Source organism: Gigantopelta aegis, chromosome 9 (assembly GCF_016097555.1).
Source record: "Gigantopelta aegis isolate Gae_Host chromosome 9, Gae_host_genome, whole genome shotgun sequence".
NCBI lineage: Eukaryota > Metazoa > Mollusca > Gastropoda > Neomphalida > Peltospiridae > Gigantopelta > Gigantopelta aegis.
In genome coordinates this window covers 5,802,899-5,863,846 of record NC_054707.1, presented here as the reverse complement: position 1 = coordinate 5,863,846, position 60,948 = coordinate 5,802,899, and the positions used below count along the sequence as shown (strand labels likewise).

At 38.5% G+C, this 60,948-nt stretch overlaps 2 protein-coding genes across 2 annotated transcripts; one reads left to right on the top strand and one right to left on the bottom strand.

Moving 5' to 3' along the window:
* Positions 1 to 452: 452 nt before the first annotated feature.
* Positions 453 to 28,728, top strand: LOC121381419. Its single transcript, XM_041510728.1, has 4 exons — positions 453 to 539; positions 25,216 to 25,343; positions 25,884 to 26,012; positions 28,257 to 28,728. Exons 1-4 carry the CDS (start codon positions 527 to 529, stop codon positions 28,431 to 28,433), a joined length of 447 nt encoding a protein of 148 aa, XP_041366662.1. The 5' UTR covers positions 453 to 526; the 3' UTR covers positions 28,434 to 28,728.
* Positions 28,729 to 34,523: 5,795 nt separating this feature from the next.
* LOC121380763 lies at positions 34,524 to 35,813 on the bottom strand. Its single transcript, XM_041509727.1, has one exon. It carries the CDS (start codon positions 35,811 to 35,813, stop codon positions 34,524 to 34,526), a length of 1,290 nt encoding a protein of 429 aa, XP_041365661.1.
* Between the last annotated feature and the right edge of the window lie 25,135 nt (positions 35,814 to 60,948).

The following is a 60,948-nucleotide window of genomic DNA, read 5'->3' as shown; positions in this document are numbered from 1 at the left end:
GCGCATCAGGCGGGCACTTTACCGCTGGGCAAGGTCCCGCCCATGGTGGCTAGTGAGAAAAGTCTGTATCCACTTTCCCAAAAGACGACTGAAATATTGTTATATCAGTTGAGAGGCTTTGGGGTGAAAGAAGAAAAATAAAACAAAAGAAAAACCTGGTTCCACTGTGGAGTATCGAACTAGGACCCATGACACATCAAAGGAACGCTCTACCACTGAATTACATCCCCTGCGTTCAGCGACAGGGAACGTCGCTAACGTTCGCGAAATATTTCACTAGCTCTCGATGCTGTCATTCGGTTTAACGTATAGTGCATAAACCAGTCTAGCGTACATGTTCCTGTTGTCTGTCAGAACGTAGCTACATGTAGCATTCTTTGTTAGGTATCACGTGGCATGTAATACGGCCTTATCAGTTACGGTTATCACGTGACAGTTGATACGCCAGGTGCGAATGAATCAGGGTGTACCTGCAGATATATATAGCGTATTTCACAACATATATTCACTTCGTCATTAACACATTATGGAAAAACAAGGTACGTATTTTAATATTTTAAATTACCTAGACACCTACCTATCTAACTACATACATATTATAGACATACATAGAGACATACGCGAATACATACAGACACGGTTATATATATATCGTCGCGTGAGAGCTAAAAGGTCGTAAGTGGCAGATACGACCTAAGACGTCTTTTTTACATATTTGGAATCGCCATCCCCGATTACATATTGTCACAAAACATCGTAGCTGTGCCCCTAATAGTATCAAAAGGATTTAAATGGTCGTAAGTGAATAACACATACCAATTTGGACGAAAATAGACGTAACTGACACATACGACTTTCCTTCGATTTGCTTGCTGTCCATTATGTGAACACTGTTGTGTTTGCATGCCATTTGTTGACAATTAACAAAACAACACGAATTCTCATAATGGCCGGTAGCATGTACTTTTTATTAACGTTTTACTACGCATGCTCAGTATGCATGACGTAGGTGGTTTTTTTCCACCTCAAGTTTGTTAATGTACTTACTTGGTACTGCACTTTTAAGTTTAAAGTCATCTTTGATGTTAACCAGCTAATATGAAAATATTTACAATTTACTGTCTTTAAACTATTAAAAACAACTGAAAGTGAATGCTGCTTTGTGCATTACCAATAAAAATGTTAGTTAACAACAAACTAAATTCAAAGAGGGAACCTACATGCTCCCAGTAACTCATGCAGGGATTATTGTGCCCTTATAACAGCATGGTTACCACCTAACAATGAACAAACATAATCTTGAAATCTCTGTGGCGAATGTGTTTTCCGTCTTGGATACACCCGACCTGTTTGAACAGTTGAACTGTGTTCTGTGTTCTGTGTTCATTCAAAACAGGAGTTTTCAAAATAGAGTCAGAATTCTGCCCACTGATGTTTTCTCCTACTGCAACTTGTTCGTTGTAGAACTTGTCACCAAAGTAGAAAATGATGGTACTGGAACGAATGGTTTAGGCGTTGCATATGAATCTCGAACCTGATCTACATGACGTCGCCAGAATACTCCTGGTGCAACTTCCACCCTATATGAAACTGGTCCTGTTCGACTTTCGATTGTTCCAGGTATCCACTTATTTGTGCCGCGATAATCTCTGGTGATAACATTCTGTCCTTCAATGAAAGTTCGGCTTCGTGTAGGTCTAGATTCCTGCATAATCCTCTGTTTCGACTTTACAAGTTGCTGCAAATCTGGTCTTATCAAGTCGAGTCGAGTTTGGAGATTATGACCAACAAGAGTTTTGCTGGTCTTTCACCTGTAGTTGTTTGAGGTGCACTGCGATATGCAATTAGAAAGTTCGCTAACGTCTTTTACACTGAACCACCATATTGTTTACTAGAGCGTATAGCCATCTTGAATGACTGAACAAATCGTTCGGCAAGTCCATTAGTACTGGGGTGATACGGAGCTGATGTAATATGCTGTGGACCATTATCACTTACTAATTGGTTTGGCAATCCATTTCGAACAAAAATGGTATGAAGAACTTCCACTGTCTTTGCTGAAGTGGTTTGATTCATTTTAATCACTTCTGGCCATTTCGAATGCGCATCTACAAAGATGAAGAACATTGATCCCAAGAAAGGCCCTGCGAAATCAACATGAATTATCTCCCACGGCTTTGTAGGCCATTTCCAGGGGTGTATAGGTGCTTTAGAGGGTGCATTCTTGACCTCTTGACAACCAATACATCTTTTTGCCAATGTTTCAATATTTGTCTCAATACCTGGCCACCATACATAGCTTCGTGCCAGTGCTTTCATTTTAACACCACCAATGTGTCCGTCATGAAGCTCATCCGGGATTTTCTTTCGTAGCGATTGGAATATGATGACTCTCATGCCCCACAGTAGACATCCCTGATGTACTGTTAATTCGGTTCTGTGGTGGAAATATGGATCAAAATCTGGATCAGATGATTTCTCAGGCCATCCAGTCATAACCATGTTGTAAACTTTTGATAACACTGGATCTTTCTGGTCTCACGCCGTATGAGTGAATGAGTAACTGGTAATGTCTCAAATTGTGAATGTGTAGCACCTCAACAGGATCAAAACTCTGATTGATATTCTCTTCTTCACTATTGTCAACAGGTAGACGTGAAAGACAATCAGCATGCCCATGCTTTTTAGTATTTTTATATTCAATCTGGTAGTTATGACCTGCTAGAAATAATGCATATCTCTGCAGCCGTGCAGCTGTAGTCATTGGAATTCCTTTCCTTGGGTGAAATATGGATACCAGAGGCTGGTGATCAGTTCAAAGAGTGAACTCCCTTCCCAAACGGTAGATATGAAATCTTTTCACATCCCAGATAAGTGCAAGAGCTTCTGTGTCAATCTGGGAATAGTTTTTTCTGCTTTTGTTAAAGTTCGAGAAGCATAGACATTTGACCTCTCCGTGTCGTCATCTATTACATGTGATAGAACTGCTCCCAATCCAACTGGTGATGCATCACATGCAAGACGAATAGGCAAGCTTGGATTGTAGTGTGTTAACACTTTCGGTGAAGTTATCAAATCTTTGACTTTACGAAATGCCTCTTCACTGTGCACTCCATATCCATTTTCTATTTCATTGAAGAAGTTCATATAGTTGGCGAAGCACTGTCGACAAATCTTCAAGAAATCGGTTTTAGTAGAAATGTTCGTAACTGAGACACATTCTCTGGTTTGGGTGCGTTTATCACTGCCTCAATTTTGTCCTGAGTTTTATGTAACCCTTCCTTGTCAAGCTTGATCCGCAAATTGTATTCCTCTAAGCATTTCAAAGCATTTTCCAAGTTTTGAAGATGCTCTTCATCTGAACCACCCGTAATGATCATATCGTCAATGATACATTTGAAGTACCGTGTCCATAGCGCACTGCCATATTGCTGGTGCTGATGCTATTCCGTACACTAAAACGTTAAAGCGGTACAGCCCCTTCTCTGTGTTGATGGTCAATAAGTCACGTGACTCTTCACTAACTTCCATCTGCAAATAAGCCTGACGTAAATCCAACTTTGAAAAGCGTTCACCTCCAGCTAGTGATGCGAATATATCCTCAATGCGTGGCAAAGGATACGGATCCACTTCTAAAACTGGGTTAACATTCACTTTAAAGTCACCACACAATCTGACTGATCCGTCCTGTTTTATGACAGGCACGGCAGGTTTAGCCCACTGGCTGTAGTTGACTTTTTTTTTAGTATACCGTCATTTACCAACTTGTCAATTTCTGCCTCCACCTTTGGTTTAATGACATATGGAACAGATCTTGCTTTCATGAACTTTGAAAAACCGTCTTGTATCTATTTACAATGCGGTCTACATCTGACTTCACACCGTGTTTGTCATTTGACAATTGACAATTTTGCGACTTGCAACATTTTAATTGACAACCAGTCCAAAGTGATGTGTTTCAGCCAGTCTCGGCCAAATAAGGTTATATCTGCCTTTGGAACGACATAGAGGTTTAATTGCTTACACTGTTTATCATATTTCACTTGTACACTGACAACTCCGACTGGTTTCAGTTTTTCTCCAGAATATGTTTTTAAACACACATCTGTGGTTTTCATGTCTTACGAAACACTTTCTCAACAATAACCGACACTGCTGACCCTGTGTCAAGCTCTATGTCAAATTTGACAAAATAACACGAATTCCCATAATGACCGGTATCATGTACTTTTTATTAACGTTTTACTACGCATGCTCAGTATGCATGACCTAGTGTTTTTTACAGAACACCGTAAACAACCACCACTGGACCCTACAGTCCAAATACACAACAAACACGACTGGTCATATGTGGTAGATACACCCTTTTTAAATACAGTTCGTTATATAATTATATCCGACATAGGTCGTATGTGCCAAATACGACCCATATGCATTCTTTGTTATCGGTTTGTGATAGAAATTACAAATGCGAAGTACAATAGAGCATACATTATGTCAATATTTTTATGTGCTTGAATCCTAAAGATAATATGACTTTTGTCGTGAAAGCCCGGTCTAATATGGAAAAAAAGTTAATACCGCATGCAACGAACCATTTGGCAACAGACAGAAATCGTGTCTGTATATATACATAGGAATTGCAATAACATTAATGTTTGTATGGTTTTCTATTTTATGTGCACCATAATTATAATAATAAACATGTTTTGGTGAATTGTCTTGAAAAACAAATATCTATTTTGAAGGTTTTTTTTATCGAAGCAAAGTTTCCAACATGTAATTTGTATCTGTAGATACAATTTTATTTCATAATAAAGTTGTATGTGGCATATACGACCAAAGTGCATGCATAATTACATTGATTTTGGATGTATTTAATTCTATGTTACGGTGATCAAGTTCCGTCTTTCAGCTGCCTTTGAAGATCTATAGGATTGCCCTACATGTAGGCATTATGGATTAACAACATTGCACATACAAACGCAATTTTAAGTTATCCAGAACAAAGTCCAGTAACGGAAAACAGTGTAATCAGACGTAAGGTTAAAAGGCGAACAAAGTGAATGTGGCCTCAACATAAACGATACATTCATTAACAGTACATGTACATGATACATTCATTAACAGTACATGTACATGATACATTCATTAACCGTACATGTAAATGATACATTCATTAACCGTACATGTACATGATACATTCATTAACCGTACATGTACATGATACATTCATTAACCGTACATGTACATGATACATTCATTAACCGTACATGTACATGTTACATTCATTAACCGTACATGTACATGATACATTCATTAACAGTACATGTACATGATACATTCATTAACAGTACATGTACATGATACATTCATTAACCGTACATGTACATGATACATTCATTAACCGTACATGTACATGATACATTCATTAACAGTACATGTACATGATACATTCATTAACCGTACATGTACATGATACATTCATTAACAGTACATGTACATGATACATTCATTAACCGTACATGTACATGATACATTCATTAACCGTACATGTACATGTTTCATTAACCGTACATGTAAATGATACATTCATTAACAGTACATGTACATGATACATTCATTAACCGTACATGTACATGATACATTCATTAACCGTACATGTAAATGTTTCATTAACCGTACATGCACATGATACATTCATTAACCGTACATGTACATGATACATTCATTAACCGTACATGTACATGATACATTCATTAACAGTACATGTACATGATACATTCATTAACCGTACATGTACATGATACATTCATTAACCGTACATGCACATGATACATTCATTAACCGTACATGTACATGATACATTCATTAACCGTACATGTACATGATACATTCATTAACAGTACATGTACATGATACATTCATTAACCGTACATGTAAATGATACATTCATTAACCGTACATGTACATGATACATTCATTAACCGTACATGTACATGATACATTCATTAACCGTACATGTACATGTTTCATTAACCGTACATGTAAATGATACATTCATTAACAGTACATGTACATGATACATTCATTAACCGTACATGTACATGATACATTCATTAACCGTTCATGTAAATGTTTCATTAACCGTACATGCACATGATACATTCATTAACCGTACATGTACATGATACATTCATTAACCGTACATGTACATGATACATTCATTAACCGTACATGTACATGATACATTCATTAACCGTACATGTAAATGTTTCATTAACCGTACATGCACATGATACATTCATTAACCGTACATGTACATGTTTCATTAACCGTACATGTAAATGATACATTCATTAACAGTACATGTACATGATACATTCATTAACCGTACATGTACATGATACATTCATTAACCGTACATGTACATGATACATTCATTAACCGTACATGTACATGATACATTCATTAACCGTACATGCACATGATACATTCATTAACAGTACATGTACATGATACATTCATTAACCGTACATGTACATGATACATTCATTAACAGTACATGTACATGATACATTCATTAACAGTACATGTACATGATACATTCATTAACCGTACATGCACATGATACATTCATTAACCGTACATGTACATGATACATTCATTAACCGTACATGTACATGATACATTCATTAACCGTACATGTACATGATACATTCATTAACCGTACATGTAAATGTTTCATTAACCGTACATGCACATGATATATTCATTAACCGTACATGTACATGATACATTCATTAACCGTACATGTACATGATACATTCATTAACCGTACATGTAAATGTTTCATTAACCGTACATGCACATGATACATTCATTAACCGTACATGTAAATGATACATTCATTAACCATACAGATAGAGATGTATATACATAGAAATATCGATAAAAATAGAGAGAAACAGAGATACAAAATCTACATATATAGATACAGATACAAATACAGATATATTCGTTTTACATGTATATATATATATATATATATATATATATATATATATATATATATATATATATATATATATATATATATAATTTTGAAAAAGGATTAAACTCCATTTTATGGTCATATAAAACCCTGGATTATTTTGGATTTGGAGCAGATATTAAACGCTGAATTTATTAAATATTTTTTACCAAAATATAAAATCAAGTGGTATAGTTAATGGAAATGTATTACATATATAGAAGCTGTAGGCAAGGTGATCCACGAGCGGTATTCTCTGTATAGAAATTCTTGCAGGACTTGTTTGTAAAATAAGAAAATAATTTCACAATATGCTGATGATACTGGTTTTATACTTGATGGTAGTAAGACGTCTTTTCAAGAAACAATAAATACCGTGAATGTATTTTCTGAATTATCAGGACTCAATATTAATTATGATAAATCAGAGGTAATTTGTATTGGCTGTCTTGGGAATAGTTATTTACAAAATCGTAATCTAAAATGGAATCCTCCTTCATTTAAAGCACTTGGAATTAATTTTAGTACCGACTTAAATAAAATGACCAAACTCGATTTTAATTCTAAACTATTTGAAATTAAACAAATTATAAATATATGGACGAGAAGGCTGTTAACGCCACTTGGAAGAATGGCTATAATAAAATCCCTGTTAATATCTAAGCTTAGTTATTTACTTCTAACATTACCAAATCCATCGGAAACATTTCAGAAAGAATTTCACAAAATATTGTTTAAATTTGTATGGAATCAAAATCCAGACAAACCCCCCCCCCCCTCCCCCCCAAAAAAAACAACAAAAAAAAAAAAAAACTTTGTGTAAACCCCCAAACTTTTAAGACAGTGATCTTTACAAATTTTTGTTGTTACAAGTTATTTTAAACGGATGGGCTAAAATAACGTTTTTGTTGTTGTTACTTCAACATCGTCAAATTGTAATACGTACAATATTGTTTTCAATATGTTTAGAACATGTTTCAATTAAACAAATTTCATTTATATTTTAAACCATATTTTTCGGCTTATATCCAATTAATTGTGGCTAAATGTAGCATGGTCACCATCTTTGTTTGTTTTTCAGTTGTCTGCAAAAGAATATGAAAAAGTGTGTTGAATGTGTCCTCCCCCTCTAAAATAAAAAAAATTTCCTATGGAATTATTTTTATAGGCATATAGCTGAAAGTATAAACTTTGTGTTTCAAAGAGCCTCAATTATTGCAACTTTGACATAGCACCTTTAAGAAGCTAGTCGTATTGAACGCGACTCTGTTTACACTTCGTGCATGCATATTATGCTAGGCTTCAACTACCAACTGCCAGTAGAAAATTGGCCAACTTTCTGCTGGCAGTTGGTAGTCTGAGCCTTGCATTACACAACATTACAGAGTTATTTATTCAAATAATTAGTTGTGTGATCGATCAATTTGTAGCTGTTTATAACAAATAAATGTAAACATAGCGAAATGTTTCCGACTAATAAAATATTTATACGATTAAACTTACATATTAAATATAGTTTCTTGTTTAGAATATCAGTGTCTGTATATTCAATGTGTTTCTGGTCGTCTTAATGTTTGTAAGAAGCCCAAACTGGATTTTGTCTTCAAATAACTTTGTACATACAAAAAATATATTTTAAGAAATAAAATGAAATTTAACCTAGTACAAATATTGGAATGACCAAAAACATGTTTAATATACAGCCACTAATATTTTATGCACAAAAATATATTTAATATGTAATTACAAACGTTAAAAAGTCTCTGTTAGTCGATAACATCTTAAAAATTGCAGCAAACTCAGGGATGACCCTAAGTTTTTTACAAATGTTACGTTTAATTCCTATTCAATCCTTGTTTTGTTTTACATTTGCATGAAAACAAACCCAAACTCCAACAAGTTTTATATACAATTCATCATCTAAAATGCACGAAGGTGACTTATTTCCATTTTACCCCCCAAAAAACCCAAACAAAACAATAATAAAAAAATCTCTGTGTTTAAATGCAGTTTCGGGTCTTAACAATTGAACAGGACTATAGCACATTAGGAGAAAACATTTCCAGGTAGTTGGATCTGTTCTAAAATTTATCACATGGATTTAGGAGGTGTTTTGTTGTTGTTTAGTTGGGTTCATTTGTGTTTTATTATTTTTTAATTTTTTAATTTTATTTGGAGTTTCGTTGTTTGTTTGTTTTCGTTTATTTGAGTTGTTTGTTTATTTGTTTGGTTATTTGCTGTATTGTTCTTTTATGTGTTATGTTGTGTTATGGTGTGATATGATGCTGTGATGTGTGGTGTGGTGTGGTGTTGTGTTGTGTTGTGATGTGTTATGTTTTTGTTTTCTTTTGTTTTTACGTGTTGTATATTAAATTTCGTGGTATAGTAAATTATAATCATTTCTGTTTGCTAGTTGGGGTACAGCCACGTATGGTGAAATTATACAAGTGTATAAATATGTGTCTGTGACTGTGTATGTATGTCTGTCTATATGTCAGTGTGTCTGTCTGTTTATGTGCATGTATTTAAGAATGAATGAACGCACTGGCCCAGGAATGTTTTAAAACTATGTATTTATGTATGTATGTATGTATGTATGTATGTATGTATGTATGTATATATTGATGTATGAAAATCTATATATTGATGTATGAAAATCTATATATTGTCTGTATGTATGTGTATGTATATATGTATGTATGTATGTATGTATGTATGTATGTATGCATGCATGTATGTATGTGTGTGTGTGTGTGTGTGTGTGTGTGTATGTATGTATGTATGTATTTATGTGTGTATGTATGTATGTATATATGTGTTTTTGTGCGTGCGTGCATTCATGTATGTATATAACATGTATGTATGTCTCTCTATGTGTGTGTGTGTGTGTATGTGTGTGTGTGTGTGTATGTGTGTAATGATAAAATGTGATCTTCCTGAGAAATGTTAATTCAAATTTATCAGGCATGAAACACCGTGATTAATGGAACTTGGTAAACCATATGCAACTTGTTCTACTCCCCATATTTCAATATAGGTATTTCCAGACATCACAAAGTCTGTCTCTTAACACATGTTTATGAAACAGGTATTATCTCCATCAATGTTGTTTGAAAGGTAAGTGGATTTTCATGTTTACTATAGCACCGCTTATCTACTGTAACCCAATGCTGGCAAAGAGGGATAGCTACACACACTCGGGTTTGGAATCTATAGTTATTAATACTAACTACTGACTACTGTAGATTTCCATCTGTACAACTCAACAGTGAAGAAAAGAGAAAAGATTCGGTTCAGAAGACCCTAGGGTGATCAGTCCTAGTCCTGCTGAAAACATCTTCGGAAGCTTCCTAACTCTCGCTGCAGCTACAACTCATCTCTTGTTTTCATTGCAGACTTTCCATCCTTCATTCACAAGGAGGTCAAAGAACTATCATGTGTACCATCCTGATCTTCAAAGATTTACTTCATCTGATCCACCAGCAGTTATCAATTTTGTCTTTCTATCATCCTCGGTGTCATTGTAGGTTTACATCAAAGCAGATATCTCAATCACAATTATAGTTTTATAAATTAAGGTACCTGTAATAAAGCTATCTTTATTCACTGTGTTGCTTCTTTAAAATCTCAGACTCTGCTATAGGTTCCTCTCGAGACTGGGAAACTTGAACTTCAACAAACTATTACCCAACAACAACAACAACAAAATATGAACAATAGTCATGAAAATGTCCTGATTTATAAACTGTTCTTCCTGACCAACTGTTGCTTTATAATCCACATTGGAAGACTGCATCCTCCATAAGGTAACAGGCGGTCTATGTGGAAAGCTTTGGCAGGTTGTTCCAGTGACTTCTTGACACGGTATATAAGATCATCTATCCTCATGACAACAAGGTAAGGTCCCTTCCAGCCTGACGTGAACTTTTGACAAATACCTAGCTTTCTTACAGGAGTATGTAGCCAAACAGAGTGCCCTTCTTTCAATGATCTTGTTCAGGTTATTTTCTAGATTCAAAAGGTAAGTATTGACATCCATTAGATTTCTCATATCTTCAGGTTGTTCAATCATGGCATGCATAGGGAGAAAGACTTCTCTTCCAAAAAACATTTTATTTGGACTATTGCCTGTGGTAGAATATGGTGATGCTCTGTAAGCCAGCATGACTTGTGGTAAATAGTCATCCCAGGATCGCTGGTCTTTCTCACAATACATTGTCAGCATAGCACCCAGTGTCTTGTTAAAAAAATATTTTCATTGCCATTGGATTGGGGTCTCATCCCAGTGGTGTGAGTCTTGTTAATTCCCAACAGCTTACACACATCTTGAAAAAGTTGAGTTTCAAAGTTTTTTCCTTGATCTGTATGTAATTGTAAAGGAGAACCAAACCTGCAAACAAAATTATCCACAAAGGCTTTGGCAACGGCCTTGGCTTCTTGATCAGGGATGGCTACTGCTTCAGTCCACCTGGTGAAACAGTCAACTATTATAAGTATGTACCGATTGCCTCTTCTTGACTTTGGTAATGGTCCAAGTATGTCCATGTCTACACGCTCCATTGGCACCCCAACATGGTACTGTCCCAAAGGTGCCTTCAATGATTTACTGGACTGTTTTCTTGCAGTACAATGATCACAGAGTTGACAGTGTATCTCAACATCTTTCTTCATTCCTGGCCAGTAAAATGTTGTTTGAATCTTTTTCAGAGATTTTCTCTGTCCAAATGTCCACCAGATGGTATATCATGATGGTATTTTAACACATCTGCCTTAAGTTTCTCTGGTATGACCATCTGAAGTGTGCTTGTACTCTCATCAATCCATTTCCTGTATAGCACTCCAGAATGGACTTCCAGTCGGTCCCATTGTCTCCAAAGGATCTTTATGGTTGTTGTGCATGGTGATATTTCCTCCCTTTCTGGACGTTTTCCTTTCTCTACTGCAATTAAGATGGGCTCAACAGATCTATCCTCCAACTGTTTTAGTCTTACAGTTGGAAGATCCAGGCCTTCTAGGACGATGTGTGGTGTGGACTGATTGGACTGAGATTTCTGTTGCGTGGCTAGCACTCTAACTGGACCTGTTGAAGGTTGAGAAACATTTGATAATGCTGGGTTGCTATCTTCATCTTCACTATCCAAATGACTGTTCTGGATATTCTCTTGTCACTTGCATGCCTTACAGGGATTCCTAGACAAAGCATCAGCATTTGTATGTTTTCTCCCAGCTCGATGGATTACGTTCAGATTGTAAGTGCCCAATTCCTGGAGCCAACGAGCAACTTGTCCTCTAGGTTCTTGAGGTTTCTCATCCAGCTTACAGCTGCATTATCTATAAGTAGGAGAACGTCCTGTTCATACAGGTAACTGTGAAAATGTTTAAGGGCTGCAACAACTGCTAATAGTTCCTTGCGTGTGACACGATAATTTTGTTCTGGTTTACTAAGTGCCTTGCTCATATAAGCAACGACATGCTCAACATCCCCATCTTTTTGTGACAGGACTGCACCAACAGCCGTATCACTATCTAGGATAAACTGGTGATTTGGCAAAGGGCATGAAAGAATAGGTGCTATGGTCAGAACGTATTTCAGTTTCTCAAAAGCTTCATTACTCTCAGTTGTCCAGACGAACTTTGTTGCCTTATCAGTCAACCTGTGGAGAGGTCTTGCTGTCTCAGCAAAATGGAGGATGAATCTCCTGTAGTAAGAACATAGTCCAAGGAAACTTCTAACATCTTTGGAGTTTCTTGGTACAGGCCAATTTCTTACTGCTGAAATATTTTTTGGGTCTGTTTCAATACCATTTTCAGACACGATATGACCCAGGAATTTCACTTTCTTCTGAAAGAACGTACACGTGTTTGGCTTGAGCTTAAGATTAGCATCCAGTAGTCTTTGGAAAACGTGTTCTAATCTTTGCACAGTTTCTGCCACATCAGCGGCTCCCACTATAATGCCATCAACAAGCAGGAGGCACTCTTCCCACTGCAAACCACGAAGGACATTTTCCATAAGTCGCTCAAACGTAGCAGGACATTTGCTAATCCAAATGGCATCACTCGAAATTGATAGAGACCACGACTTGTGGCAAAACCAATTTTATCTCTGCCCTGTTCAGCGACACCTATTTGCCAAAATCCTGAGTTTAGATCCATAATGCTGAACCACTTGCACTTTGCTAGAGCATCTAGGCAATCGTCGGTTCTTGGTAATGGATAGGAATCTTTGATGGTCACTTAATTTAGTCGTCTGTAATCAACACAAAATCGGTATGAACCATTTTTCTTTTTCACCAGAAACACATGAGATGACCATGCACTGTCAGATGGCTCTATGTTGTTGTTGTCCAACATTTTCTGTACTTCTTCTTTTTCAATGTGACGTTTTCCTGGGGGTTGTCTCCTTGGTGACTGGCAAATTGGATAAGCTGTACCAGTATTGATTTTGTGTTGAACTCTGTTTGTTTGACCTAGGTCTGCTGAGTTTGTTGAAAAAACTGCTTGGTACTTGATCAGGAGTTCTGCAAAGACTTCACACTCAGATGAAGACAGGTGTTCTAAACTACTCTTAAAGAGCTGTTCTAGATGATCAGGAATGTGTTCTGTTGCTGGTTTCGAAACGTTTAAGTGGCAAGAAGCACATCTCATTTCTTCATCGTCAGAAGTCATGTTGATCGACTCCACAGTGGCTATGTTCATATTGGGGTGAAGAGTGACCTCATTTGAACTATAGCTGATCACATTGACTTTGACACTTTCCTTGTGAGGGTATATGATGCTTTCTGGAATAAATACATCTTTACCTTGAAGAAATACAGATTTGGCTAGTTTCTCCACTTGTGGTATTCTTACTGGAAGCCAGAGTCCATGACTCGGTGGAATAACTGTGGTTGCTATAACCTCCACTCTGGAAATCATCTCTGCTTTGCCACCTATCCAACACTGGATACTGGAACCACTGGTGTTGAGTCTCAAACGTTTATAGTCAAGTGAGTTAACCTGCTGTAAAAGAAAATCGTGACCCAAGATGGCATCTAACGAGATGTCACAAACAACAGCTGGATGTTCAAAACACTGATCATTAAACAGTATGGTCAGAGTTGTATACCCCTGTGTCTCCAGCTCGGCACCATCCACACCTTGGATGCTTGTCGACCATGGCTTAAATTCTATGGTATCATGTTGTTCAATCTTCTTAAAAATGGCATAGGATATCAATGTCGTTGTCGATCCACTATCAACAAGGAAACTCGTTGAAACCTTATTTACAATTCCCTATATATATAATCCATTATTCCATATATTGGCTGGATCTCCTGCAAGGCCAACTCTCATACCTGGTTTGGGCCTTGACAGACCTGTCTTCCTCTGGCCCTCTAGGCAGACAGGTTGGAGTTTCCCTAACTATTCAAGTCAGTGTGTTCGCTACTTGTATATTGTGATTCTCTTGCCATCTGGTCTATGTACCTCTTGTAAATAGGACACCTGTTCATGTAATAATACTCAGATTGGCAAACAAAACAAGTCTTTTTCAAGGACCATGGTCTATCTTTTTTTAACATGTCGTCGTGTAATGATTCGTTAGGATGTTGATTCCTGAGCCAGTTTTCTTGACTTACAGGTGTGGAAACAGCTGCTCTAATGGACGATTTCTTCCTTTCCTTTGAATTAAGGACAAGGGTTTCATATCTCTCAATAATCTCTACTGCATCACTAACTGTACGGCAACCATGATCACAGCTTTATACAGTTGGTTTAAGGCAATGGCTTCTTGTGCTCTGTCATCCAAATCAGGATAAGCTCGTCTTGTCATCCGACGTATATCATCTGCAAAATCGGCCACTGATTCTTTTGAATCTCGCTATCTCACTTCTAACCGTGATAACCTTGTGTTCTGTTGCCTTGAACTACCAAATCTTTGATCTTTGGTAAAGGAATTCCTCTCTTGGGCTGTCATTCCAATGAAGAATGTGCGGGCTGCACCCCTGAGGCTAGCTGATAGTATCATCAGTTTCTGCTGAGGTAACCATGCTCCCATTCAGCACAGTTGTTGAAATGAGATAAATACTCATCCCAATCTGTAGTTCCATCATAAGATTCTGGACGAACGGTAAATGAACTGAATTCATTGCTTTGTGTTGCCAAACTTGCTCCTCTATGGATACCAGGGTGTGATCTAAAATATTTTACTGTGCCATATTGTGGTGACTGGGCTACTTCTAAGGGAACAGTATCATCCATTTGTCCCTGTTCTTCACAATTTAGATCCCCGTGACCCCTGTCTGTAGTATCTTGGGTGATATGGAAAAATACTTCTGGATCTGGTGACGGCACTTCTTCTATGTTGGTCAATCAAGTGGTTATTACAGTACTGTAGACGCTGGATTGATCACTGTTTTGTTTTAAGTATCCCACTTCTGACACCATTTGTAGTGGCCCACGGCAGGTTTCTTCTCTATCTGTGTTGACCCAATGCTCGCTTGTACTTATAAAAATTACACTAATATAGGCAACTCAACAAATAAAAAGATAGTGTTGTTGAAATAAAAACAATTATAATTTATTAATATACGGTCTTGGTAGTCAATCTTGTGTACAGGAGGCTGTGTGTTCCAACTCGAATAAAACTAATAACACTCATAAACTACGTAGACTATCAATAGAGTAAATGCCAGCTTAAAAATCGGATCACAGCAGATAACTTGATAAGAGGCTAATCCAGTTAATTTCCCGTTGATAACTCGAAGTAATTACCTTTCTCAATGCCTTATAGTAAAATGTCAAGTTTACGATAATGCACCTTTAATTGTAGACAGGGGAGTAAGCTGTAAATTACATTGGAAAATATTGGCTATGTTCTTTAAATGGACTATAACGTTACTGTTGTGCTCTACGTACTCTGATGGAATTGGTTCTTTATTTCTGGCTTTATTTTGTTTCCAAGTCACTGTTTGGTTCTGGTCTGGCAACTGACTTTGTCCCGGCCCTGCCACATAGTAACGTCATTAATGATGTCGCTTGCTTTTATATACGTACCACGTGACATCATTTGTCTAATCAAAATACAGGATTTGCCAACGTGGTGCAACCCGTTTGACGTTATGTTGACTAACTTGACTTACTAAAATGCTATTTTCGTAGTTAAATCATCATTATATTTCGGGTTGGCCATTACAACATTTTCCCATAATGTTGTTGTATAGTTTGGTACCACCAGTTTGTCTAATAAATGTGTACTTGATCTAGAATTATCAAATGCATCCCGCCAACCCAAAATGCGACCGCTTGCAACCTGACGTCTCGAAAGGTAAGTACCAACCCTATCTAACAAAACGGTGTAAACCGATAATGTTTGTAAAATAACTGGTTCAGTTGTGTTGTAACTGCATTAAAACTCACACAATAAAGTATTTGGCTCCCTACCTCCCTATATTACGTAATAATCTGCACCAGTAAGTCAACGTGAAAGACTAAGGGATGGTCTAACGTAACGATGCAACTGTAAGCACAAATCTACAGTTGACGACAATACAGTCTAACGTTCAAAACAAGTTTGATAAATGTTAACACGTAACTGATATTAAATATGAACATTAAATTATGTAATTATGTCATTCAGCTATATTCCCGCCGAAGAACAAGGTTCATAAATTATATCTATAACCATTTCGTCTGGCGTAGCCTTGACCTGTCCTAACACATCTTCAAGTAAACATGGCGGCGTCCTTAAAAACCAGGAAGTAAATACAAATAAACTATGGCGATTCCATTGAAATAATAAGTTATTGTGTCCTAGAAACTTAGCGAAATAAATCTGTAGGTACTACTAATCATCACTATATAGCTATTTTATCAAATAGTAAAACGTTTGCCACAGTCACAATGAATATACACAGCAATGTTCTGTTGTTTCGACAGTTGTACTTCGTAAACTGCACTTTGGAACCAAAGTTACCTGCCTCGTATTTGCACTAGAATAGAATTAATTAAAACGTAATGGAAACCTAAGGTGTGACCATTACAATATATATATGTGTGTGTGTGTGTTTGTTTATGCTAATAAACTGAGGGTGATCCGATATGGGTATTACCTTTGTAACCAACTCACGCCGTATCTATGGAAAATATCCGGTTTGAGAAAACGGGATTAAAACAACGCCAACATGTTAAGAGATTAGGCCATTAGGAAAGGAAAACATTGAAGATAATATTATATACAATCATGATGGAAATTTAACAGATCCATTGACATAAATTAAACGTCAGATCTAGCAGTATATATAAAATATTGTAAAACTTGTCCGAATCTGTTTAGGAAGGTTGTCAGGTAGTTCTCGCTAGAAACCAAAGGTAAGTTCAGTCGCGCATACCGGCCTCGGTGGTGTCGTGGTTAAGCCATCGGATATAACGCTGGGACCGGCTCCCACCCGTTTTCACCACTCGGTGGATACGTGTAAGACCACTACGCCCTCTTCATTCTCACTAACCACTAACAACTAATCCACTGCTCTGGACAGACAGCCTAAATAGCTGAGGTGTGTGCCCAGGACAGCGTGCTTGAACCTTAATTGGACATAAGCACGAAAATAAGTCAAATTAAAAATGAAAGCCAGATATTTGTAGCTACCGTCCACTAGACTGAAGTTTATGATACACTGTAAACCGAATTACCACTTCGGGTACCAGTCAAAACAGTTTACAAACGTTTATAAAAAAAAGGGCTTGCTGAATAGAGGTATTTCACATTCCTATTGCGCATGCGCGCGAAGAGTAACGTCCCTTGATAAAATAGACTGAAACTAGTCTATTTACAAATTGGGGGGCGTGACAGACAGGTTGTTATGGGCGACTTGAGTAGCTTCGTAGGAGACTTTTAAACTTTGACAACTAACATGTACATATTTCGAATTAGATGGTATAATGGCCGTAGAAAACGGTCCGCTGAAATTTACAGCGGAATGGTTCAAATTAAAAAGCAGTGCAACAACTTGGACAAAGTCTCTGCGACTTGTATCCGAGGGTTTTGATAACGCCAGATTAAAAGACTATCTCGTAAAATGTATAAACAAAACATTTGACAGATTCCATAGGTTATGGCATCGACAGGTTATGGCATCGATCGATATATATATTTGAGAGAGAGAGAGAGAGAGAGAGAGAGAGAGAGAGAGAGAGAGAGAGAGAGAGAGAGAGAGAGAGAGAGAGAGAGAGAGTATATATATATAAACATACACACACACACACACACATATATATATATATATATATATATATATATATATATATATATATATATACAGTCAAACCTGTCTTAAGCGGTACAGGTTGCCACATATATAGTCTTTAAAACATTTGTTGTTGTTTCTTGTTTTACCGTCTGTACTGCTAATTAACGGATGTGTGCTTCATAGTTGACTATAAATCAACTTTTGACATGTTGTCTCCTTCAAAAATAATGCAAATAGAATATATTAAATTAACCGTTTTCCACAAGTTTGTTTTCTTTTTCCATTTAATTATTTAATTCCGACTTCATGCGATGTATTGTTATAGTAAGTGAATCTACAAATGTCAAGCGTAGCCTGCCCAGAGGCAATTAGATGCATGTCAGATTCATACTTCCTTAATTGATACACAGTGGAGATGTCGGGACTGAATGGGTACTATTATTCCTGAAGGTGTGAAGATCGGTTATTTGCTGCACCTATCGCTGTTGTTAAAATATCCCTTTTATATAAGAGTAAAACTTTACTGTGGCCGCTTAATTCAGGTATTTTAGCGATTTGGGATCAGATTTAGGTGGCCGCTGGCCGCGTTAGACAGGTGACCGCTTATTACAGGTGCATTTACATTATATATCGTTTGGGAGGAAAAAAGTGGCCGCTTAAGGCAAGTGACCGCTGAATACAGGTGGCCGCTAGGACAGGTTTGACTGTATATATATATATATATATATATATATATATATATATATATATATATATATCAGAAGGTGTTTTGTTGCATTTTTCTTAGTGTCTATCTAATTGGGAAAAGTTAAAAAAAAGAAGAGATTTTTATGCTGTTACATGTATATCCATAAAGTGGGAATTTAAAAAAGGGGGATTTGGGGGGGGGGGGGGTTGAAGGTAGGTGCCGTTCTGTTTACCCATACACACGTTTTTATACAGTGTCAACATGAACGCATTGAGTATTATACAAAATATATTTATTTTCTTTACTGTTAATGTGTTTTCCACCATATCTAAGTATATAAAATACTAGACGGACCTGTGTAGGAACGTCCTGTACAGAGCCGTCATCACTCTATATATATTTATATATCATTATTATTATTATTATTTAAGGAGTGTCTGTTATTTCTTTTACGTTCATCGGGGTATGAACAAAATAAATCATCCGTAAATTTTGTGAATCGGCGAAGCCGTTCTCACATAAGTTTGCGGATGATTTTTTTGTTCATACCTAGATTGACGTAAAGTAATAACAGACAATACTTATAATTAAATTTGAAACATACTGAGTAATAATAACATTAAAAGTTCATATATATATATATATTCTGTTGAGTATTGTCCGAAATATACATATATTTTCTGTATATACAAAATAGATATTTATTTTATTTTATTTACTGTTTACTACCATATCTAAGTAGAGAATACTAAACCGCCCTGTATAGGAACGTTCTGTACAGAGCTGTTCTGACTACATATATTTTTTTATATATTTACACACGCACACGTTATATATTTTATTGAGTATAATCCGAAATATACATATATTTTCTTTATATACAAAATATATATTTATTTTCTTTACTGTTAATGTGTTTTCCACCATATCTAAGTATACTAGACCGCCCTGTGTAGGAACGTCCTGTACAGAACCGGTAAGGTTTTGGTCCCTTATGCGTTCACTGGCTTCCCTCCTACAAAATGTGCCGAACAAACCCTCGTACTTAGAGTAACATTAAAATCGTTTTCTACGTGAAACGATTACCCACAATCGTTTCCGATATCCATTGGCTGGATATCGATGGAAGGATAACGAATTTCCCGGACATATGCGGTTGGAACAGTTAATAATTGAACAATGGTCGTGGCCTCCCATTGCTTTTGCCCCCCAATTTGCAGATAGGTCTATTTTGGCGAGATCTCGCGAAATCTCGCGGTTTGCGTCCTCGAGTAACTCCGCAACGGGCACATGCGCAGTGGAATGTGAAATACCTCTATTACAGGTCTGATAAGCAAACACGGCCATTCGTTTTGGAGGTGAATATTGACACAAAGCCAACACGTCCCCCGTTAAATCCCTTTATATTCTTTGAAATATGTTGGAAGCAAATTGCAGATCATCAAATAGTGAGCGATAAGGTTGATGGCTGGTTTTTTATATTTTAAAATTATTATTACTTTTTTTAAATGGGTGGGTAGATGGATGGTGGTGGGTTCCATTCTATATAGAATAGTTTATGAATGTATCATAGTCGTCATTAACATATACCAGGAGAAGTTTAAGTACAAGGATGGAATGTGGGATTGAATGTCAGTTACACGAGTGTAAACATCTTGAAACTCTAGATGTGGATTTTGGTTGCAATCACTCTTTCATGAGTATACTACGCTGTTACATACCATGTATCTTAAAATGAGTTGTTTATATAGAGTATACTACACGAGTGGCTGTTAGATACCATTTATCTTAGAATGAGTTGTTTATATAGAGTATACTGTACGAGTGGCTGTTAGATACCATTTATCTTAAAATGAGTTGTTTATATAGAGTATACTACACGAGTGGCTGTTAGATACCATTTATCTTAGAATGAGTTGTTTATATAGAGTATACTGCACGAGTGGCTGTTACATACCATGTATCTTAAAATGAGTTGTTTATATAGAGTATACTACACGAGTGACCGTTAGATACCATTTATCTTAGAATGAGATGTTTATATAGAGTATACTACACGAATGGCCGTTACATACCATTTATCTTAGAATTAGTTGTTTATATAGAGTATACTACACGAGTGGCCGTTACATACCATTTATCTTAGAATGAGTTGTTTATATAGAGTATACTGCACGAGTGGCTGTTAGATACCATTTATCTTAGAATGAGTTGTTTATATAGAGTATACTACACGAGTGCCGTTACATACCATTTATCTTAGAATGAGTTGTTTATATATAGTATACTACATGAGTGGCTGTTACATTTCATTCATTTCAACTTATTTTCGTGCTTATATCCAATTAAGGTTTAAGCACGCTGTCCTGGGCACACACCTCAGCTATCTGGGCTGTCTGTCCAGGACAGTGGGTTAGTTGTTAATTGGTTAGAGGTTAGTGAGAGAGAAGAGGGTGTAGTGGCCTTACACCTACCCATTGTGTCCTTAAGAACTCACTCTGGGTTGGAGCCGGTACCGGGCTACGAACCATGTACCTACCAGCCTATAGTCCGATGGCTTAACCACTGCGCCACCGAGGCCGGTTTGGCTGTTACATACCATTTATCTTAGAATGAGTTGTTAATATAGAGTATACTACACGAGTGGCCGTTACATACCATTTATCTTAGAATGAGTTGTTTATATAGAGTATACTACACGAGTGGCCGTTACATACCATTTATCTTAGAATGAGTTGTTTATATAGAGTATACTGCACGAGTGGCCGTTAGATACCATTTATCTTAAAATGAGATGTTTATATAGAGTATACTACACGAGTGGCTGTTAGATACCATTTATCTTAGAATGAGTTGTTTATATAGAGTATACTACACGAGTGGCCGTTACATACCATTTATCTTAGAATGAGTTGTTTAATCTTAGAATGAGTTGTTTATATATAGTATACTACATGAGTGGCTGTTACATTTCATTCATTTCAACTTATTTTCGTGCTTATATCCAATTCAGGTTCAAGCACGCTGTCCTGGGCACACACCTCAGCTATCTGGGCTGTCTGTCCAGGACAGTGGGTTAGTTGTTAGTTGGTTAGAGGTTAGTGAGAGAGAAGAGGGTGTAGTGGCCTTACACCTACCCATTGAGCCCTTAAGAACTCACTCTGGGTGGGAGCCGGTACAGGGCTGCAAACCCTGTACCTACCAGCCTGTAGTCCGATGGCTTAACCACTGCGCCACCGAGGCCGGTTTGGCTGTTACATACCATTTATCTTAGAATGAGTTGTTAATATAGAGTATACTACACGAGTGGCCGTTACATACCATTTATCTTAGAATGAGTTGTTTATATAGAGTATACTACACGAGTGGCCGTTACATACCATTTATCTTAGAATGAGTTGTTTAATCTTAGAATGAGTTGTTTATATAGAGTATACTACACGAGTGGCTGTTACATACCATTTATCTTAGAATGAGTTGCTTATATAGAGTATACCACACGAGTGGCTGTTACATACCATTTATCTTAGAATGAGTTGTTTATATAGAGTATACTGCACGAGTGGCTGTTACATACCATTTATCTTAGAATGAGTTGTTTGTATAGAGTATACTGCACGAGTGGCTGTTACATACCATTTATCTTAGAATGAGTTGTTTGTATAGAGTATACTACACGAGTGGCTGTTAAATACCATTTATCTTAGAATGAGATGTTTATATAGAGTATACTGTACGGGTGGCTGTTACATACCATGTATCTTAAAATAAGTTGTTTATATAGAGTATACTATACGAGTGGCTGTTATATACCATTTATCTTAGAATGAGTTGTTTATATAGAGTATACTACACGAGTGGCTGTTACATACCATGTATCTTAAAATGAGTTTTTGTAAAGAGTATACTACACGAGTGGCTGTTATATACCATTTATCTTAGAATGAGTTTTTTATATAGAGTATACTACACGTTTTTCTGTTAGATACCATTTTCTTAGAAATAGTTGTTTTAAAAAGTATGTAATGGGAACAAATGTAATTTTCTGATTCGTGTGTATCTTTAACAAACAGGTTTAAAACAAATTTAATCGTCTTTTCGAAGTATAGCTTATTTATGGCACTTGCGTTTATAATTAACTTACGCGTCATAGTGTAATCAATTTCATGTTTACTTATACGTCAGAAAGCATTCAATTTCGATCATACTTTTTTTTATTTGATTGGACGGTATGGCTGTAACGACCAGGTGCTCAGCGTGGAGCAACCAATCACAAGTCTCCAAAATGATCTCCAACACATAAATTGAACGGGAGATCTATCACATGGATGTGTAGGAAGGAAATAAACTAAAAACAAAAAACAAACCAAAAACAAACAACAACAACAAACACCACAAAACACACACACACACAAAACAGCCCCCTAAAACCCCAACAAAGTTAAAAAACAAAACAATAACAACAAAACCCCTATTGATGATATAAAAGCATTTCCTGCCCAACTGGTGGTACCCATCATTATAGCTCGAGTGTCTTCTAGCGTTATGCTATATTCAATTCAATTCAATTCAATTATTTTATTGTATGTAAGGCCATAAGGCCATATATACAAGAACTCGTATATTGATATATTTAAAACAGAATAACAATAGACAACACTCGAGCTACCTGCATTAGTAGTCTACAGTTATCAAGTGGATTGTTTCATTTTTAATGAAGAGAAATACGTGCACAGTCTTAACCAAAAAGATGAAAAAGTATGTAGCAGATGATATGACCTTAGTCAGTGATGCGTCATATCTGCAAATTGCCTCTAAACGTCTGCTATAAAACGTTTAGATAGTTTTAACGCGTCTTCTGTTCCAAGAATGATATTGGCTTTGTTTTTAAATTGGCATACAATGAGCTAGCTCTGTAATATGTCAGATGTTGTAATATGTCAGATGTTGTAATATGTAGACACCGCAAAAGAGGAATATATATTGCTCGACAAAAAGAGAACATTGACTGTTGGAATGTTAAAGCCGTGCCCTTTGTCATACAACTTAGGTTGGAGGCTAGTGTCGTTTCAATCAATTAAAGTATTTTAAAAGGCTGGCAGTGAGCGATCCCCTCCAGCCCCCTCCGCAAAACTAACACGATCCTATGAGTGATGTGTAAACGAATTATGAAAGTTTCCACTCTAGAGCATAGAGAAGAGACGTGTAGTTTGAATCAAATAGGATATTTACCACTTGAAAAATAGGGGTGGCCTGCAATCCATGCATGATATCAACCACGTCGATAATAGGTGTTGTTATTTGTATAGACCTTGAAAACACCACTCACCCGGCCCACAGGAATGATATCTGGATTGAGAGAGAGAGAGAGAGAGAGAGAGAGAGAGAGAGAGAGAGAGAGAGAGAGAGAGAGAGAGAGAGAGAGAGAGAGAGAGAGAGAGAGAGAGAGAGAGAGAGAGAGAGAGAGAGAGAGAGAGAGAGAGAGAGAGAGAGAGACAGACAGACAGAGAGAGAGAGAGAGAGAGAGAGAGAGAGAGAGAGAGAGAGAGAGGTAATCTCCAGTGTACGGGGGGGGGGGGGGGGGGGGCGTGGTCTCAGATTTTTTAAATCTTTATTTTAATAGAGTGAACTGCTCGTTGTTGAATAGAGTAGTCGTATAACCAAGTAGGTAATGTACTAGACAACAACAGGTGTGGTAGATAATTAGCGTGTTAGTTACTATACACAAAGCTATAGGTCGAGGTCACGTGTTAAGAATTTTATTTTAAACCCTTAACGCTGTATACTTTGATAACGTGCTACAAGGGATTAACGGATTATCTGTCCCAAGTTAATTAATTTTATACACCCAAGCCTTTGATGAGGATTTACAGAATTAAAATCGCTATCACAAAATTGCAAAATGGCGGCTTCCCGCCATAATTATTTGTTAACTTTTACTAATTTTGCTGTGAAATGTATCAGTATTACTATTAATAACTATGGTCATATTAGTTGCAATATGGGAATGGGAACTCTATTTACGTGCCCATATCCACGAGGGTTCAGGCACGCCCACCACGGACATGGTCTCTGACCTCGCCAGAAGCCAATTCTAGGGCGGGACGGTAGTTGCAGTACGTTTTAGCTATATGAACATTGCATAACGGCGAGAAGTGTGACGGTCTAAACGCTCTTTATTGAAAAAATCTTTTTAAAATGTCTGAAGATATTGGAGACCAAAAGCTGGATAACGCACCTTTAACAATTCTTGTGACTAATTACAGGGCCAATTCCTTCCGATGCTCCGCCCTCTTACGATAAGCAAGGAGAGACGGCAATGAGAAGAAACCCACCTATGACCTACCCTGCCTACGCTGCTCAGAGCTACTCTGCTCAGAATGAGTACGTGGTGGTAAGTTAGATAGCTGTCGTGTACGCAGAGGGCCCGGGACTTTAATCTAGTGAGGTTGTAATATAACCAGTGCCGTAGTATTGTTGTCGTCAGCGAGTCAAGTGTCTGGCCAGTCTGCTCGCAATGTTCCTATCCTATGTTCTCCTATCTCTTTCTGTATCTGTCTGTCTCTCTCCCAAAAAGCAAAAAGTTGTTTTAAGATAATTATTGTTTCAACATTTAATCAGTGATAATGATGATGAAGAAAATGGTGATAGCTTTGATGATGATGATAGTTGTGATGATAATAATGATAGTTGTGATGATGATGGTTATTACAGTTGTGATGATGGTGATAGTTGTGATGATGGTGATAGTTGTGATGATGATGATAATAATTGTGATGACGATGATGATGATAATGATAGTTGTGATGATAATTATGATAACGACGACTACGACGACGATGATGATGATGATGATAATGATGATAGTTGTGATGATGATGACGATGAAAATAGTAACATGACTATTAGTATTTTATAACATGTTCTCTTGCAGGTCACACAACCCTATCCTAACGCGATAACGATAAATGTTCCCGTCCCCGACTACACGAGACTCGCCATATTTGCCACAATCTTTTGCTGCTTGCCGCTGGGAATTTTCGCCATTCTACGGGCACAAGATGTTAGTATTTTAAAAAATTATTTCATATTTAGAATAATCACTATTCACCCATTTAAAACGATATATACTATGGGAGCACGTTGGCTCAGGTCAGATCTATTAACCGAGACCAAGGTGAGATTGGAAGTAAGATCAGTTTTCAATTTCTTTTCTGAGGTCAGGTCAGGTCAGGTCAGACCAGGGCCCAATTTCACAAAACATTGCCATCCTAGTTTTGCACTTATTATTATAGTACAACAAATATAGTTAAAAGAAGGAAGGAAGGAAATGTTTTATTTAACGAAGCACTCAAGACATTTTATTTTACGGTTATATGGCATCAGACATATGGTTAAAGACCACACAGATATTGAGAGAGGAAACCCGCTGTCGCCACTTCATGGGCTACTCTTTTTCGATTAGCAGCAAGGGATGTTTTATATGCACAATCGCACAGACAGGGTATTACATACCACGGCTTTTGATATGCCAGTCGTGGTGTATAGTTAAAAGTACACGTATGTCATTTTCTTATGTCCTTAAAATACTTGATCTTCTGTAATGATGTAATTTTCTGCGTGAAATAGATGCCCAACGCGTGTAAATGTATGGCCGGTATAACTGCCAGTCGCAGACGTAAATTTACGATGTTTTGTGAAATAGGCCCCAGATGCGATTGGTAGCAATAATGTGCATTAAATATCGCTGAATATGCATAGCAGTCCCAAAGTCTTGCCCTTTTAACAAATACACGCAGTGTGCCAAAATAAAGGGTAGCGACTGATATGCCTATTATTATTTAAATTGCAATTTTTAAGCAAAGTTAGGCAAGTAGATGTCGAGTTAAAACGCAATGCTTTTACATATGCGTTTTTATATTATTCATTGTAGAGTTAAATTCCAACACTTGGATCTCCTTTTAATAATAACGGACTGTAAAGATGACAGACCGCTGCGTGTAGTAACGAACTGTAAAGATCACCAGCTTGATAAACGTCGAAGCTAAAGGACGTGACAGACCGCTGCGTGTAGTAACGAACTGTAAAGATCACCAGCTTGATAAACTTCGAATCTAAAGGACGTGACAGACCGCTGCGTGTAGTAACGAACTGTAAAGATCACCAGCTTGATAAACGTCGAATCTAAAGGACGTGACAGACCGCTGCGTGTAGTAACGAACTGTAAAGATCACCAGCTTGATAAACTTCGAAGCTAAAGGACGTGACAGACCGCTGCGTGTAGTAACGAACTGTAAAGATCACCAGCTTGATAAACTTCGAATCTAAAGGACGTGACAGACCGCTGCGTGTAGTAACGAACTGTAAAGATCACCAGCTTGATAAACTTCGAAGCTATAGGACGTGACAGACCGCTGCGTGTAGTAACGAACTGTAAAGATCACCAGCTTGATAAACTTCGAAGCTAAAGGACGTGACAGACCGCTGCGTGTAGTAACGAACTGTAAAGATCACCAGCTTGATAAACTTCGAATCTAAAGGACGTGACAGACCGCTGCGTGTAGTAACGAACTGTAAAGATCACCAGCTTGATAAACTTCGAAGCTATAGGACGTGACAGACCGCTGCGTGTAGTAACGAACTGTAAAGATCACCAGCTTGATAAACTTCGAAGCTATAGGACGTGACAGACCGCTGCGTGTAGTAACGAACTGTAAAAATCACCAGCTTGATAAACTTCGAAGCTAAGGACGTCACAGACTGCTGCGTGTAGTTAGCGTCAGATTCGGACTTTAAACTATTTGGCCACCGCTCAAAAAAAGAAGAAAAAAGTCTAAAATACGCAATCTCACCTGATACAACGTTTGGCAGATCACTGACAGGGCAGGATGTTGCCCAATGATAATGATGAGGAGTCGATCTAGGATCGATTCCCGTCGATGGGCCCATTTCTCGTTCTACCCAGTGCACCACGACTGATATATCAAAGGCCATGATATGTCCTATTCTACTATTCATGAGATGTTGCATATAAAATATCCTTTACTACTGTTGAAAAAAAAAAAAATATGTAACGGGTTTTCTCTCTAAGACTATGTCAAAAATACGAAAATGTTTGAAATTCAATAGCCGATGATAAATAAATCAATGTGCGTTAAACAAAACAAACTTTCCTTCACTGGCGATGTAAGAGGCGAATCCCCGGGTGGACGTGTACTGATATGTGGACACGCAAATAGCGTTTGGATTTTAATTTGCATGTAGTCTTTTCTGTTAAGTTAATTTGTTTCACTTCTTTTTTTTCCAGGCGAGACGGGCGGCAGCGAGAGATGACCCAGTGATCGGAATCCAGCTGGCTGGTTCGTCCAAACGTTTGTCCATCATCGCCATCGCCTGTGGAATTCTACTTCTCGTCCCAGCGACATGCGTTCTCATCTGGTACTTTGCCGAAGGAAACAGCGCATGTTACCGCTACTTTTGTTGATAAACAATCGCTTTATACTGCGTATTACTGCCATTACTATTGATAAACAATTACAATATACTGCTTGTCACGGCCATTACTGTTGATAAACTATCACTTTATACCGCATGCTACGGCTACTACTATTAATAAACAATCACTATACACTGCATGTTATGGCTACTACTCTTGATAAACAATCACTATATACTGCATGTTGCGGCTACATCCGTTGATAAAAAAACAAAGATTATTGTATTCAACAAAGGTGGCAAGCTCATAAAGAGATTTCGTTTTACATACGATACAATTGCTATTAACATTGTTCAGTCTTATTGTTACTTAGGTATATTGTTTACTGCTTCCGGTAATTTTAAGAGCGCATGTACTGGAACTGGAACTATTTTCTCGTGCCCCTATCCACAAAGGTTCAGGCACGCCCACTACGGATTTAGCCTCTGACTTCGCCAGTGACTAATTCCGGAGCAGGGGGAGGGGGGGTTGTACGTTTGAGGTGGGCGGAATTTGGAAAAAAGCCATTTAGTAGAGTCAGCGCTAGCGCGGACCGAATAGCAGACACTTCGCAAACTTGAAGTAACACCGAGTGGGAGCCGTGTTCTGATTGGCTGAATTTCGATTCCTCGGTGAAGCCTGTAATTTACCTAAGTCTACGGAGAGTAACTGCACCTAACATCATGTCCGGACTAAGATTTTAAACCCAAAAATAAGTTTGACTGCTCGGCCGAAACGGTTTTAAGGTGATTTGAGCAATTGAACGGGCGCCAAAGTAAAGTGCGTTGGACTATTTATAAAAAAATAAACATAAGAATTTTGAAACTCGATCGAAAGTTTTTTAAAGTCCAACTAAGCCCCAAAAGGAGGTTACCTGTCCTAGTTAAGGTTGGCGTCTACGGGGAAGAGATGGTGTAGCTGTTGTTAACGTGGGGCACCAACTTCCTGAAGTCGTGCCCCCAGAGGCGCTGGGTCAGTGGGATGTACTGGGTGCCGGCGATGATCTTGATGATCCTGTGGACGGTGTGGTTGTCCATCTCTTTGTAGAGGATCCTTTGCCCGTACAAGCCATCCCGGCGCGAAGTAATGACCAGGACCTGCCCGATTCCCCGTAGATCCCCGGGATGGATGGCGATCTGGTTGCCATCCTGGAATGTCCTAAATTCTTCCTCTTGGAACCCGCCTGGCAGTTTGTCGGGATCCGAGACGTCGCCGACCACGTACTTGGCGTACTGGCTCTTGATCTTCGATTTCGAGAGCTGCCATTGGTCCCTGGCGGAAGCAGAAGGCCGCGTCTTGGCTGATTGGTCCCCCGGGGGGGGGGGGGGGGGGGTCACGGCCTTCCGCTTGGTAACTCCAACATCCAATGTCGCCATCGCGGAGTCCCCCGTGGATGGGGGTCTCGACGCTGATGAGCGACGGGCGAGAACAGGTGATGCGGGCCGTGGTGCACTGGGGTGCTCCTCTTTCCGCTTCTGAACGGTCGGTGCGGTCGGTTGACGAGTCGTCTCCTTCCGCTCCGTCTGGATTGGTCGTGGTGGGGGCAGCGACGCAGACGGGACCGCCGCTGGCGGTTGAGCCACCAGCTTTGTCCCCACCTGAGCTGTCCCTGGCGCACGTTTCTTCTTCCTTGTCCTCTTCCTCTTGTTTGAAACCGCGTCCCCGTACACCAAGGTCACAGTTGCCCGTGACCCGGTGTACGTGACGCGGTATTCCACCAGCAAGCCATAACTAGCCATCAATCCCCCCAGGTGGGGGGGGGGGGGGTTAGGTTGAGAGCACACGAAACAACGTCTACTCTCATTGCTAGTTCGCTTGGAAGTGTGAGCGCATGTGACAGACTTTGTGATCAGGCTACCAAAGCCATTTTTAAACTCAAACAAATTGATGTTAGAAACAATATATCGACAGCCTTAAAGTTATTTCAGTGCTTAATTTGTCCCATTTTAATGTATTGCTGTGAGGTTTGGAGCCCCTATTATCTCAAAGGAGTAGACCGTTGGGGTTTCAAACATATATGTGCTAATACTCCATTCGAAAGTGTACAAATAAAATTCTATAAATAGCTACTTGGTGTTAAAAAAACCCCGCCCATGATGCTATACACGGTGAACTTAGCCAGCACCCACTTCTTATTACATGCTTACCCGTTGCAGCAAAATACAGGTTTAGATTGGGAACACATGATTGTTCGTCAATAGTGCATAAGGCATACTTGGAATCATACTATTATAATAACTCATCTAATTTAAACTGGTCATTTTATATAAAAATTAGGTGGATCAATTTTGGCTTTAGTCAAATATGGGACAACCAAGGCTCTTTATACCCTCACAGAGATACACGTAAGTTGAAACAAGAGCTCGAGTTAAAATATATAATATTCTGGTCAGATACTATTCAAAACAATGATTCTAAACTCAGAACATACAGTCTATTTAAATCAGAATATAAATTAGAAAACTACCTGCTGTACTGGGACACAACATCAATTCATCTTCATCTTGAAACAATTCTTTATTTTGAATTAGATTGACTGTAACAAATAAAAAATACATTTGTTAAGTCAGTATTCTATATATAAAGAAACGTATATTGTATAAAGAGTCAAAATAAACTATTGTATGAGACTCAAACTATAGTCTTTTGTTTTCTTTTTAACAAACTTTGTCAATAAAGTTTTTAATATCAAGATTTGTATCTAATTATTCTAAAATGTTTTCGTAATAAAATATAAACATATTTAGTCTTATTTCTTGTACAAATCTTAACCAATCTAATTAAAATTAGCTCCACTATTACATGTGGATCTATCATGCCAGTGATTTGAAAATAATTTGAAAATATTCTGAATTATCCTGAGGGTATACGATATGTTTCATGTGAATTACGAATGCCTTATTTAGACCAGTAGAACTAATTTTAATCAGACTGCTAACAACACTGCGTAGTCTACAATCTCCAGGTAACATTTCGTCTATAAATAATAATTTTAATATTGACCAATCACACTTCACCTTTTATAACGTTATTTGGGAGCATACACATTCTAAAAATATCGGGCGAGTCTATTTTAGTGGCCGCAGTACAGCGAACCATACCAATACGTACGGGATGGGTTAACAGTCTTCAATTTTACATTCAAAAGTATTTATTTATTTATAAAAAAAAACCTAAATCAGTCTTCAGTTTTACATTACAAATTATTTATTTTATAAAATAAAACATGTTTTAAGGCACTCGTAATTCACACGAAACATGTCGTATACCCTTAGGATAAATCGGAATGTTTTCAAATTATTTTTAAATCACTGGCATGATTCTGCAAGTAAGGTTTTGATTGGTGGACATGAGCTTCAACTGGCTGCTGTTAGATCCACATGTAATAGTGGAGCTAATTTTAATTAGATTGAAATCTTAACATTACAAACTGTCGACATCGCACATGTCTTCTCAGTCATGCTCGTTTGCCCTATAAATAGTACAATGCAAGCACATGTTTTTTAAACAAATACTTTAACTTATAAAATTGTGCTACTTTGTTTACATTGCATCAATATTAATTAATACTCACTGAATCGATGAGTTATTATCTAATGATATGCATACCGTTTTGTATGTCCCCCATAGCTTCAAATTTCTCGACCTGTCCTCGTGTCCAAGCCATTTTTCGTAATCTAATAATGCACGAGGTGACGGATGTGACGTCACACATTATGCATATTCATAACCACCAAAAGAAGCTACTAAACTACGTGTCTAACTGTAACATTCCGGCCCTCCAATTCTTATGAGCTTACATAAGAATTGTAATTAAACCATCATAATAACTTTAAATATAAGGCAATAAACATAATATAACCCATTGCTTATCTAGTAACGTTCAATACACCACAAGATCCAGTAAAGTTCAATACACGACATCATCTAGTAAAGTTCAATATATCACATTTAAAGTAATATCACTGTTAATACACTGTTTTAATTTCATCAATATCAGCTTCCAGAATCACGCACAATTTGTCAATAGGACGCATCAACGTAGAGGTTTCAGTTCGAACTTTCACAATCCGCACAAAACCCTTTCCGGCTGGTACAACCTCAACAACACGACCTAGACACCATGCATTTCTTGGTGAACTATAACACAGTACCACAATATCACCTACACATACATTTTTGTCAGTCTGATTAAAATTAGCTCTACTGGGTCTTCCAGTAGATCTAACAGCATTGCGTGGATTCCCATGTCCAGGTGACACTTCATCTATAAATAACAATTTAAATATTGACCAATTACACTTCGCCTTTTATAGCGTTATTCGGGAGCATACAAATTCTAAAAATATCGGGCGAGACTATTTATGCAATAGGCGAAATTGTTGGTCTATTTCAACATTGAAAAAACATGGGGAAAAGTGCAGTAATAAACTTTGGATTGTATACTAGTATATAAACAGATTTTATGGCTATACCATCACAGGTTTTTTTTCGTCTTGATGATAACTAGTTTAACGTGCCCATATACCACTAGGGTTTCGAACACGCCCATCCCGAGTCCGACCTCCGATAAGATCGGTGGCCTGACTCGGGATGGATGGGGGGGGGGGGGGGGGGGGGTAGAGTTGAAAATGGGCAGAATTTTGAAAATAGCAATTAATAAAAAAAAGTTAATAGAATAAAGATTTTTTTTTTTTTAAAGTTACAAGCCAAAAATAAAAAGAATTGACTGCTCGGCCGAATATTTATATAATTTGGAGGATTTTAGAAGGACAGTCCAAAATTAAATAAGAGAAAGAAGAGAGGATCGGACTATTTAATAATATTTTAAAAAAGAAGTAATTTCGACAAAATTTTGAACGCAGATCTAAAAGTTTGAAGTCCGATCGATATGTCCACGTGAGTGGCTCGTTAAGGTCGTTTGGGTGCACAGCTTATAGGGACGAGATGGGTTGCATCCCGTCAAGAAACCCCTAGATTGACAGTCGATAGACGTTGAAGGTGTAGTGCTGTGCTGAAATACAGATCTTGAGAAGCCGGATCCGTCTGAACGAGAGAGAGTATCAGACTAGGGTATAGTCCAGTCGTCTTGGGTTGGTATAGTGGTGCGGACGGGCCCGACTCCGGAGGATACGAGATGGTATCACTATAAAGCAAGGCAAAGTCTAGAAAAAGAGTAGTAGGGGCCAACCCCGCTTTCTATTTCTTCTTAGAGTGGGGTGGTCAATCTTCCAGTGCTGCTAGGATAGGCTCGGACATGTAGAGACTAAACGCGAACAACCGTGGCGTTCTGCAGAATGGCCGTCATATCAGTCACGAAAAAAACAAGTCGACAGTCAGAAAAAGAATCCAACCTGGTGGTGCAGGTTGTCGAAACGAGAAGCGTTCCAGCATTCAATCAGTTCCAATGACCGCATACATCCCAGTAGAAAACTTCTTTTCGCTGACAAAAACAACGAAATGAAGGATCCTCAAGTCGAGCACACGAAAGCACGTGCAGTGTGCACAAGCGAAACAAACACGTCTTACCGCGTGGAGCTCCAGACTGGGAATGGTTTTCGTCTTGAAACGAATTTTATATAAAATTTTATATTGCAATTAGTTTCCAGCATACTTCGTAATTCACCCGAATCATTTCGTATATCCTCGGCATAATCCCGAATGTTTTAAAATTCTTTTCAAATCACTGGCATGATTTTGCAAGTAAGGTTTTGATTTGTCGAATGAAAGGTCAACTGAAAATGACCTCCAACGTGCTGCTGTTAGATTCAGATGTAATAGTGGAGCTAATTTGAATTAGAATGCATTTTTTTGTGAGAATGATGCCATTTTTGTCTCTCTTGTAGTGATAAAAGATATTCTCTAGACCATCGTGTCCAGAATAAATCTGCGAGATACTGAATTTGTCTCCATCATCTTTTCACAAAGTTGTCTTTTGCATGAAATAATCCCGGAGGGAACCTTCCACCAGAACGAAGCAGCAGCAAATGATTCGGTGTTAAAGGAGACAAGTCATTCGGGTTACACGAAATATCAGTAACTGGTCGTCCATTCAATATACTCTCTACTTCATAAAAAAGTGGCTGAAGACCTTTATCGTCAAGCCGTATTACTCATTCTGATGTCAATCACATTTTCTTCATTGGCTGAAGAGGTTAAACAATCATCCACATAAAAGTTCTTTCTAACAACGTCTATGATCTCTTTGTCAAACTTGTTTTCATTATTAACAGCAGTCTGAAGTAGTGCGGCGTTTGAGCAACTAGGTGACGATACAGCGCCAAACAGATGAACTAACATTCTGTATGCAACTGGTTCTTGTGTGTAATCACCATTCGGCCACCAGTAGAAACGAAGACAGCCAGAGTCCTTTTTGGGAACTTTTACTTGATAAAACATTGCTTCTATGTCGCCCATCATAGCAACTGACTCTTGTCTGAATCTCAACACAACATCTATCAAATTGTTAATCAAATCTGGTCCTGGCAACAACAGACTATTCAGTGAAACACCTTTGTAGTTGGCACTACAGTCAAACACTACTCGTATCTTTTCAGGTTTACGTGGGTGGTATATTCCGTGATGAGGTATATACCACACCCGTCCATCATCTTTAAATAACTCATCATCTGGAACTCGTTCAGCATAGCCTTTATCCAGAATATTGTCCATGAAGACTTTATAATCTGCATGAAACTTTGAATTTCTTTCCATTTTCGTTTTCAAACCCATCATACGCTCTTTGGCGTGATCATGATTGTTAGGTAGCTTTACATTTTCATCTCTAAAGGGAAGATCTATTTCATAATGCCCATCAATCAATTTTATAGATTTGTTCACTTTTTGAACAAACTTCTTATCTTTTTGGCAATATTCCTTTTTATCATCTTTCCTTTTTTTCTGGAAAATCAAAAGTTTATTGATTGTCGTACCATTACATCCAATCGCTACAACTGCTCCATTTCCTCTATAGCAAGGATATTGCTCTTCATTCACCTTGCAGTTGGAACCACGAATAACATTCCACAACACCCAACCAAGTCGTGTCTTAATAGCATGTGGACTGTTCTGGGGTCCAGTTATTATTTCGATTGGCGAGTAGGCATCTGACACATTATTACCTGTCAGTAAACCTACCTCTCCATCTATCTGTGGCAGCTCAATTTCATGAAGATGCGCCCAACTAGAAATAGCTTTCTTTGAAGGAATATGACGTATGGTAATAGGCATCTTATCTTTTGTGTACACCATGGGCAAACTGACAACATTTTCACAGTTCAGATTGCAAATCTCAATTCCACCTATAGCATAAGTGGTCTTTGTGTTCGGTTCACCCATTATATCCAGAGTAATTTTCATCTTTTTACCACTGGCACCACGCTTATTCATTATGGCTTCGGTATAAAAAGAGACACTTGAACCCGGATCTAAGAATGCATATGTATCTATATCCGTGAAACCATTCTTCATTTTCACTTTCACTGGAATAATGGGCATAGTACATTCTCCGTCACCAGCCCTCATATCACTGGTTAGACAACCGGAACATGCACTTGTAATAACCTTAGGTTTTAAATCTTCCTTTCTTTTAATGTCAACATGAAGAAGTGTCTGATGTCTTCCTTGACAAATTGAACACACAACATGACCTTTACAGTATTTGCACGTGGCCGCGTTTGAAACATCTAAAACACACACCTTTCGATTTTAGAAATTCCAACTTGTTCTCAATTGTAAGTGCAGCAAATTTGTCACATTCGCTAAGAAAATGTAATGAATCACACATAAGGCATTTGATGTCTTTTACTGGAGCTATTTTTGTTTCATTAATTTCTCTAACAATGCCTACCTGTTCACTCAAGCGATCACATTTGATTTCTTTCTGAACATCTTTGCCATCACACAAACTAGTAGCAAATGCACCTTTTATTTTTAAAGACTGCATATGCTTTGGCTGTACCTTTTTATCTTTGTACATTGCATCTTTTCCATAAATCGGGTGAACAGTTGTTTTAGCTTCAGTCTTTACGAACACTGTCAGATCATGGAATGTAATTCTGTGTTTTGATTGACACACAATATTCCTCCACTTATCATGAAGGTAGAAAGGCAACTTCATCACCAACTTTTTCATGTTGTCTGGGTACTTTCACACTCTCTATACATTTAACTGCATTTTCACATTTAGCTAAGAATATCCCAAAGTCATCCAATGCTTTGGCATTATCAGGTTTTATGTCAGGCCAGTCCATAGCTCTTTTAACAAAAACTTGTGCTATTTTCTCTTCATTACCATATCTTTCCTCCAATTTTTTTAAAGCCCTTTTCTGCATCCAAGTAGCTATGACCTTTTACCACTTTGTTAGCATCACCAGATGTGAACTGTTCCAGATAGCTCATTCTTGACATCTACACTATCAGTGTTGTTAACCACTTTTGTTCGAAACTGACGCATGAACTGTTTGTAGGTCAATGGATCACCACTAAATTTGTTCAACAAATACACAACTGACATAATTACATAATCATTGTTTTGTCTACAAGGTTCCCTTAAGTCAACCATGTTAACAGTAACAGCTAACTCAGTCTGCAGGTCTAATTCTTGTTCTTTTAAACGTGGTTTTAATATTTGCAGTTCTAATTCTTGTTTCTTTTCAAAAGATGCAGTCAATGTCAACAATTCTGCCTTTCTCTGTTCCTGCCGAATTTTCTCACACATAATAGAACTTGCAACCGAAGACCTTGTTTTATGAGAAACACCAGTGTGCGTATCAAGTCTCTCTGAACTTTAATAACTAAGTCTGTCCTGCTTTTGTAGCCACTCACCAACTTTTGATTTAAAAATTAACATACGCGTAGCGAACACACTTAACTCATCTGTAAAGTCTGAATGTCCATGTAGCAAAACATTATCTTATTCTTGAAGAAAGTCTTCATATATAACCAACCACTTACTGTATTCACTTCTGACACAACTGTACTTTGGACTTTTTTCTGACAATATCAAGATTTGTATCTAATTATTCTAAAATGTTTTCGTAATAAAATATAAACATATTTAGTCTTATTTCTTGTACAAATCTTAACATTACAAACTGTCGACACCGCACATGCTTTCTCAGTCATGCTCGTCTGCCCTATAAATAGTACAATGCAAGCACATATTTTTAAAACAAATAATTTAGCTTATCAAATTGTGCTACTTTGTTTACATTGCATCAATATTAATTAATACTCAGTGAATCGATGAGTTATTATCTAATGATATGCATACCGTTTTGTATGTCCCCCATAGATTCAAATTTCTCGACCTGTCCTCGTGTTCAAGCCATTTTTCGTAATCTAATAATGCACGAGGTGACGGATGTGACGTCACACATTATGCATATTCATAATCACCAAAAGAAGCTACTAAACTACGTCTCTAACTGTAATACCTGCTCTGCACACCAAACTTCGAACAACGCAGACAATTTACTAAAATGAGAATCAGTACGCACAATCTTCATATTGAACTTGGAAGATTCTGTAAACCTAAAAACTAATTGAACAGAGTTGTTTTGTTTGTAATTCTCAAGCTGTGGAAGATGAAAAACATGATGTTGTATGTTGTGTTTTTTTTCTGTTTGCTGACACCAGCTTATTTGGTAATATGCAATAAATTGAATTGAATTGAATTGAATTGAAATTGGATTGAATCGTTGATAAACAACTTACAATTACTGCATGTTACGGCTCCTGCTGCCAATAAGCAATCACTTTATACCGCGTGTTACAGCCATTACTGTTGATAAACAATTACAATATACTGCTTGTTACGGCTACTACTGTTGATAAACAATCACTTTATATCGCATGTTACGGCTACTACTGTTGATAAACAATCACTTTATATCGCATGTTACGGCTACTACTGTTGATAAACAATCACTTTATATCGCATGTTACGGCTACTACTGTTGATAAACAATCACTTTATATCGCATGTTACGGCTACTACTGTTGATAAACAATCACTTTATATCGCATGTTACGGCTATATCCGTTGATAAACAAATACTATACAATGAATGTTACGGCTACATCTGTTAATAAACAAACACGATATACTACAAATTACGGTAAGTAATGATGATAAACAATCACTTTATATCGCATGTTACGGCTACTACTGTTGATAAACAATCACTTTATATCGCATGTTACGGCTACTACTGTTGATAAACAATCACTTTATATCGCATGTTACGGCTACTACTGTTGATAAACAATCACTTTATATCGCATGTTACGGCTACTACTGTTGATAAACAATCACTTTATATCGCATGTTACGGCTATATCCGTTGATAAACAAATACTATACAATGAATGTTACGGCTACATCTGTTAATAAACAAACACGATATACTACAAATTACGGTTAGTAATGATGATAAACAATCACTTTATATCGCATGTTACGGCTACTACTGTTGATAAACAATCACTTTATATCGCATGTTACGGCTATATCCGTTGATAAACAAATACTATACAATGAATGTTACGGCTACATCTGTTAATAAACAAACACGATATACTACAAATTACGGTTAGTAATGATGATAAACAATCACTTTATATCGCATGTTACGGCTACTACTGTTGATAAACAATCACTTTATATCGCATGTTACGGCTACTACTGTTGATAAACAATCACTTTATATCGCATGTTACGGCTACTACTGTTGATAAACAATCACTTTATATCGCATGTTACGGCTATATCCGTTGATAAACAAATACTATACAATGAATGTTACGGCTACATCTGTTAATAAACAAACACGATATACTACAAATTACGGTTAGTAATGATGATAAACAATCACTTTATATCGCATGTTACGGCTACTACTGTTGATAAACAATCACTTTATATCGCATGTTACGGCTATATCCGTTGATAAACAAATACTATACAATGAATGTTACGGCTACATCTGTTAATAAACAAACACGATATACTACAAATTACGGTTAGTAATGATGATAAACAATCACTTTATATCGCATGTTACGGCTACTACTGTTGATAAACAATCACTTTATATCGCATGTTACGGCTACTACTGTTGATAAACAATCACTTTATATCGCATGTTACGGCTACTACTGTTGATAAACAATCACTTTATATCGCATGTTACGGCTACTACTGTTGATGAACAATCACTTTATATCGCATGTTACGGCTATATCCGTTGATAAACAAATACTATACAATGAATGTTACGGCTACATCTGTTAATAAACAAACACGATATACTACAAATTACGGTTAGTAATGATGATAAACAATCACTTTATATCGCATGTTACGGCTACTACTGTTGATAAACAATCACTTTATATCGCATGTTACGGCTACTACTGTTGATAAACAATCACTTTATATCGCATGTTACGGCTATATCCGTTGATAAACAAATACTATACAATGAATGTTACGGCTACATCTGTTAATAAACAAACACGATATACTACAAATTACGGTTAGTAATGATGATAAACAATCACTTTATATCGCATGTTACGGCTACTACTGTTGATAAACAATCACTTTATATCGCATGTTACGGCTACTACTGTTGATAAACAATCACTTTATATCGCATGTTACGGCTATATCCGTTGATAAACAAATACTATACAATGAATGTTACGGCTACATCTGTTAATAAACAAACACGATATACTACAAATTACGGTTAGTAATGATGATAAACAATCACTTTATATCGCATGTTACGGCTACTACTGTTGATAAACAATCACTTTATATCGCATGTTACGGCTACTACTGTTGATAAACAATCACTTTATATCGCATGTTACGGCTACTACTGTTGATAAACAATCACTTTATATCGCATGTTACGGCTACTACTGTTGATAAACAATCACTTTATATCGCATGTTACGGCTATATCCGTTGATAAACAAATATTATACAATGAATGTTACGGCTACATCTGTTAATAAACAAACACGATATACTACTAATTACGGTTAGTAATGATGATAAACAATCACTTTATATCGCATGTTACGGCTACTACTGTTGATAAACAATCACTTTATATCGCATGTTACGGCTATATCCGTTGATAAACAAATACTATACAATGAATGTTACGGCTACATCTGTTAATAAACAAACACGATATACTACAAATTACGGTTAGTAATGATGATAAACAATCACTTTATATCGCATGTTACGGCTACTACTGTTGATAAACAATCATCACTTTATATCGCATGTTACGGCTACTACTGTTGATAAACAATCACTTTATATCGCATGTTACGGCTACTACTGTTGATAAACAATCACTTTATATCGCATGTTACGGCTATATCCGTTGATAAACAAATACTATACAATGAATGTTACGGCTACATCTGTTAATAAACAAACACGATATACTACAAATTACGGTTAGTAATGATGATAAACAATCACTTTATATCGCATGTTACGGCTACTACTGTTGATAAACAATCACTTTATATCGCATGTTACGGCTACTACTGTTGATAAACAATCACTTTATATCGCATGTTACGGCTACTACTGTTGATAAACAATCACTTTATATCGCATGTTACGGCTACTACTGTTGATAAACAATCACTTTATATCGCATGTTACGGCTACTACTGTTGATAAACAATCACTTTATATCGCATGTTACGGCTATATCCGTTGATAAACAAATACTATACAATGAATGTTACGGCTACATCTGTTAATAAACAAACACGATATACTACAAATTACGGTTAGTAATGATGATAAACAATCACTTTATATCGCATGTTACGGCTACTACTGTTGATAAACAATCACTTTATATCGCATGTTACGGCTACTACTGTTGATAAACAATCACTTTATATCGCATGTTACGGCTACTACTGTTGATAAACAATCACTTTATATCGCATGTTACGGCTATATCCGTTGATAAACAAATACTATACAATGAATGTTACGGCTACATCTGTTAATAAACAAACACGATATACTACAAATTACGGTTAGTAATGATGATAAACAAACACTATATACTGCAAGTTACGGCTACTAATGATGATAAACACTATATACTGCAAGATACGACTACTAATGTTGATAAACGGACATTATATACTGCAAGTTACGACTACTAATGTTGATAAACAGACACTATACACTGCAAGTTACGACTACTAATGTTGATAAACAGACACTATACACTGCAAGTTACGACTACTAATGTTGATAAACAGACACTATACACTGCAAGTTACGACTACTAATGTTGATAAACAGACACTATACACTGCAAGTTACAACTAGTAATGTTGATAAACAGGTTGTTACTTGTTGTAGTCCAGTTTAGGATATACATGTAGTTCTAAAATTATAAAAAATTATTAAAAAATTCTGAAATGCATTTTGAAATCTTGCTTTGATGATTACAAGAAGATTGACCTCTGAAGTATTTAAATAGCCCACTGGTTTCTCGTTATATTTAGTACTGATAACAACTGCACAAGTGGTATACTGCCACTAGTATAACAGCAACACGACAAAGAAATCGTCGGTATTAAATTACACATATTTGCAAATCACATGCTTTTAACTTCAGTCTAATAAATGCCACTACAAAGCTGTCTGCAACAAATCAAAGACAAACAGCAGACTTTTTGTGCGAAAATATTTCCAAAAATGGGAAGATAACTATGATCTGTAGTCATGTTTTCCTTCGCTTACATGAATTGTCTCCCCTGCATCATAAACTTATAGAAACTGGAAAATAGAAAAACCTGGTAAGACTGAATCTACCATAAATGAAAACACGCCTATTAGACCACATCTATATACTGTCTTGTTTATAGTAAAGTGCACATAAAAAATAATAAAATAAAAAAATAAAAATGTGCATATAAAAGATCCCTTGCGACTAATGGAAAACTGTAGCGGGTTTCCTCTCTATGACTATATGTCAACATTACTAAATGCTTGACATCCAATAGCCGATGATTAATAAATCAATGTGCTCTAGTGGTATCGTTAAACAAAAGAAATTATATCCAGAAGAAACATCTGCGTTCAATGATAGCGAACAACGCTAACGTTCGTTAACCATTATCTGTTCCAGTTATCACGTGGCACTCAATGCATCCTCATCTGTAACTGTTCCAGTCGTCACGTGACTGTTGACACGCTAGGTGAGATATAATCGGGGTGTCACTGCAGATATATATCAGAGCCCGCTTCACAACACACATTCACTTTGTCATTAACTCATTACGGGAAAACAAGGTACGCATTTGGAAGGAAGGAAAGAACTGTTTTATTTAACGACACACTCAACACATTTTATTTACGATTATATGGCGTCGGACATATGATATTGAGAGAGGAAACCCGCTATCACCACTTAATGGGCTACTCTTTTCGATTAGCAGCAAGGGATTTTTTATATGTACCATCTCACAGACAAAATAATACATACCACGTCCTTTGTTATACCAGCTGTGGAGCACTGGCTAGAACGAGAAATAGCCCAATGGGTTCACAGGTACGTATTTCAACAGTATTTTAAATGAATTACATAAATACACACACACACACACACAAACACACACACACACACACACACACACACACACACACACACACACACACACACACACACACACACACAGAGACAGACACACACACACACACACACACACACATAGACAGACACACACACACACACAATAATAAAACGCATTTTCCCTTCCGAACATGACTCATCTGTAATCGGAATATTACGGCAATTTTCGGAATATGGAAACAAAAACCGGAAAGTTCCAATTGTGTTTGCAGTAAATATCCGGATTTATCGAGACCAAACGAAACTGCGATACTTTTGACTTTGTCAATCTGTCATGGCAATTGTTTTTTATGAAATGCATCTACAGTTTGTATGTTTAACAGGTTTGACTGGCAAAATAGTTTGACTGTCCGCATCATGAATCTGGGTCACAACTGCCCAGTATTACTCGCCCAAGGGACTAGCGCCATTTAAAATGTACTCACCCCCAGGGATTTCTACTCACTTGGGGCGAGGGGGCGAGCGTTAGTTTCTATCCCTGCTGTTACTCACACACACACACACACACACACACACACACACACACACACACACACACACACACACACACACATTCTAAAATGCATGCATACATACAGGACTAGGCCTGTTGGCTACTTATCGCCAATAAAAGTGGCGACAAAATAATAAATGTGGCTAAAAAGTAAAGTTTGTTTTATTTAACGACGCCACTAGAGCACATTGATTTTTTTTTATCTTATCATCGGCTATTGGATCGTCAAACATATGGTCATTCTGACACTGTTGGTTTTTTTTTACAGGAAACCCGCTGTCGCCACATATGCTACTCTTTTACGACAGGCAGCAAGGGATCTTTTATTTACGCTTCCCACAGGCAGGATAGCACAAACCATGGCCTTTGTTGAACCAGTTATGGATCACTGGTCGGTGCAAGTGGTTTGCACCTACCCATTGAGCCTTGCGGAGCACTCACTTAGGATTTGGAGTCGGTATCTGGATTAAAAATCCAATGCCTCGACTGGGATCCGAACCCAGTACCTACCAGCCTGTAGACCGATGGCCTAAACACGACGCCACCGAGGCCGGTAAAATGTGGCTAAAGTCTGTGGCCATTTTTAAATGAAACTTAAAGTCGCAGTAACGGGGGAGGACACTAAATAACTAGATTAGAGCTCGTCTCAATAACCGTTTACCTCTGAGAGGTACGTGCGTATTTAAAAATGCATTTTGTGGGATTACAAACACCAGGATGTACGGAGATGGATACTCTAATAAACTATAAAATCTAAGTAATGTCTGATTCAATTATCAGGAATTGTAAATTGATGACGAGTGTGTTCTGCATTGTAAACTGATGGCGAGTATGCTCTGTATTGTGATTGGTTAATTACATTCTTTTTCTGGGATCAAATGAAAATAACACCCGGAAAGCTAATGACGTCATTAGAAAGTGACGTCATTAGCAATTGGAACAGGCCAAGTTGACGGTTCAATGGTCTCCAGTTAAATTGTAGCCAGATATTTTTTTTTCAAGAAATACCAAATATACAGTTAGTTCTGTAAAAAATACAATTCAGTTTACAATGGACATAACCATATGGAGTTTTTAGATTTGCGGGTGTTATTGTCTATTTGATGCTTGCAAATGTTTCATTTTTAACGTCAGGCTAACGCCTTCGGTCAAAATTACATATGCTAGATTAAATAGTCAATAATACCTGCACATCTAAAAGCTCCATATGGTTATCTCCTAACTGTTCTAATAGTGAACAACACTTCATAGTGTTTTAAACACTAGGATATGTCTCTTTAAGTGAACAGAAGACGACACTAGTTGTATACATGTTTTTACTATTGTTCCGTTTACGATTTACACGATCGGTCTGGCAACCCATGGACTGCTCTTCAGTTTTGTTTTTCACCTGTCATACTAACATTATCTTGTGAGTGTCTGGAAACAGTTCTCTCTAAGACTGTGAAAATTACCTATTGTTTGACATCCAATTAAGGATTGTCTGTTATTTCTTTTACTTTTATTGGGGTATGAAAAAAATATATATATCATCCGCAAACTGTGTGAATCGGCGAAGCTGTCATCACATAAATTTGCGGATGATTTTTTTGTTTGTTCATACCCCGATGAACGTAAACAAAATAACATACTTATCAATAATGACATTAAAAGTTCATATTTTATTTTGAATTATGTTTTTGGTTAGAACAATAACGCTCAGTAAGACAAATTACCAATATAAAGTGACGTCTCCTGGCGATGTAATTTTTACATTCATCGAGAAATGAACAAACTGGACCAATGGGATGATGTAATATTGTAATGAATGTAACGGAAATTTAATTATTAGCCGATGATTAATAAATCAATGTGGTCTAGTGGTATCATTAAACAAAAACAAACTTTTGACGTTTGGGTATGATTACATCCATGGGTAAATTTGCCCAGTGAAAACAAAGGAAGGAAGGAAATGTTTTATTTAACGACGTACTCAACATATTTTATTTACGGACATATGGTTAAGGACCACACAGATATTAAGAGAAGAAATCCGCTGTTGCCAGCGCATAGGCTACTCTTTTTCGATTAGCAGCAAGGGATATTTTATATGCACCATCCCACGGACAGGATAACACATACCACGGCCTTTGATATACCAGTCGTGGTGCACTGGCTGGAGCGAGAAATAGCCCAATGGGCCCACCGACGGGGATCGATCCTAGACCGAACGCTCATTAAGCGAACGATTTACCACTGGACTACGTCTTACCCGGGTGAAAACAAAGGCAAACGAGCGAGTCGTAATTATAACAGAGATCAAACAGTTTCCTGAACAGTAGTAAGCAGCAGGCTGACTAAATCGATAAAAATAAAACAAATAGACAGAGCCGGTACCGGTAGGCGAACTCAGTACCTACCAGCCGATGTTTATATAAAAAAATGTTTTAATGACACCGCCATAGCACATTGATATATTGATTGTCGGCTATTAGATGGTAAACATTTGGTTATTTTGACATATAGTCTTAGAGGGGAAACCCCCTACATTTTTCAGTTAGTAGCAAGGTATCTTTTATATGCAGCATCTCACAGACAGAATATCACATACCACGACCTTTGACACTGACTGAAACGATCCGATGGTTTAACCATTGCACCACTGAGACCTGTGAACAGTAACTGCAATTTATTTCATTTGAACTTATTTTCGTGCTTATATCCAATTAAGGTTGAAGCACGCTGTCCTGGTCACACACCTCAGCTATCTGGACTGTCTGTCCAGGACAGAGGGTTGTTACAACCATAGAAATTGAAAACTGACAGCACAGCATATCGTTTAGTTTGGCGTCGTGGTTAGGCCATCGGTCTACAAGCTGGTAGGTACTGAGTTCGGATCCCAGTCGAGGCATGGAATTTTTAATCCAAATACCGACTCCAAACCCTGAGTGAGTGCTCCGCAAGGCTCAATGGGCATGTGTAAACCACTTGCACCGACCAGTGATCCATAACTGGTTCAACAAAGGCCATGGTTTGTGCTATCCTGCCTGTGGGAAGCGCAAATAAAAGATCCCTTGCTGCCTGTCGTAAAAGAGTAGCCTATGTGGCGACAGCGGGTTTCCTCTAAAAAACAGTGTCAGAATGACCACATGTTTGACGTCCAATAGCAGATGATAAGATAAAAAATTAATGTGCTCTAGTGGCGTCGTTAAATAACACAAACTTTACTGAATGACAGAACCGTATTCCATGATCGAAATCGTATATCTGTACAATGCAATGTCAAAAGGAAGTTAGGCGAAGCAGAGCAACTGACAAAGCTAAACGTACATGTACTCCGTGTTAGTATTGGAACATGACATATATCTTTAAACAAACATATTATTTATTGTTAGTTTTGGTTTGGCATACACACGAAAATACATACACACACACACACACACACACGCATTTTGCGGATGATATTTTTTTTTCATACCCCGAAGAACGTAAAAGAAATAACAGACAATACTTAATTCTAATGCCTCAGTCACACATGCACCGGTCGCCTTACGGTGGGGGGTAACCGTACGGCGTCCTGGCGTCCGCGACATCGAGAACGAATCGTAGGGTTCTCCCAAAATTCTTAGCCATGATCACATTAGATACGGTGTGTTTACGGGGACCCTACGGCCTGACACATTTTTTCGGGCCATCAATTCTTAAGGACATCGTGAGGGCATCGTAAGTTGACCTTACGGCCAACGTAAGATCACCGTACGATGCCCGTACGTTGTCCCGACATCGTAGGGGCATCGTGTAGCCTCCCGACGATGTCTCCAGATACCGCAAGGTCACCTCAAGGCCGCAAGGTGCCCCTACGATATATCTGAGGTGGGTTTCTGATTTTAAAAATCGTACGGTCTTTAGAAAATTATAATTCTGCATTAAAAGTTTCCGATGACCCTACGATGCCCCCAAATCGGCCAAAAACTCAACGATATCCGTAGGATATCACCGATGCCCGTAGGATATCCGTAGGATATCGTCAAAAACACATCATACGGGCATCTTACCCACTTACGATGCATTTGTGACTGAGGCATAATTCAACATATATGTAAGATCCAGTTTGATTGGATCTCTAATAAAATTTCAGGCGGTAAAACAACCGTTATACCGGTCGCAAATTTCCAGGTGCTACCTACGTCACATGTATTCATACGCGCAGATTTGTTTATCAACAACAATGTCAGACGTCGGTCAAAAATATTCCGTTTGGCACATGCTGGTGTAGAAACTCGGGAAATCATGAAAATTTCGGGGCATCGCAGTGAAGCGAGTGTTAGGAGTTATAATGCAAACTCAAAAAGCCACCAAAAAAAAAGGTGAACATATTCCTCAGTTATTCACGGCATTAATGTTCACTAAACGTCAGCACTGATTCCCCCAAACCCCGCGAAAACAAACTCACAACCTGCACAATTTGCCTCGGGGAACAAAAATAAACACTTTTATTAAAAGTGTATTTGTTGCAGGCAAATGGATTAAATTGATCACCATTCGGTTTATAATTCCAAACTTTAAATAGCTATTAATCGGTACCATTCCTAAATTTCTATGAGGCACCAGTCCGCTTGACCAATGGAATTCAGGGTTGAAAATTAACATGAAAACCATGGTCGCTAGCAGGGCCAGTTAAAAAAAAATCTTACTGGCCCTTCCTTCTCAAATTAAACTAGCCCTCCAATTTAACTGCACAGCGAAAATCAAAACTAGAATTTTCTTTGTTGAATAACAACCATGTATAATAATAACCATGTATGTAGTCCGTTTCCGTCAAAAGGAAAACGACGAATTGGCATGTAACTTCATAATGAATAAAGTTAAAATTCGTATTAAAAAACATATTATTAAGTTTTAAACCCATACCAACCCAAATAACATTTTTGAAAAAAGATATCCATTATAAATAAAAATGTTTCTTTACAAATTACCATTAAATGATACAGATTAAATATAATTGTAATACAGGTGTAAAGAAAAATGCTAGAACAGCCAATTTATGCAGCTCTGAAGTAATCGATAATGCAGTACAAAGAGACTAGAGCCTTAAAAGGTAGAACTGCGCATGTTTTAGTAAATTAGTCTGGGAGTCGCAGTCCTCTTTATGGCGATGCAAGAGGAATGAACTCTCCAGTAAAGGATTTCCTCGGGAGTGGCTGTCCTCCTGTAGACAAGGCACTAGATAAAGATTGATGGAATCATCCACAGTAGTAGGGGGTCTGTTGGGTACCAAAAATATGCAAATGAGCTAGATCACGTGACCTGGGCGTGGCCTCTTCTGATTGGCTGACCTCTAAGCGTGGGGTGTGACGTCACGGCGTGGGGACGCTAACCTTGACCTACTTCGAGTACATAGACCTAACTGGGTTAATGTCTTGATTTATGGGTGTGTTAACCATCGTAGGTCTATACAGGAAACATATGCTGCGGAAGTTGTTAATGACGGACCAGATGGCAAGATAGCGTGGGTTGAATGGGTTTATTAGCTGTCGGGGGTCTATACAGGAAACAGATGGGGCGGAAGTCGTTAATGCCTATCAGATGGCAAAATAGCGTGGGTTTAATCGTTTTGACGTGTGTGCATAATAAGAACCAGATGTGAGTCTTGGTAACGGGGAGTGGAAAATTCCACAGTGTCTGAAACGTGCCCATATACGGCGATGGCCTTTAGTCAGAACGTGTTCAGACACGTCTTGACCTCGAGATAGCGTGGGGACGCTACCTTGGGTTCTATAAAATCCCCAGATTCAGAGCGCTTGCCATTCGCTCAGCAACACTGCTAGAGAGAAGACCTATGCCATTTTTATTTGAAAGTTTTAAGAAAAAGATAACTGTTCCATAAAGTATACAAGGTTTTTTTTTTTTTTGAATAGTGTTAAGCAGTGGTATTTGCAAAGAATATTTTGTGTGCTCGAACAACGATTCTTTGGTTCAAGAAAGACTTCACTTGGATAAAAAGTAAGTGACATTTAACTTAATTAGTTAGTATAACTATTTGTGTCTGAAGAATTCAGTAAGCTTCTTTATTTCAGCACAGATGAATAAGGTAAGTGATTTTTAAAATTACCATAAGGTTTTCGTGTGATGATGTTTTAACTTACTTTTTGAAGAAACCGTTTTACAAGAAAACTAAATTTTTTATGGCGTGGCTATAAAACCTCCTATAACATGTAGATTCTACAGATGGTTCAAAGATTAAACGACACGCTTACGCGTGAATGACGCATGTCGTTAGTTCGTCGGCAGTACATTAATAGAAAACATGTTTTACAGATGTAAACATGCTAGACGCGAATGGAAGAGAGAGAGAGAGAGAGAGAGAGAGAGAGAGAGAGAGAGAGAGAGAGAGAGAGAGAGAGAAGAGAGAGACGAAGGGCGGTTAAACGGTTGTTTTCTTACCGCATTATTACTCGGAGATTACTTGGTGTATTTTTCTTTTCGGTGCTAGAGAAGTGACGTTTAGTAAGAAATGATTTGGCGATTTGTCACTTGTTTTATACGTTACACAGTGATCAAACGCATCCCACTAAACCACCCCTTCTTTTTATTGTTTGGGTGGTTGTTGGGTGTTTTTTTACAAACTCTATAAATACAATTAAGCTACAAACTAGATCTACAAGTTAAAAAATATTTACAAACCAAATAAATACATTCAGCTACAATTTACAAAAAAAAAAAAAAAAAAAATATTGCGTTATTTTATTTTTTTGAGTAATCTTTTTCTTCTTCTTTGGAGTCTCATCACGCCGGAATCTGAAAAGATACAAATATAAAAACACAATATACAAAACTGATATTTATACCCACGTTTCGTGGACGACGACGGATACCTCTGGAACTTCTTCCAGTAATATTTTGATACTGTAAAAAAAGAAAAGAAAAAAAAAAGAAGATAACTGTTTAAATACATGATTTAAATTATTATTATTATTATTATTATTATTATTATTAAAAAGCTTTGTCATGAAGGACGATGAATGTTTTTTAGACTTGATGTAAAAAAGAAACTTAATTATTATTTTTTAAATTAGATTTATATAATAAAAGTATACTTACGGTGCTAACACAAAACTGTAAAGTTCTTCTTGATGGCACGACATGATTGTTTTCCCTTCTTAAATCTCACAGGTGCCAAATGACCGAATATCTACGGTATTTAAGGAATGCCGACACAAACAATTGTGTGGTGAATGGTCAATTTTGAAAAAATTATGATGTGTTTATTAATTTATTTAGCGTTCATCGGAAAAAAATTTGAAAATTCAGTTTGGAAGAAGTTCATTGATGGGTTCGAAAATAAACCAGATTATACACTTGTGGCCCAAGAGTGATAAGTTACACGTGTTGCGATTTGTTATTTGTATGACAGAACAGCTGTTCCGTCTCAGCTTTTGAAGATCGTCTTCAAGACTTCCTGAATACATCTCTTGGATGTACGTTTTTATGCAAACGTCTGTTGCGCACACGCTGAGGGTGTTTATTTCGCAAATATCATTGGGCAATCTGTTGTGTGTAACTGTGATCTGGTGTGGAAACTGGATGACAACATAAACAAAAACGAATATCTGGTGGTTTCCCGAGACCATTGGCTTGTTTAATGAAAGATGTTATATGCTTACTGAAAGTAGCAATCTGAATTTAGATAATGATAGCTTTTATTTTATGGATTTGTGTACCTTTATAAATATTGCTTATAAAAATGAATAATTATAAATTAACAGGATTTTTTTATATAAATGGTTCTACAGTGAATGTTTTTATCGAGAGTGCACTGATTTATCAAGTATGTGCAGAAAAGCACTTCAATTATCTGTAATAATCATTGATGAATAAACTAAATTATTTAATTTCTTTTTCTTTTTCTTTCTTTCTTTCTTTCTTTCTTAGATAAACAAGAAATTACATAGGGCAACTAGCCTTTAACATAGAAATATTACTTTGACTTTTAACACACGTGATATATTATCATTCCATACGGAGCATAAACTAAAATCTACCAACAGTTACTGATAGTTCGAGCAAGAAAACGTAATCCGATCTCCTTGTGGTTTTGAACGTCTTAAAGTTATTTTTGGTAATGTTTGAGATTAGAGAGAGAGAGAGAGCAAATCGGTCTATGTAGCTGTTGGTTACGCTCCTCTAACTGGTAAACAGAGAGAGAAACGATATGTCACACATGTTTAATCCATCAATGTAAGTGTAATTCAGCGAAAGGCTGACTAACAAAACGACACGCGCCGTCTGCTGCCACGGGCTTAACGAGTATCACATGTCGATCAAAGGGAAATAACTGCATTTTTAAACAAAATATCTTTCGCATTAAGACTCCAAGAGTTTTCCCCCTTACCATATATATTTAAGTCAATTCATATATATATATATTTTTGCGATAAGTCCATGCTATATATTATTAGAATATTTATGGATCATTTGTAGGGCACAGTTTGAGTGAGGGTCGTGTTTGTTTTCAGTCATGGAAAACATTGAACAGTTCGTTGCCGCCTTTGCCCACAGTAGAGACCTGGAACTCTTTGCCGAGTGAAACCACATAGGCAATTTGACATGCGTCAAAGACAGGCTGGTCCAGCTAAAATTCGAGAAGATGATGAACGAAATGGATCTTCTGGCAGAGGTGGCTTTTACGGACGAAGAGATCCAGGAGGCCGTAGAAAATCTTCAAAAGATCACCTCTGAGGAGAAAGACGGCCTATCAAGATGACATGCCCCCAGCTGAACACCCACAGGCAGAAGACATGGACGTTCAGCTTTTGGATGAGCTGAATGAAGTCTGGAGTCCAGAACAACAACACCAAACAGGCATAGAAGAACAGAAAGAAATCGACGGGTTGACACGACTAGCTCCAGGATGGTGACTTTTCAGAACATAGCAAAGGTCTACCATGTAACTTTTGTCATGCCAGGTTTCGGAGGATGCCCGATCTCAGACGACACAGGGCAACGTGTAGTCAAAGACCCCAAAAAGTCGATGCTCCACCCAAGGAAAAATCGAAAATAAACGAACCCTCTATGTCGTCGGAACCCCCCTCAAGAAACAGAGGATCATTAATCAGTTTGGGGGCATTGGTCCAGCCGTGGTTGAAGACGACGACAACAACAAAAGCAACCCATCATCACCTTATGACTAGGGGAAATAGGGGAAAGAACAATAAAAAAGCTGGGTGCCATCGACACCACATATCAGGTGAAGTTCAATGAACCCTGGCAGGGCAAAGGGATTCGGGAACTGCACGACAATCTCCACGCCATGTTTGACGAAGTCCTGCGACAAAACGACGTGGGTCGCGTCATCATTCATCATCATGATCTGAATGGACCCATCATCGTACCAATGCAGCCCCTGGAGATCTTTAAAGTACTGGAAAAGGTATTGAACAGTAACGAGACCCTGGCACTGGACCAGTCCTTCCACATAACCACCGGGGTCATCCAGATGCCACTTGGAGGGAAAGGAAACCCCATTACACAATAGCAAGGACAAGGCAACTCTGTCCAGATGAAGATGTCACTCTTCGAAATCGTCAACGATGACGAGCTGTGCATGGCTTGCGCCATTGCCGTCAACCGGGCCAAACTGCACAAGGTCACCAACACGGAATGGAAGGATCTCGTCAAAAATCCTAGTAGACTGAATATGGTAGACATGATCCTCAAGCACCGAAAAGTACCAGAAACATTCTATCAACAAGTAAAAGCCAAGACTCGTGGCGAACAGAAGAATCTGGCAATCAAGCTCTGTGAACTCGCCGGGATCCACACACCAATCAGCCATGCAGCCTCAATGAGATCCCAGCCTTCAAAGCCCTTCTGCAATGTCAGATCCTGCTCGTCAGTGCCAAACTCTGCAATAAGTTCATCAGAGTCAGAGACCCTGAATCCACACAACCCAGACTCTTCCTCTATTTCGTGGAACAACCGCAGCCTCACTTTCACAGTTATATTTTAGTTTAAAACTCAACATTGTCCCATAAATTTTCTGTCGTGGAGCCGGCCCCTGGCCTCCAGAGACAGGCCCCAGGATAGACATGCTTGAAACCTATGTGGTATAGGAGCATGTTAAGAGATTAAAGTCAAGTCAAGTCTACAGGCACAAACAGCAGAAGAAAGACAAGAAGGGACACGTCATCCCTTCTAAATGCGCAAGTTTTTGGAAGTGCACGATCTGTAAGAAGGTCTTAGACGTGTCCAAGAGATCATCGTCTGTGAGGAATCAATTGGCCTGTCCAGCCTGCAAGGATGACCCTGTTGACGAGCAATCCATGTGTCATACCTGTGGATCTCGATGTCACAAACGTAACACCTGAGACAAGAAGGGACATTTCACCAAGATGTTTTGAAATAACACACGGGTACCTTCGACTTCAGAAAAGAAATGAAAGAATATTGTATTTCTGAAGTCACCATACTGAGGGAAGCCTGCCTCAAGTTCTAAGCCCTCATGATGGAAGCCACGGGGAAAAAGCAAATCGATGTCGACATGAAAACCGTCACTTACGTCAATGGCATTGATCAGCCATCACATCAGTCTGCATGGGTATCTTTCATGCCAAATTGTTTAAAGAACATCACCACGTCAAGTTATCCAACGGAAAGACCCTTTCGGATTGGATGTCTGTCAGAGAACACCCAGATGGATCTTTGTCCATTAAGGTGAAAGAAAACGAGTGGGTGTCTGAAGAAGAGCTGCAGCGACGGCGATCACCCTCGAAGAAGATGAGAGAGTTCCGAGCCCGATAGCTCAAGTACCCAGTTATGGATGTGTACAGAGGGACCACTTTAGTCGATCGTCCATACAATGGTTGGGGTGGATCCAACACCAACATCCACAAAAATATGATATCTGACACGCACTGAACGCCGGCGAATTCCACGTTCCAGAGACCAACTATCGGCTCGACGGGTACTGCACCAGGACCAACACGGCCTTCAAATTGAACGGATGTCTTTGGGATGGATGCAAAAAGTGTTATCCTCATGAACGTTCGTCTACCATTCAGTCATGCACCAACCAGTCCATACAGGAATTGCACACCTTGACGATCAAGAAATGTAATGTCTTGAAAGAAAGAGGATACAAACTCGTGCACATTTGGGAGCACGAATTTCGTGATCAGCTGCAAAAGAATCCGGAAATGAGGACGTTCGTGGATGCCTTAGACATCCAAACGTGACTTAACCCCAGAGACTACTTTTTTGGTGGTAGAACCAACGCCAGTACCCTGTATTACAAAGTCAATGATGAGGAACAAATCAAGTATGTCGATTTCACCTCACACTACCCGTGGGTGAACAAATACTGCCCGTCGGACATCCAAAGATCATTTATGATCATTTCAAAATGCTGGATCAGTACTTCGGTATTGCCAAATTAAAGGTACTTCCACCAAGAGGACTCTATCATACTATCTTGCCCTACCACTCAGCTGGAAAGCTGAAATTTCCTCTCTGCCAGACGTGTGCAGATGCAGAGCAGCAGACCCCATGCCAACACACGGACGATGAACGGGCCATCCTAGGGACTTGGTGTACTTGAGAAATTCAAAAGGCCATGGAGAGAGGTTACCAAGTCCTGAAAATGTATGATGTCTATCACTGGACGGAAACTGCCCAGTTCGATCCAGAGACCAAAACTGATGGTCTGTTTGCAGAATACATTAACACCTTTCTTCAGCCGAAGCAAGAAGCCAGTGGATGGCCGGAATGGTGCAAGACGGATGGGGACAAGGCTTGATACATCAAAGATTACAAGGAGAGAGAAGGCATCCAGTTGCGAGAGAATGCTGTCAAGAAAATCCGGGCCATCGCTCTTTGGCCAAACTCTGTCTCAACAGCTTCTGGGGGAAATTTGGACAAGGACTCAACATGAAACAGTCCTCCTTCATTCATCAAAACAATGCCGAAACCTTCTTCAAGATGCTGATGGACCCCATCAAAGAGATCATCAACTTTCACATATTGACAGACAACATCTTGCAACTGAAGTACCAGCACAAATCGAGCTTTGTTCCTGAAGGCAAAAAAGTCAACATCTTTTTGGCCAACTTCACCATGTCCTGACAACGTCTGAAACTGTACTGTGTCCTAGAAACATTGGACCAACACGTGCTGTACTACGACACAGACTCTGTCATCTATGTATGTAAGCCAGACAGCTACCTGCCTCCACTGGGTGATTACTTGGCAATTTGACAGATGAGTTGGATGGAGACCACATTATAGAGTTTGTCTCTAGTGGTCTCAAAGATTATGCATACAGGACGAGCAAGGGGAAAGAAACCTGTAAGGTGAGAGGGTTCACTCGCCACCACACCAACGCCCAACTCATCAATTTCGCTGCCATTCGAGACATGGTGTTGTCTCCAAAGAGAGATGAGTCCATCACGGTGACCAACCCTGGCAAAATATCGAGAGAGAAAAGAAAGAGAAAAATGTATAACAGACCCAAAAACAAAAAGTACCAGATCGTCTATAACAAACGGGTAATTCTGGATGATCTGGACACTCTTCCCTATGGTTATTAAATATTAAATATCAGACGTGCTTCAAAACAACAAACTTGGTATCAAACATTAAACTCTGTATGAAACATCAACCTCGGCATTTCCCCAAAATCAAACTTGGTATGAATCAGTCTCCAATCTGTAACTTTTTTTTTATCAGAGTTTGTTTGACCGCAGTTTCAAATTCACTTTTGTTTATATTTTTTTTCGTAAATAGTCTGATACATTCGTGATTTATGGAGTCAATACTCCTTTTTTAGGACAGTGATTCAAAATTGTATAGGTATTCTAAATTCTCCATGCATTATCCCACTCACCAGTCACCTCTTAGAGACAAAACAAGTTGTGTTTAAGGGGGAAGCTGCAAACTAATTTTTGTTTTTGATTAAAAAACGCAAAACAAAACAACAACATTGACATAGTTCATCAAACTCGGTATTCCCCCAAATCAAATTTGGCATCAACATTAAACTAGGTATGAAACATTAAACTCGGTATGAAACATCAAACTCGGTAAATGAATCATGGTACATTGAATCAAACTTGGTATATCGTACTCAATCTCCTACCTCCCCATCGGTGAGTAGGAGAGAGTACCATACTGTTGTTGTTGATAATAATAATAGACATTCAGGGCCACTCAGGGCCACTCAGGGCCACGGGGCCACTCAGGCCACACTCAGGCCACACTCAGGGCCACAGGGCCACAGAACCACACTCAGGGCCACAAGACCACACCCAGGGCCAAACTCCAGGCCACTCTCAGGGAAACAGGGCCACACTCAGGGCCACAGGGCCATACACAGGTCCACACTCAGGGCCACAGGTCCACACTCAGGGCCACACACAGGGCCACACTCAGGGCCACACCCAGGGCCACACTCAGGGCCACACACAGGGACACACACACGCGGCCACAGCGCCATGCTCAGGGCCACATTCAGGGCCACACACAGGGCCATTCAAGGTCATCATATAAATACAAGTCATTCATCAAACATTTTATCATTTGGGTAAAGTTGCTTGTAGAGATGGGTCGCGTCAAAAAAGATTGTCCAGTTCCAGAATTTGTTAAGACTTCCTAATCATCTGTCGCAAGTGCACAAGTTGGAAAACAGAGTACCATGGCTGACAAATGAAGAATTTGAAGAAGTGAAACCCACTTTACCCAAGAGTGCCATTTCATGGAGTCCCATGGAGCGACGGTTGATCCAACACGACCTTGGTTAGAAAAGCAAGGTTTAGCTCCATTCAAACCTTGCTCGAACATTGCGTGTCTGGTCCGACGGGTGTGTGAAAAACTTGATGGATGTACAGACTTTTAAAGAATCTGAATGGTATGTACGTCAAGGATCCTCCCAAGAAAATCATGTATTTTTATGGTGTGTACCAACCACTTAACGATGACATGGAAAAGACTGCCCCTTATCTGACGTTTCATACGGGATTACCTACACAGATGGAAATAGAAGAGTATGCCGATGGACTACACGGAATGATAATTTTGGACGATCTCATGCATCAAGTCTTGGAACAAAAAGACGTAGAAGTGCTGTTTACACAAGGATGTCACCACAGACGACTGAGCGTCGTATTCATCAGAATCTCTATGGACAGGGAAGGTCTGTCAGAACCATTGCTCTCAACACCTGGTACCTCGTGAGAGATACGTCACAGATCGTGACGCTGGGCCAACAGTTGTTTCCTGGTTACTCTGGCGTATTGGTGGAAGCCTATCAGGATGCCATGAAGACCCCATTTAATTATTTGGTAGTGAACATGTCACCCCACGCTGATGACAAACTCAGACTGAGGACCAAGGTATTCCCTAACGAAGACACCGTCGTGTATGTGCCAAGAGTATAAATAGCGTGACATTTAGGTTCGAGCATCACAATGTCTAAAGTCATCAGAGAGAACCTGACGTTCCTGCAGTTCCTGCTGTCTGGTAAATCGATGAAACAGAAAAGTCTGTTGCTGGAAAGCATTACCAAGAATCAACTGAGAACTCTGACATTCATCGTTGCCAATATATTACACAGTGACGTTCCCCTTCTCCAAACAAGCACTTCAAAAGCTGAGGAAACGTAAGAAAGTGCTATGCGTGTCGGGGGATAAGACAATTTCTGACAAAAAGAAGAACCAAGTGCTGCGAGTTGGAGTCATCATACTCGTGTTACAGAGTGTGGCACCCCTCTTAAACGTTGCATGATGCAACACGTGACCAAACACATTCTGATTCCCGAAGAAAAATACAAGTGTCTGTTAAAAGGAGAGATGATGATGAACGTCCCATACCAGGAAGGAGGTCAAGATGGAAAAGTTCGAGAACAGACATCCCCTGTTGGATACGTGACTGAAGTGCAAATCAAGACTGCACCACCCATACGAAAACGCGAACCACCTTCAGGCATACCCCAGGAACGAAAACCTAAGAAGAAAATAAAACTGTTTAAATGGAAATCGTTGTAAAGTGGAATAAAGGTCTGCTCCTTAACCCTTATCTTCACTGTTGGAAATGGGAGCCAATAAATGTTTTAAAATATATCTGTTGTTGTTGTTGTTTTGATGTTGTATCGATGTTGTGTTGATGTTATATTGATGTTGTAGTAAAATAAAACACAGTGCCATACCTCCCGACCATCCATTGATTTGAGCGGGACTTGTGTGGGCAAGCGAATTTTTTGTTTTCGTTTATTTCTAAATTACAATTTCTGGTCTCTATAGAGCCTACTACTATGCATGCAATGGACATGCATAAGGTTACATCGAGAGGCCTGAAGGGCAAAAACTATCTATACTGTACAATGATTAAAATACGTTGTGGCAAACTCATGAACGATAGCTTCGTTGATTCTTGCGTCTGAACAAAAATATCTCTGAATGTCTCTGAGCGATGATCCTGTCAATTTCATCACAACATAAAATAAAGCAAACAGTCCACATGAGTCACTGTCCACATGTGGAAGCACCCTTTTGTTGTAGGCAGTGTGTACACTGTTTCTCTACAGAAAGGTTCGAAACTGTCTCTGGTAGTATTCGGGTAGCTTTCCAAAACTGTCAATGAATTCTCTGTGTTTGTCACTTTCCAACCATATGGCCACCCAATGTTGTTCTTTCATGGTTGATGGTTCCGTGTTGATGATGAATCCTCTTGGAAAACTGGTCAGTCGGTGACATGGAAGTTCGTCTGCAGCATAGACTTTGACATGTCTCATAACTGGATCAGCGTTCAGAGCCCATTCCAACTGTAACGTGTTCATGGTTCTGCATACAAGATGTTCCTGGCTCTGTCAGTTTGAAGAAGAAGGTTGTCTTCTGAGTAGCTCAAACAGTTGACCGTTTCTGTCAAGGCCTTTTTAAACTGCAAGACCAGCTGAAGATTTCATCTTTTTATAAGATCTAGGTATTCTTCTTTCAAGTGGTAAGGTTCCAACGTGAACTGATACAGGGCATATCCACTTCCAAAATCTTCTCTGTTCACGTCCAGTCCGATGGATTCTCTTCTCTTGAACAGGTTGTTGAAGGCTGAGATGTATTGCTTATTGCTAATGTGCAGAGGTTGAGCTCGTACATGGCAAAATTGAATGGATTATTGGTGTAACTGCCATTTACTGCTTCTGCCGACACCAGCACAATAACGACTTTGTTGGGATACTTGTTTTGAAACAGGTGATCCCAAGTGAAACTCAGCTGCCCTTTGGGTATGGAGGCCACTTTGATGTCACTTTTCATGAACGAATATTTGGCGTCCACGTCCTGAAGCGTCTTGGCGTGGGCCGTGATAATGGCCATGTTGGGTCGCACTTTGCAGACACTCAGGTACACGTCCTCGAACTTGACTTTGTAATTAAGTTTATCTTCTCCTGCCAACAGATGGAAGAAAGGTGTGGTCCGGAACAGGTTGATCTGTAGATTGACACCATTGATGAGATAACGTTTGATGTCGAAAAAGTCTTCATACAGAGGCCCTTCCATTCCCTTCCTCGATTCACGTAACATACCTCTGATAGCGAGTCCTACGTTGATACCTGTTATTGGGTCTGTGTCGTCTATACCATCAGACGAGTCTTGTAGTCGAGCTGAGACTGAAGAGATGATTCTTTGGCCATGGACGTGCCATTCAACAACACTTTCAGATAACTCTTGTAAGGGTACAGATTGGTTGAGGTGGTGATGAGTTTTCCATTGAGTGTCAGGTCCACTTGAGACCATAAACTCTGGAACCACAGATTGATGGGCCCCACTTTTTCATCTTTGACCAAAGCACTGCCATTGGCTTTGGTGGTTTTGGCTTTCACGTATAGTTTGGTGCGTTTCAGGTTGATATAATCGATACCTTGTCCATAGACGTTAATCTCCATGGGACTGCTCTCCATCGTGATTTGAGACATGGTCCTAGTGTCCTCGTAATATATTTTTTCCATGGACGTGAATGTACAGGGAAGTTCAAATATGGAAAATTCTTGAACTTGGGCCTCTTGTTCAGCTTTATTCATGGATTTGCTGCTGCTGCTGCTTGATGTGTTCCCTTTGTGCTTTTTCGACGAACTGACAGACTGTCGCATTGCTTTCCTTTTTATACTTTTCCAAAGACGTCTCTGCTCGGCCTTGGCTTGTTTCACCACCTGTTGCGTGGACGAGACCATGACCACTTCCGGTTCCGGGTGTTTGTCCTCCACGTGGGATCATAGAGTTCTAGACATCAATCCACGCTGTACATCATCTGACTTTTCCCACCAGGTTGAACGGGAAATGAGGTTGAAGTTTGCCTTGAATTTACAGTT

What these genes read in the sequence shown, in the direction of transcription:
- LOC121381419 (XM_041510728.1), top strand. An exon ending in CTCAGAATGAGTACGTGGTG is followed by an intron (nt 25,344 to 25,883) that starts GTAAGTTAGATA and finishes GTTCTCTTGCAG; the next exon opens with GTCACACAACCCTATCCTAA. An exon ending in CCATTCTACGGGCACAAGAT is followed by an intron (nt 26,013 to 28,256) that starts GTTAGTATTTTA and finishes TTTTTTTTCCAG; the next exon opens with GCGAGACGGGCGGCAGCGAG.
- LOC121380763 (XM_041509727.1), bottom strand. Translation starts at nt 35,813, where the DNA reads ATGAATAAGCGTGGTGCCAGTGGTAAAAAGATGAAAATTACTCTGGAT.